The following is a 60948-nucleotide window of genomic DNA, read 5'->3' on the forward strand; positions in this document are numbered from 1 at the left end:
TTGTGTTCATGTCAAAAGCCAAGTTTATATTAGTGTAAACACCAACATTATAGGTGGAAACACTCCAAACAAAAATTTTTTAGGAAGCAGTGCACCCACAAGCAAGTTTTTATAACAATCTAAGCTTGTTAAGTTTGTTTTGTTATTTATGTATCCAATATATTTCACGAATTAACCAAGGACTTAAATACAATATCAAGCTATTAGTATTTAGATAATGAAATTATTTTTGTATCTATCTAGATCCATAATTATTTTCCAAATTTCAAAGTGACACTAATTTTTGTTCGCAAAGAGAGATAATTTAGCAATTGTCAAGTTATGTTGTCTCATGGAACGCCACAAGTTAACGTGAACATACATATAATGTAGTCATTTTCTATCCTTTTAAATTAAGTAGAGCTATTTAACTGATTTGTCTGATTTCATTTAAATCTGGCTGAGGAGCGAAATACTTTGTAATGTGTCAAATCTATTCCAGAACGTAGTTCAATGATGTTTGGCTTGTTTGACAGAATTGCTGAGGATCATTTACTAGTATTTGTCCGTTGACCCTAAACGTGACAACGATTTTACTGTTTGAATGGTCTCAAGTATATCAATATATTTTTAAACATGAAACGGGAAGATGTAGACTTAAATATCAAAAACACCAAAATATTTTAAAACCGGTTTATTGAATGCAAAGATTATTGTGCTGAAAATCTGTATTTTATAGTGATCAGTAAATTTCATTTAATAAACTTTTTTTTTCTGCGAACGTATATTGGAAAGTGATTTTGGACAATTTGCAAACTATGTTTTATTTTGACGAGAACCAGAACGAGCATGAGAACCCATTTTTTATTTGATTTGCCTATACGAAAGTCAGTGCTTAACTTTTACTGTCAAAATTTCAGTAAATTGGTATATTTAATTGAATACATCTATATGCCGTTAATCAATGTTTATAAAGAATGCAATTTTTCAACAGACAGTTTTTAATCATTTTTAATCAAATATTTGTCTTTCAAGATGATATAGATAACATAGGTAATGAATTTAAAACGAAACAAATTACAATTACTTTTGCAAGAATAATATTAGATATTGTATACAAATATTTGATCACATGTATTTCCTTGTTAAGGCAATAAATACTACACTGTATAGTTAAAATTCAATTATTAAAACCTTCCGTCCCACACGATTTTAGATGTAAAAACTTATGCGAAACCTTTAAGGTTATTTTTACATATGTAGATTGATATAATTTAATGAAATGCGAAAATAAAGACTAAAGCATTGACACAAATGCGATGCAGAAAATATAACAGCGGAACTCTGCGCTTTATGAAAACTGTAACATTGAGCAAGGTGTCCAGGGTGAATACAAAGGGAAACCACTCTCAACTAGAGTTTGAACTAAGATTAGCTCTCCGTGAGTTATCAATAAGGACACGGTCATTACTGTAGCCTGCCGACACCTTCCGTTTTTATCCTTCCCAAATTATCGAAAAGCTATGTTGTTTCACACTTCTTCAGCATGGACTCGGATAGAGATATGTTGTAAGCTATCGACTCCACAGTTATGTGGATCGCTGTCGCGATTAAGAACATTTTTTACGTGAAATCCTTGATGCGTTCTTCCTGTTTTCGAAGTGTCAATTTGAATCACTCAGTTTTACAAAATGAAATGTCAATGTTTGAACGTAAAGCAGACTAATTGTTTGGCAAAATATCTATGGAAAAGTATGCCGCCATCTTGGATGAAGATAAAATAAACTTACGACAGGTATGGGGCTATCTTAGATTTACGACAATCTTAAGATATCTTAGGGCTACGATTGTTTAGAAAATATGCTACGATAGCCTACGATTTTCTTACGACAAATTTACGATAATGTTAGGGCTACGATCGTTTCGAAAATCTAGGCCCAGGTGTTCGCGCGAAACGTCAACGCAGGATGCATGTCTCGATTATCTGTCATTGGGCGTCAAAAGCAACAATAATAGTGAAATCAGTGATGACACCAGGTGCTCGCGAGAAGTGAGTGAGTCACCACTTTTGCGGCAAAAAATAATAAGTGTTTGTTTGTTGCATAAGGCCACAGCCATATAGCTTCTCTACTCTACGATTTAGCATATTCTAAGGTGGCAGCATGATTCATGATAGGAAGAATGTGCGACTTTAAGATGTCATTACAATAGTAGTATCTCGCTTAACACCCATACATTTGCACCCGGTTTGTTCTCCCAGTGCGAGAGATCTGAGCACCACCTAATTATGCTGCCATCGTTAAATCTTTCGGTCTCGTTTACAGTCGGTTGTCTTGATCGGGACCGAACACTTGTCACGAGCAACATCTTTGAACCCATCGGTTTGGTGATGTACATGTGACTACTGACGTCAGTGTCTTTGAGCCCATTGGTGTGGTGGATGTACATGTAACTGATGACGTCACTGGGCTTGAAAACATCGGTATGATGGATGTACATGTGACTGATGACGTCACTGTCTTTGAACCCATCGGTGTTGTGATGTACATGTTACTAATGACGTCGCTGTCTTTGAGCCCATCGGTGTGGTGACGTACATGTGACTAATGACATCCCTGTCTCTGAACTCATCGGTGTGGTGATGTACATGTGACTTATGACGTCACTGTCTTTGAACCCATCGGTGTGGTGACGTACATGTGACTAATGACATCCCTGTCTCTGAACTCATCGGTGTTGTGATGTACATGTAACTGATGACGTCACTGTCTTTGAACCCATCGGTGTGGTGACGTACATGTGACTAATGACATCCCTGTCTCTGAACTCATCGGTGTGGTGATGTACATGTGACTTATGACGTCACTGTCTTTGAACCCATCGGTGTCTTGATGTACATGTAACTGATGACGTCACTGTCTTTGAAACCATCGGTGTTGTGATGTACATTTGACTCATGACGTCACTGTCTTTGAACCCATCGGTGTGGTGGATGTACATGTAACTGATGACGTCACTGTCTTTGAACCCATCGGTGTGGTGACGTACATGTGACTAATGACGTCCCTGTCTCTGAACTCATCGGTGTGGTGACGTACATGTGACTAATGACATCCCTGTCCTTGAACCTATCGGTGTGATGGATGTACATGTGACTAATGACGTCCCTGTCCTTGAACCTATCGGTATGATGGATGTACATGTGACTAATGACGTCCCTGTCCTTGAACCTATCGGTGTGGTGGATGTACATGTAACTGATGACGTCCCTGTCTTCGAGCCCATCGGTGTGATGGATGTACATGTAACTGATGACGTCCCTCTCTTTGAAACCATCGGTGTGTTGGATGTACATGTGACTGACCACGTGACTCTCTCAATTCCTTATTTGGCAGCCACTTTAGGATATATAAACACGTGCGCGTTATCGAGGCGATGAAATCAGTCACTGTTCCTGGTATGGACATTCTACGCTGTTTGGGCATACCACCTGTTGTATGGTATGGAGCGAGCGTATGTTTGCTGATTTACCTGTGAGTATATTCCTGTTTGCAGAAAACTATAGCAATGGAAATTTGGTTCGATTTCTTGACCTTCTTCATATATATCCTAATCAATGCTAACAAATATTAAGTTTGTCTCTGTGTTTTACACCATGACTCGAAAGTGCCATTCATCGTGCCAGCTTGGAACAACATGCCTTGACGCGAACAGGAAAATATTTGTTTAGTTTAAGCGACTATTGCGGAATAACAAGAGATGTCCACACAACGGAAAAGACTATTATAGAAATCAGATTTAATCCTTCTTCATTATGATATAACTCGAGAATCCTATAAAGAATTCTCTTCTAGAAACTCATGAAAGAAAGTAAACGTGATGTCAGACAACAGCAAAATGTGGAATCTGTAGATTTGTAAACCCATGCATCCTTGTCTACAGGTACGGCAAATGGCGACTTCGCATGCTTCTCAACGCTGGGATACCGGGGCCATCTCCAACTATATTCCTTGGAAACTTGAAACAAATGTCTACATATGTAAAATATTTAGCATAAAGCTTCAAAAGTGTTGTAAAAGCGAGATTAAAAATAAGTGATAGCAGATCAGCTGCAGGATGTGTATCTACTAAATGTGGCATTTACTAGGTCGGTAAATAGAACAGTGTAACTGTTGATACTATTGTCGGCTCACAGAAGACCTATAGTGATGCACATCTCCTACCTTTACAAGTTCACTACAATACGCATGCACGGGTGCTGACAAACCAATAAGTCAAGGGCGAATCATGAAACAGGAACAACGGTCATAGAATTATGGTGAGCCCAGTTCCTGCAACGCTGCACAGTTCTAACAGAGTCAGTCCAAACTAGAGGCGTACTTAAATGTCTTCACGTCTATGGCTTCGTTCAGCTCTAGGAAACCCAATGTCAAGGAAATGAGTGATAACATATTACATTCTTGATTCTTCTCTAACAGGGCATTGTTGACTCACAACGCAGACACAGGAAAACCTACGGGAAGGTGTACGGGTGAGTCTAACAGCAAAGTAGAACTCCAAACCACACAGTGCCACCCCCCCCCCCCCCCCCCCCCCCCCCGTGCTGATGACTCCCTCTCCCATATTACACACATACACTCACAACATATAAAGGTGCACAAACTGCCATTCGTACAATGCCCCCCCCCCCCCCCAAATCCACCCCCACCCCCACCCCCTACACACATACACTCACTACATATAAAGATGCACAAACTGCCATTTCTACAACATCACACTGCTCCTAAACCCCATCCCTCCCCCTTCCCAACATACAAACATTCACTCGACACATTTAAAGATGCACAGCTTGACATTATACCATGTTGAACACGCTGATGTTTTAGTTTGCCCTGGTGATTTTGGTGCGTGGCAACTGTCGCTATTGTAAACTCAAGCAGCTTGACGGACATGACAATGGGAGATATGTGTAATGTTCGGGAGGATCGTGGTTCTAGACTTGTTTGGTTCGAAAAGTGAAATCAATTAATCTGTATTGGTTATGTACAGTCGTTCAGTCAAGTTATACCTGTGCGTATTACAGCTACTGACGTAGAGCGATGCTCATAATGTCAATCACATGATTTTCATATAACTGGAATACCGCTGATTGCGACGTTGAAGGTAAAAACAAAACAGATCGCAGCCATGTTACATTTATATGACTAATTGATTTCCCCTTTTGCTTTGTAGTCAGTACCTGGGCGCGCTGCCATACATTTTCGTGCATGATTTGGATATTTTGAAGGAAGTGTTAGTGAAGAACTTCGATAATTTCACAAATAGAATGGTAAGCATTGACGACAAGGGAAACAAAACTGCGTTTGAAATATTTACCTGTGAAGAATAATCGCCAAGCTATAGTTAAGGAGTGTCAGTCAATGAGCCGGTGTTCAGTAACGATAATTTCACACAGGGCTACATAGCTGTCACATAGTTACACTCACAGATAGACACACAGCAACACTCACAGATAGACACACAGCAACACTCACAGATAGACACACAGCAACACTCACAGATAGACACAAAGCTACACTCACAGATAGACACACAGCAACACTCACAGATAGACACACGGCTACATTAACAGATAGACACAAAGCTACACTCACAGATAGACAAACAGCAACACTCACAGATAGACACACGGCTACATTAACAGATAGACACACATCAACACTCACAGATAGACACACAGCAACACTCACAGATAGACACACATCAACACTCACAGATATAATATACAGCAACACTCACCTAAGACACACAGCACCACTCACAGATAGACAAGCAGCAACATTAACAGTTGGACACACGGATACAATCACAGATAAATGTGAAATATGTATATTTCAGGCCACGATGCAGTCTCTCAACATGAACCCGTACCCTTTAGACATGGCACTCATCTTTGCCAGGGATGATACATGGTTTCGACTACGCAATATCATGAGCCCTACCTTCACTGGGGCTAAAGTCAAGCATGTAAGTGTATCCCTGTATACCCACAAAGACAGAACATGTGTCGTGTTACGCGGGTAGATCATTCTTCGGAGCAGACCTACCAGTTACTCGATAATTCACGCACCAGTCGACTAACAAGGGGTTGATGAGGAATTGGTCTAACCTGACTGTTTGATAGGCAAGTGCCTTGGCGGCATGGAACGTTGCTCACACTATCAACCACTCGTCTTCTTAGCGGTTTACGTCTGTGAATGCCAAATTATCGCCATCATACTGATACGGGCAACGACACGGGCAACTGGTGGTCAGCTGGTGCACTCACACATTGACTTGTGAGGGGACATCCCTGTCAGTTGGATTAGACTGTTTCTTTTGTTGTTATATTTAAACTCCATGAGTTAAGTTGCTAATACTCACATGTCTTTAACCCCCTTTCAGAATATAGAAAAGACAATAGAACGAGGTAACGTACAGTTAGCATTGTATGATTACAGATGTTTGCTCACATTAACACAGCGGCAGAGTCACTGGCCAGGAACCTAGCCGAGGCTGCAACACACACAGACGCCAGCTACGTGAAAGAGTAGGTGATAAGTTGATGATAACATACGGAATGAACGCAGGGAGAAAGATCCGTAAGAGCGAGTGTATTGATCTTGTTATCTGGTGAAAGACATTTAGAATTAAATCCTTGTTTATCCTGGATGTGGGACGCGTTTTATGAAAATATAGAATTTAAAAATGATATCAGCATTTCATAATAATTTTCAATTTGTATTTTAATATCTATGCAAATATTTTAGATTTTTTGTAGCATTCGCCTTGGACACGATTGCCGGAACAGCTTTTGGAATTCAAATAGACTCTCAGATGGAATTTACCAACCCGTTTGTTGTCAATGCGAAGAAACTTTTTCCAACTACATTCTTCAATACTATTTGTTTGCTATTTTCTGGTAAGGAAAAGCATGGGTGTGTTTGGATTTTAAGGATTGGATATGTAATGGTAAGGTCTGAATTGCTTGGTACTGTAAATGTGCTCCTCAACCAAAACGTATTGTAAATACTTGTGAATCTGAACTGCGCAGTTTCAACTGAAATCCTTCTGACCAACCGTGCCTGTGTGGATGAATTGGCTTTCACGCCGCCGCGGTTACCAATTTGTCATCTGATATGGCGACGAGAAACACTAAGAAGTGGGTTCAGACATGGTTTTCATTGGTCTTCAGAATGGGGTTCATACATTGTCTCCATGTGGCGGACACTGGTTTTCAGAATTAGGTTCATACATTGTCACCATGTAGAGAACATTGGTCTTCAGAATGGGGTCAATGTCTCCATGTGGGGAACATTGGTCTCCAGAATGGGGTCTATGGCTCCATGTGGGGAACATTGGTCTTCAGAATGGGGTCCATGTCTCCATGTAGGGAACATTGGTCTTCAGAATGGGCTCCATGGCTCCATGTAGGGAACATTGGTCTTCAGAATGGGGTCAATGTCTCCATGTGGGGAACATTGGTCTCCAGAATGGGGTCTATGGCTCCATGTGGGGAACATTGGTCTTCAGAATGGGGTCCATGTCTCCATGTGGGGAACATTGGTCTTCAGAATGGGCTCCATGTCTCCATGTGGGGAACATTGGTCTTCAGAATGGGCTCCATGTCTCCATGTGGGGAACATTGGTCTTCAGAATGGGGTCCATGTCTCCATGTGGGGAACATTGGTCTTCAGAATGGGCTCCATGGCTCCATGTAGGGAACATTGGTCTTCAGAATGGGGTCCATGTCTCCATTTTGGGAACATTGGTCTTCAGAATGGGTTCCATGTGTCCATGTGGGGAACATTGGTCTTCAGAATGGGCTCCATGTCTCCATGTGGGGAACATTGGTCTTCAGAATGGGCTCCATGGCTCCATGTAGGGAACATTGGTCTTCAGAATGGGGTCAATGTCTCCATGTAGGGAACATTGGTCTCCAGAATGGGGTCTATGGCTCCATGTGGGGAACATTGGTCTTCAGAATGGGGTCCATGTCTCCATGTGGGGAACATTGGTCTTCAGAATGGGGTCAATGTCTCCATGTGGGGAACATTGGTCTCCAGAATGGGGTCTATGGCTCCATGTGGGGAACATTGGTCTTCAGAATGGGGTCCATGTCTCCATGTGGGGAACATTGGTCTTCAGAATGGGCTCCATGGCTCCATGTAGAGAACATTGGTCTTCAGAATGGGCTCCATGTCTCCATGTGGGGAACATTGGTCTTCAGAATGGGGTCCATGTCTCCATGTGGGGAACATTGGTCTTCAGAATGGGGTCTATGTCTCCATGTGGGGAACATTGGTCTTCAGAATGGGGTCAATGTCTCCATGTGGGGAACATTTGTCTTCAGAATGGGCCCCATGTCTCCATGTGGGTCTTCAGAATGGGGTCCTTGTCTCCATGTGGGGAACATTTGTCTTCAGAATGGGGCCAATGTCTCCATGTTGGGGGACATTGATTCACACATTGTCTCAATATTGGGAACATTGGTTTATAGTATGGGGTTCATGTTCCCCATGGCTTCAATGGGACGAGACATCGCGTTTACGACAAGGCTAATGGATAGACATTTTCAGCAGCAACTGTCACAGAGTCAGGGATTCCGCACTGACATTAACCAAATAACGGTGCTTTGATCTTAGCGATACAGCTGAATATGGCTAACGTTAAGGATAGGACAAGAACATGTACAAATATAGCAATCAAAACTAACACTTTTGCAAGCACTTTGTAATAATTACGAAAAACGTATTGTCAATGCATAGTATTATATTGTAATGCATTGTAGGCGTAGAGTCTGATACACGTAGGCAGACAATGAGTAAGTGAAAGTGTGGCTGCTGTTAGCAATATTCCAACAATATTACGGCAGACACAGTAATGGTTTTCACACATTGTGACCATGTGGAGAATCAAACTCAGGCCTTTGGGGTGACGAGGGAAAGCTTTCTGCACTTGACTACCTATAACCGGCCCTGGCGGACAGTGATGCCAGGAACTCTCTCCTATATGGATGTACGGAAAGCCCTCTTGTCTGAGGTGTACAGCCAGTGTGATGAACTGTGTCCCTTATCCCCAGAATACAAGGGCTGTAATTTCAAATGTCATTCAGTGGTAAAGTAAGATATGTGTAGATCCTTAATTGGACGTTCAGTGAAAACTCTTTCAGTGTATTCCGTGTAACACATTTTTGATTTACTGTTTTCGTAAAGTGTCAGTTTTTCCGTGTTGCAAAACGAACCTATTTCGTAAAAGTTTTTCTATACTTAATTATTAAATACCTACTTTGTATGCACATTGTGTGAAGGGCGGGTTCTACCGGTTGGACAGGACATGTACATGTTTACCCTTGGTTCCAACATCTGCTGTCATCACTGCTTTTCAGTGGTCAATTTCCACAGCCTTTTGCCCTTTACGCCAAACGGAATCTGTTTGGGTAGATAATCAAGACTGGATTTCCTCTTTCATTGACAATGTATATTTACAATATCGCAATGAAGACATACTAGATATATAGGCCATGTTCAATACGTCAGTATTTATGATATACAAGTATGTCAACATGATGCTAAAAGGCAACCGAAACCATTTCTCCATCCCGCCTTCTAATCCTGTTAACCCTCACTCTCCAGTGATGTTCCCTGCCATTAAACCTCTGCTCAAACTGTGTGGGGTCTACACATTCACCAGCAGTGCCGTCAACTTCTACAGAGAGATAGCTGAACGTATCATTGTACAGCGGAGACGGCTGCCTGATGAAGTAGGTGTTGTCATTTACTGTTGAAAGATGGCTTGTCTCTGTTATTTCCGTTGAGGACTGAACATGCATATAGTACTACACAAACTGAAGGCGATCGTTCCTGTTGTAGAAGAAGATGGATTTTCTGCAACTTCTGATTGACGCTGAGGACGACACGGCTGGACAAGGAAAGGCACATGCTAAACGTGAGTATACATGCTAAGGACATAATAATTTCATCATTACATATGTAAACATGTTTATTCATCACATAATATAGGCCACACGCCAGGTAACAAAGTCACCATTTTGAGTGAGGAAATATAGCATTACAACAGAGATTGCCGCAATGACATTGTCAGATATACACATAATGACCATGGCTTGATCACGGTTTCAGCTGAACATAAGTAAACATGCATCAAATATTCTGATGTTTTCATAGATTCCGATTCGTATCATATAGGCTGTTACCCATCTGCAGTTCCATGCTAGCCAAGGTTCCTACACTATATACTGCATACTGTTTCAAATTTACTTCCTTGTTGATATTCATCATTCTACCGTAATCTAATTGATGTCTACATCTTCCCGACGACTAACAGGATTGTGTCGTGTCTGTGTTAAAGGTTTGTCGTCAGATGAAATCTGTGCTCAGGTTTGTCTCTTCTTCGGGGCTGGCTTCGAGGCAGTCTCCACGTCCCTCCAGTTCATGGCCTATGTCCTGGCTACTCATCCAACTGTTCAGAGAAAACTTGTGGAGGCAATCGACTCAGAGATTGGTGATGTATGAGAATTTTCGAGTTTTCGGCAGAATTTTCGTAACCTATTTCATGCGGCTCACCACCCTAGCATTAAACATTATCAGCTTATTTGTCAGACCTGCAGGTAACTTTATTTGATTTGCCTTAGTTTATTAAAGTACAGGTATATATAAGACGGTATCACTGAAAACCATGTTTAATGCTACGCCAGAACCCAAACATTGTGGTCATAACCCTCCACAAGCATACCGAGGAGACTGACCCTTCTCACTGAAGGTGCACCACACTCAGTTGCATGTACCTCTGTTGCAGGAGGAGCCGACCTATGACAACATACAGAAGATAGAGTATCTTGAACACTTCATCCGGGAAACGCTCCGCCTCTACCCTTCAGTACCCCTGTAACTTGTATTGTTCTTGTTGAGTACATTTTACAAACGCTTCATTTAGGTTTTTGCTATTTTAGTTTCTATTTCATAAACTCTGTCATGATATCAAACATTAATAGAACAGGCAAAACACATCCATTCATGATACACAGAAAGATTAAAGATGAGAAATGACTTAACACAAATACAACATTCTTGCTGAGTGAAAATTCTAACCAGTCTGTAAGAAGGCCTGTGAAGAATAGTATTAAGTATGTGGTTTATAACTGAATAGCTTTATCATTTAAACACCCATGAGCCTCGCTCTGTTGTACATAAATACACACATTTCTCCTTAACGTTTCATGTTTTGTTCCAACAACAATGACTTCTGTTCTGTTATTCATCATATACACATGTTTCATTTACTCCCAACATTTGATATTTAGTTCAATCTTGTCACGACTGGTTGAGGAAATAACTATATCTGATGTTTTTGTCTCAGGATAGCCAGGGGAACTGCAAACACGGTGGAAATCAAGGGCTACACTTTCCCTAAAGGTTCCGTGGTTGTAGTCCCTACCCTGGAGATTCACAGAGACCCAGAATATTTTGATCATCCAGATTCGTTTGATCCTGATCGGTAGGTGCACAATAGGCAGTTGTCTCAAGATAAGGATAATTGTACTTAAACTGATAGAATTGGATTTTCAAGACTTTCTGTTCCGGTTAAAGAGGCAAATCATAGCAAAGGAAGCAGAACAGTAGTAGTAGTAGTAGCAGTAGCTGTAGTAGTAGTTGTTGTAGGAGATCTAGTAATAGTAGTAGTATTAGTGGTAGCTGTAGTAACAGAAATAGTTGTAGTAGTAGTAGTAACAGTAGTGTTGGAAGTAGATGCAGTACTAAAAGTATCAGTAGTGGAAGCAGGAGGAGGAGGAGTGGTAGGGGTTGAGTTGGCGCAAGCGGAAGTTCGTGCCAATAAGGTGTATCACCACTAATAAGGTGATTCAGAATCCGGATTTGTTATTACTTCAGATGGAAAGAGACTATTTATCCTCTGTCGTGGCTTCCTTTTGGCTACGGTCCACGCCAGTGTATCGCAATGAGACTGGCCATGATTGAGATGAAGATTGGGCTGATCCATGTCCTTAGAAGGGTGAAGTTTGCCAGACTGCCTGACACTCCTGTAAGTACCTGAACCCCTCGATTGAGTCAGGCCCTGAACCCCTCGATTGAGAGCGTAATAGGCTCCTAATCAATATTGTACTGCACTCGCAGATGAGCAGAATGTTTGACCACTGCATCTCTCCTTACCAAACGCCAAACTGGAGGCAAGACATCCACACACCCTTTAAGCAGAATGCAGATACTCACATCCTCACCTGAGCACACAAACCAAGACGTACACGCAGACACGCCCTAACCTATGATAGCGTGTCCAGTACATACGATAGGACATGTGTGGTGACTAACATGGTAAGTCGTGATAGGTCTACGGTTAAACCATTATCGCAGGGTAACAGATGTGACACATATATACCTGTGTACCCTTTGTTACAGGCAGTGATTGAATTCAACCCACAAGCTTACGGTCGGCTGGCTCCAAAGGAGGACATCAGACTTAAGATTGAACCCCGGAGAGGTCGCATGAATAACGCCAGTGTCTCGTGCAGCTCACTGAACAGTTAAAGATACGTATGCACTTCCTGGTTATGAAGAGTTACTGTCCTGGTGTAATGTGGCCTAATCGGAGCAACCTGGCTTCAGACACCAGAATCAACTTATCCAGTGGAAAGGGAATTTTAATAAATGAAAACATACAAGAACTGTTCTTGATTTGTATCGATGCTTTAGGCTACTCATATCTAATTAGAGAACTGGAGTCATACATTTTCTAGATTAACATTAAACTGAAACTCAACAGTTTGACTTTGGATACTGTTCAACCAACCATGTATTCTCAACACACATATTGTGTAGCTTTGTTTGTGTTAGTTATGGCCGCACTCATCAACCAAGTCAGGGGACCTGACAACCCGATACCGTTACAATCTCCTCTTATGACAAGAATGAAGACGAACACTTACCCGGATCTTCGAGGGATTCTTTCGTAGGTAACAAGGTGACATATATCGACATCATGGCTTCACTTGGGATTGTCCGTCAATGCTCTATCGATAACAAGGACACTTATATTGACATATACAGAATATAATAAATATGTAGCCCAACAGATATGTGGAACAAATAGATTTGCATGGGTCTTGACACATTCAAAATCAGTTTATTTATAACACAATCAAAATCAACAATCAAAAACAACAAAATGTCTGTTATGAAGCCATCAATTTTGGCTTTCCTCCTCGGCCCACAGTAAGTTGACATGGGGGTGATATATACTCAGAGTATTTTTTGAGGAATCAGGCACTTAATAACAGATAAAAGTATTTTAAAAAACGTCGCATTTTCAACTTTCAAGAGTTCAAATCAGTTGCATTAGGAATGAACCATTTTACACCCACATTGACTGTTACCTGGTATGTATTGCAGGTCCATTGGCTGAACTACTGTCTGTGTTACTTAGATGCTCCTTCAATAATGGCGCTTCGTAACAATATTCAAACTGGCTTACCACACCAAGCTGTATGACAAACGGGATGATTTTGATATTCCATTCTCCCTTTCATGTCGAGCAATGACCCATCAGCTTCAGCTCTTGGTGTCTAGATCTCATTACAGTTAAATTTCATGGGAAGACACAACTAAGCTTTTTATTCAAGGTTTCACCATCAAAGGTCTGGTTAAGTTATTGCAGGAATTTGGGTACATGCATTCAGATGAATTTACTAAATGGAACATGTCGCTTGTCACCATGGTGTGCGATGCTATCCCATTTTATGATCTTTATTAGGAGTTTTTATGGACCATTACCAAAGGGTTCTTTCTTTTTTAATGAACGCAGTGTGACTAGGGTCGTTCTGGTAGGCAGGATGTTTACTTTTATCGCCAACAAATGGTGTCATCACTGATTTTCAGTGATCCATTCATGTAATCACTGGTTTGATTTTAAGCCCATATTGGACATCGATTATTTACATTTACCAGATGCGAGCGCATGTTTGATGTAGATAAACAAATGCTTGTCGCGAACAAGGGAGACAATCATATACTGAAACTGTGTCACCCAATACACATAAAGCCGAAATAATGATTCAGAAACTGATGTGTGACACTGGAAATGCCAGAAAAGAAGATCACTGCTAGATAGGTGTTGTCACCAAGGATGAATTCTGTGCGAAACTGACCTGCTTCTTACAACATCCCGTATTGAAGTCTTCACGTCTGTCTTCTCTTGAAGTGTTATGCCCACACATATGACCTACAGGTACATACGTCAGTCGTCTAACCATATTAATTAATGAATCTGTTCGGTTCGTGCAATAGCTACTGTCTTGCTCTAGAATTAGACTTGTAAAAGCTAACATTGCCTTTGTGGGGATTCCGGCCCAGAATGGTACCCAAGGACCTCATGGTTGTCACAGGAGTAGACGACTACAGTGGGTATCGGGTGGTCAGTGACGTGACTGAATCAGTTATGTCCTGGATCGTTGCTCATGTTAGGTTATTCGTAGACTGCATCGACGGCTGAATCCTTGTATAAATACTACTCATAACATTCATGACATAATAATCCTACATGAAACCTAACTTGCTTCTTTTGACTACACCATTGCATGCAGGAGATGTCCACATGGGATCACATGTGTTTCACCCCGACTACGCCCACCCGCTGGTGTTTGACCCTGTGTTTTACGTCAACGCGTACACCTACCTTGGCCAGCTGTCCTTACCCCAGATCGCCAAGGATCACTGGCTGAACCATGGCATGGATGAGGGAAGACAGGGGTCTGGGCAGTTCCACTCCAAGCAGTATCCGAAGAGGTACACCCCTGTCACCTCACTCTGACCGTGCCAGATGACTATTCTCTATGAAGAGTACAAATATATGTTCATATTTCGAAAAAAAAAAACCTCTTAGGCAAAGGTTCAGTTTATCATGAAGTTATGGAAAGAAGAATACCAAAGAAGTCAGACAGATATTTCATCCAACCTTGAATGGTTTAACTGTGTGTCTCGCTTCCAGGTATTGCTGGTCTAAGCGTGTATGGGCGATGGTGTAGCGTATGGATTAAACCTTCGTTCATCACGGGTAACACGCAAGTTCAATTCCAGAGACGGGTACAATATGTGAAGATCATTTCTCGAGTCCCCAAACGATGTATTGTTAGGATGTGACCTAAACGTGGTACAAACATACTCACTGAACCACTCACTCACTCACTCTACGAATGCTGAGATCTCCCGGGCTTTTGGACAGGATTACAAAACAACCATCAAACACTTCCTGGAGTTTGGGCAGTACGAGCACCTGCTGGAATACGTTTTGGGCGCCTACAACGGACACTACACCATGTCAGTGGGCCAACTCTTCATCAGCGCATCTGCACGCATGTCAATCGCTATAGACAGTCTGGTCTGGGGCAAAAAGGAATTCATCAATGCATAGGACCATGGGCGAGAGATTCAGACTACCATCATGCTATACCATACGGTGAATGTTTCAATCCAACCAAGGCTGGAAGGGCTAGCAATTATAAGTCAGCTACCACGAGGTCTGTTCTGAAAAATATACAGTCAACGCCATCAACGGTGACACATCAAACACCATATTGTATGTATAGTCCGATAGCACATAAACCACGATAGTGGCTGGGTTGCCAGGTAGGACATAAACCATCATATTGTCTGGGTTGTCAGGTAGGACATAAACCATCATATTATCTGGGTTGCCAGGTAGGACATAAACCATCATATTATCTGGGTTGCCAGGTAGGACATAAACCATCATATTGTCTGGGTTGTCAGGTAGGACATAAACCATCATATTGTCTGGGTTGTCAGGTAGGACATAAACCATCATATTATCTGGGTTGTCAGGTAGGACATAAACCATCATATTGTCTGGGTTGTCAGGTAGGACATAAACCATCATATTATCTGGGTTGCCAGGTAGGACATAAACCATCATATTATCTGGGTTGCCAGGTAGGACATAAACCATCATATTGTCTGGGTTGTCAGGTAGGACATAAACCATCATATTATCTGGGTTGTCAGGTAGGACATAAACCATCATATTATCTGGGTTGTCAGGTAGGACATAAACCATCATATTATCTGGGTTGTGAGGTAGTACATAAACCATCATATTGTCTGGGTTGTCAGGTAGGACATAAACCATCATATTATCTGGGTTGCCAGGTAGTACATAAACCATCATATTATCTGGGTTGTCAGGTAGGACATAAACCATCATATTATCTGGGTTGTCAGGTAGTACATAAACCATCTTATTACCCACGTGGTGAAGATACAGGTGGTAAGATACTAAATCCGTACGTCACACGTGTGTCGTACAAGGTTGACCTTGTTTTATTCGTTTTGATTGGATAACCGTGACCTCTGTCACACCGGGACTACTTTTTTCATTCATAAAAAATCGCGAGACGTCATTCATTTTGCGATTACAAGGCAGAACTGAAGAAATTCATGAGAACGAGAGATATTTACAAACACTTTATTAAACCAAACAAGATAGTCACACGCATCAAATTCGGTTTGCATTCAATATAAGTTATGCATAGAGCTCCTACAGACGTATAATCGAGCTAGATCTATAAATCGATTTACAATGTACGACTGCCGATCGAGCGCGTCCCTTGAGCGTGACGCACCCGACCATTTTCGCAACTTTCAATTTGATTTAACGTAAAAGGATAAGCGTGGTGAAATGAAGTCTGTTTAAACTATGTGGACAGATATCTAGACTTACTTGGGATGATCCGGTTGTGCAATCAGTGTCCCCTTTGAAGCGTATTTTGTGGCGCTGTTTCGGTAGGTGTTGTTCATGAATGAACGAACACGACTGCACGACCAGATCACTTAAAGTTCACAGTTCCGATAAAAATCATTCGAAAACTCCGTGGAAGTGTGCCTGACTTCTGATTTTGTGGCCCCAAACATCCCAAATGTGAACAGTAACATTCCCTATCTCTAGCGTAAAACGCTGTGAGTGGATCGCGGTTGTCTTTTCTTATTCCGGTGGCTACCTTGCCCTTCGATCGTTCGAAGCTGTCACTGACATGCAAGCAGACTTGAGTTTGTTGATTTTCACGTCTTCAGTGAAGGGTGGTACAGTTAACATGAATGTCTTTGGCGAACAGTCTGATTTGCCTCTTCCAAAATGGTACGAACATGATATAAATTCAGCTGATAGATCAAGGAAACCGAACCATTTTGATTGCACAGACAGGACCCCGGCAGTGTGACCGACTGTTGGTCCGATATTCAAAGCGCGGCGCTAATGTGACATTTCAAATTTTCTTATCGGTGTCCTGCGTACTAACAACATGGCGCTTGAATTACCATAAGTTGAAGACTTTCTTCCTAAAGGATCTTGAGCGTCGGTGCTGGTTTGTTTGCAAACAGAACAGCAGGCGCATGTTGTTAATGCGTATGCATAAACATGTCAACAATGCCCATATTTGGTCATATATCAATATTCATGCGCAACCAGTTTTTGCAACCGGTTTCAGTTTGGTCTGTCAACGAACGAAAGTTGTTATGTATTTACACTTAAATATATATTTAACGTGGGTAATAAATAAAATACCACACTCATTCTCGTTAGATACAATTTTTACGAAACTCGTGAACTTTCTATGGTATCTGACCTCGCTTTCGCTCGGTCAGATACCATAGAAAGTCCACTCGTTTCGTAAAAATGGTATCTAACGAGAATGAGTGTAGTATTCTCTATATATTATCTGGGTTGTACGGTGAGACATTGGTTCTTAAAAGCTTGTTAGACGAATATGTAGTGGTAGAAACATATGCATACAAGGGATGTCAGTTCCGTTGTTGTGTGAAGCCCATTTCTGGTGTCCCCCGCCGTGATATTGCTGGAATATTGCTAAAAGCGGCATAAAACCATTCTCACTCACCGACTCAGTCAGTTCCGCTCTTTACAGAGATAGCTGGTGTTATTCTACACCCAAGGATTGTTTCTGTGTCCATGGACTTCAGTGTTAACACACAAGATCTGTATCTAATGAGGCCTGATTACAAAAAGCGTGTACATTATAGTGACTTGATCATCTACTTCATAGGACAAACATATCCAAACAATAAGTTAACAGTTAAAGAACATGCAATCGCGATTCGGTTGTTTTTCTGGTCATACTGAGGTCAGCAAGTCGACAGCCAGAATATTCCTTCCAGCCCTTGTCTCACATTGTCTTGAGGTGACATAATGCTCTGACCTCCAGGTCAATGCTCTTGATGTTAGTCTATGTGCGGGACAAAGGCTATTGTTACCATTTGACCACAATGTGCATGTGTGATTGTTATCATTTCACTTTACACATGTGTCACTGATGCAGAGGAAAATAAATCAGAGACTCTACAATTAAATGTACAAGTTGGTATCTGTAAATAATGTTAGCGGCTGTAAAATCTGTTGTACACACATCAGGAACAAACAAGGTCGGGGCATCATACAAATGTAAGTTGTATGAGTGTAACAGACTGGTTCACGACATGGGTAGGTTCATTTATGAATTGTTCCAAACAATTAACTGTCTTTACATGTCCAATATTAAGTTGTTTAAACTTTAATCACGATCACATTAAAATATTTTAAGTACAATAGTTATGATATTCGTAAATGTTGGTCACACCACATACTTCCTTTTCAGTGATCCATTGATATACTTGTCACGCCTAGTTTTCCTTTTAGTGAATTAGTGTTATAAGTAAAACGAGAATGATTATTCTCTGGTGTTGACGTATATTAAATAATGACCCAGAACTGCATGTGAGATTATATTCATTAAACATTTCACACAGCTATCAATGATGCAGATGGATATAATACAGAGACTCTTTAATGAAGATAGAAGTTGTTATGTGCTTAAAATGTTAGCTGTTGTGGAAACTGTTGCACAAGTTTGAAATAATGGTGAGTGGCAGCAAATGATTGACTCACTGCCGTGGCCAGATTTTAGTGATTTGCAACAGCAAGAGTAATAGAGAGTTACTCCACTTTCGTGTAAAAATGGCAATAAAGACTTTAACCTGTAAGAGTAACAAGGTCTTTTACGAACTGACTTGCAGTGTATCTACTTGCCAAGTGCAGATTAGATACCAAGATAAAAACACCGAATGCCTGCCAGCTTCCAATTTCATTCGGGAATCAAACACAGAGGACAACCTCTTTCAATACATACGAAAGTGACAAAATCTGGACATCGGTAGGGGCACTGCTATGTAGCAATGGGTTTGTTAATTAGTGCAGATGCCACTTTTTCTTTCTATACATGTATTATATTGCCTTTATTATTGCATTACTGTGTGTTTGAATAAAACAAATTAGTTCCGTGCAATATGATTTATGGTTTAACATCTGCATTTCAATTTAGAAATGGTTTATACAGCAAGCTTCAGGGTGCATTGTGCATTGTTACAGGTCAAACAATGATGCCTAGAAAAAAATCAATAGAGCTATAAGTGTCACCTAGTACATAAAAAAAGTCAGACTGTATTTATGGGCTGAGGAAAGTGTTGTGTCTTTTATTTAACCGGTTAAGGGTGTGTCCTTAACATAGTTCACATTGTGATCACATCTCAAGAATCACCCTGACTCGAAGCTAGGGCCTACAAGGATTCAGACAAGTCATTTCTGTTGTGAAGTCGTTTCCTTTGCACTTTCCCTTTTTCTTCAAGGACGGCCCCCATATATCCATGGGCCTGCAACTTGCCTTCAGTCTGTGGAATATATAATGCAATGATTGACATGATTTAAGATCATGTGGTTGAAGAAAATCATGTTATCATATCTCGTCATATAATCCAGGTGTCAGATTGGCGGTTCACCGTTTTGAAGGACCCAAACTAGTAACTGACAAATGGAAAGCACAAAGGCAGTTTAGGAGAATGTAGTAAAAACGAGGACCAAGTTGACTAGATTTCAAGTCTGTTAACATTTCAATGTAAAACTTCGGGTGAGTTTCTAGTAACTTTAATTTATGCTTCATAAGCGTTGTGTTCACGATATTATTTACCCATACATAACACGCCTTGGTAATTGTCACCAACATCGATGAACGACCCTTTGGCTCTGTAAAATGTGACAACCGACATAACGGGTACAGGGATGACAGACATGGCGCAAAATATCCACCCTGCTATGTGACACGCCCAGGGATAGTCGCCATTAGTCGGTGGTGGGAACTGTCACAGAACCAGGAACAAAGCGATCTGGAATGTCGACAGGATCAGATAATATGTCAAATTGAACACAAAATAATTATTATTGCAAAAGCAAAACTGTTATTCCTGTCACTTATTCAGAGCTGTGGAAGAGTTGATACTCTTTGAATCTCATTTAATTTCTTCAGCAAGAATAAATGGGGAGTCTTCCCTATGGTAAGAAAGCCAGGCGTGACGTAGCCCAGCAAGATGTTGAAGAACCCAGGGACTCTCCTGCCCAGCATCAGCTCCACATCATCACTGAGTCTCCTTGAACCTGAGAAAGGGATAACGTATGTGTTCGTATATTAGTATGTCGGTATAGCTAGATTTCACTTTTTCCACGAAATCGGCCATCGTTGGTATTAGTCAAATAATTCAAGCACATTTACAACTCATTTCTCAGAGTTGGTCAGAATGTTTATTGCCCTATATATAAAGAAACATAAAATAACACACTATTAATATAAGACACCTGCCGTAAATCCAAACGAAAATTATGCACTCCAAAATTCAAAATACAAATCCACACAAAGCACTTGAGTACCCATCAGCGAGTTGAAAATAAAATATCCCTCCCTGTAAAGTTAAATTTAAGTTTGTGAAAGAAAAGGATATTTACTCAACATAAGACTGTTTGAAATGTTACATGCAAAGATTTCTGTTGCATAGTAAAAGGTTCCTCGTCTAACGATTTATTGCACATAATATTTCATTATCTAACGAACAGTGCAAACGGGAACTGAGAGTCTATGCATTCTGTCATCTTCCCGAGGCATGGAAGTTAACTAACTATAAAAGTGGAGTTCCACCCTTGCCGAACTAGACTTGAATTTCGGAGTTATGCTTTGGCTGGACTAAAGAGTCGGCATAGTCCAATCAAAATCGCGTAACAAAATCCATATCCGGTTTGTAAACTGCCATTCAGATTTTGGTCGAGTGCAGGATTTGTAAGGCATGTGTAACGTCAACTCGGCGCCGACAGATATGCTTTTCAATCTGTTCATGCTTTAAATCAAGGTGGTCAAATATTTTGAAGCACCTCAAGTGATAAGGCATCTTGATTATCGATCAGACCGTCTAAACTAACTAGGCGCCGCCATTTTCTTGGAAGGACATAGCCATAACTCGAAATAGCCACGCTACGATCAAGCCACGAAATTCCAGCATAGTTCGGTGAACTCCCTTCCCCTTGGAAGATGGCAGTCTGTGGGACGTATATGGAAGGCCCTCGACTGTTTCAGTATTTATAAGCATTTCTTAATAGATTATGTATTATCTTAATCATTTAGATATAAATGCAAAGAAATGTCTGCAAAAATGGAGGCCTATGAAATCATTTTTAACATGGAATTTGCATGTGTCACAGGAGTGGCCACCTTACATGGAGGACGTAATATCAAAATAACATGACTTAGCTTATACCAGCAGTGCAAATTATATATTTGATAGATACGTAGGACATAAGTAGAAACTCCTTAATGCGAATGACTCATAAAAACACTAACCTCAGTAAGAGGACTGTACAAGGATTGGTTGATTCTTTGATGTTTACCTTCGCACTAAGCAATATTCCAGCCATATGACGGCGGTCTGTAAATCATCTAGGCCTGACCAGACAATTAAAGGTAGGTTTCCCATGTTGTGTTAAAATGTTGTATATATATATATATATATATATATATATATATATATATATATATATATATATATATATATATATATATATATATTTATGTAAACAACATGTTTATGGGCCAGTGGCTTTCATACTAACTAAAGACATGACTTGACCATGATAGTTACCAGGGGTCATGTGAATGCCATCAACATTTAAAACGCCAGAGAATAATCAGTCTCGAATATGTCCCGAAACAGTTTCTGTAAGGCATAAAGTGCAAAATAGTGGTGACAAGTGTAGTAATGGTTCATTGAAAATCAGTGATGATACCAAATTATCGCAAACTGCCTCAGAATATCCTGTTCTATCGATAGCGCTCGCCACTCCCGCAATTTGCGTTAAAGTGCCTGCAAGGAGGTGTAAGTGTACTGTCATCTGTTAATGACTTTGATACAACTTGGCCCTCTGATTGACAAGCTTGGAGCCGATGTTGAACTCTACTGGCTAAGATAGTCTGGGTTGCTAAGTAATAATCAGGTGTCTGTGAGGATTCGTAGAGTTTCGCCTCATTTCGCCTTACCTCGGTTATACGAATTATCAGACATGAGTCGCTGTATCACCAGAAGATGTTTCTGCCTTGAATCAATCTTTGGCAGTGATGTCCCTTCTGACTGACAAGTTGTAAAGGCTTCGTGCTAGTTTCTCTTTTTTGGGTGCTTCTTGAGATACATAACTGTCTCCCCGTGCTGAATATGTCGGTAGTCTTTGGGTTTACCTGGCCCAAGGAGAGAAATAACAGGGTAATAGAACCGGTGCGTGCGAGAATGAATTGTTTAACACTAAATCCTCCAACACTTAAGCTTATTTTGTTGGAAGGTACAGCGTGCCTTTCCTGAAAGGAAGGCCAGTTGGCCTTGGTAAAGTTCCACCTTGATGTTCAACATCAGATGGATTATTTGCAGTTTGCAGAAAAATCATCGCTTTCACACAAGCCACCATGAACCGACCATGTAAATTCGTTTACCAGATTAGAATCTCATAGTGACAAATCTAGAGCAGATTAGTTTCCAGTATGTAAATATGTTTTGGATCCATCATTGAAAAGTTTTATCCGATACAAAATCTTCTAGGACTACCTCAGGATTAACATAAACCCTTTCCCATAATTGATTATGGTTGTTTAAGTCACCCATGATCATGCATGGCTGAGGTAGCTGGTCATATAAAGATTGAAGATCCGATCGCTGAAGCACAGAAGAAGGAGAAATATACAGAGTGAACAGAGTAAAGGTTATGTGTATAGTCAATCCTACTGCAACATCTTGAAGACTGGATTTGCCTCACCAAAACAGAAGCTCCGCCAGTAGCTTTAACACCTGGTGGAGAATATGTTTGTTTGTTTGTTGTTTAACGCCGCACTCAGCAATATTCCAGCTATATATGGTGGCGGTCTGTAAATAATCGAGTCAGACCATCCAGTGATTGGAATACGAATGGTAGGAACTGTACCGATGCAAATAAAAACTGTCAGTCTGTTTGAGATTATGTCTCCTGGAGAGAGATTGCCGACGGAGTATAATCTTGAATTAAAAGATGTAACTCCCTTCTGATACCCTGTTATGCGAAAATATTGTCTTCTTAATTATATCTTATATCGGAAACCTCAAGATTTCAATGACAGATTTTGTAATGATATCCTGAGACCAAGTAGGTCGGTACCTGATATCGTTACTCATGGCACATTGGGTGTATTCTTAGGAGGTCAATCTGAGTGAGTGAGTGAGTTGGTTTTAACACCGCTTTTAACACTATTCCAGTTATATCGCGGCGGGAGAGTCCATGAGTTCTTTAACATCATTCTGGGCTATGTTACGCCTTGCTTTCTTACTGTGAGGAAAACTCCCCATTAATTCCTGATTAAGAAATTTAATGTGATCCTTCAAAGAGTACAAACTCTTTTCACTGCACTGAATAAGTGACAGGAGCAATAGATTTGCATTTGCAATAATAATTATTGTAACTGTGTTCAACTTGACATATTATCTGATCCTGTCGACATTTCATATCACCTTGTCCCTGGTTCTGTGGCAGTTCCCATCCCCGACCTAGGGAGGCTATCAGTTCCCCTGGGTGTGTCAGATGGCAGGGTGGATCTTTGCCGCAAACATATTGATAATGCCGGATATATCTGACAAATTCATTTGTTTGACCCAAACACCATGCAACAACATTTCTTTCTGTTTTCTGTCATTTTCTAAAAATAATTCAAATTCCAAATGAGTAATGGTGCTGATACTATTGCACTTGAATAGGTCTGGGGTAAGAGAAAATTCTGACTAAGATGGCAAAGATGAATCTTGCTTACCACAATTATTACATGACCTATTATACCTGTGTTACATGTCATGAAAATGAAACAATATGGTAAGTTTAAACATAATTCATAGAATGGTTGTTCAACTAAGGACACCCTCTCCTTGCTATTTACATGCATTGCTTCATTATGTACAAAAGATGACTTAGGATGACAAGTACAAAAAGGAATGCTGGAGATAGTAAGCAAAACACATGAAAGAAAACAGATAAATTAGACAAAGCGTTTTATCTGATTCATGTGAGATTGCACTGCCTTGATACACATGTTTTAATGACTTATTGATCGGTCTGCACTTCCCTCCGACATTAATTTTACATTAATTGGTTTACTTGTTATTTCTTAGAATGATGCATCTTACTGTTAATATAAGTTGTTCTCTTTGACCAGTATATAATGGACATTCACACAAATAATGGAAAGAGTTTTCTATGAAGCTGCCGCGGGTGCAATTCTGGTCTTTTTTTATACCCATTTAGATCAATCAAAATTGTGCAACAGCTTAACTAAGTGTGAATGATGTTAAGTTCTATTTGGCCATTCCAGAAATAGGATGGCGCAAACGAATGTTGTTTTACGATACAATATTTGAAAATTACATGAGCATGAATACGAACATTTAAGGATGGGTTATTCCACGATTTTATTGGTGAAGAAAAGAAGGATTCGTTTGAATGTTGAAGCTTCGAACGAAGAATTAATATGTTTTATAATTTCTCAAATTTTAATCTTTTTTTTGTACTATCGATATCGTTTTGCGGAATACGTTCTTTTAAAAATTAACGGTCCATTACGTTTTGAATTGTATATAATAGACACAATTTTCGTTTTCTGATGCGTTCATTTTTCCCAACCCATTTCGTAGTAATGATATTTATTTGATGTAAACTTCGGTAAGCCCGCAACTCCTCGCTGCTTCTAGTTGAATCTGTTCACGCTTATTTATCTGCTCTGTTGTGCCCCCATCCCAGACTCCACATGCGTATTCAAGCTGTGGTCTTATGAATATGAAATGTCCTTTACTTAAGCGTCTCTTTACTTCATAAAATAATTCCAAGATGTTTTTGGCCTTCACCTATCCTTATTTTAACACCATCAACACATATAGTTAACATTTCTGTATTATTTCGAAACGAAAACAGTGCTGCTTCAGTCTTATCTGGATTGTGCTTAACCAGACACTGTTTACCCTATACACTTAATTGACTCCAATTTTCATTTACTTTATTTCAATGTAATTGTTATCAGCTGCAGAAGTGCCCAGTGACGAATCATCAGCAAATAGTCTAGTCAGACACTGTAATTCATCAGCTATCAGATTAATGTATACAATGAAAAGAAAGGACCAATCACTGAGACGCCAGCGCTGGGTGCTCTTGGCTTGAAAGTAGCTCCATTAACAATGAGGGTTGGACTACGACCTCTTACAGCAATTACCCCTCTGTACCATACTTTTTAAGTTGTAACAAAAGACCTCTATGCCAACACGATCAAAAACGTTTGAAACAATAACTTTCTTTCGTATCGAACGCTGTACAAGTATACTGGTATATCTCAGTTCAACTGATGTACAGTCGAATGTCCTGCCTGAAAATAAGTAAACAAGTGCTTGCACACAACTCTTTCAAATACTTTAACAACGCAACTGATGAGTGATATAGCTCTATTATTTGATACCAATGTATGATCACCTTTCGTAAAAAGTGACATGATATCAGTAACTTTCCACTTTGAGGGGTATACGCATGTTTGCAAAGACATCAAATAATACTCATAAGATGTCACTTATTGCATGTGCTAAATTTTCGAAAAGGCGATGATTAATTCTGTCGGGACCAGATGATTTCTTTAAATGTAAACATTTTATGACATGAGATTTCACTTTTATTTACAGTAAAATGTTCGAAGACAGCACTTGTTCGCTTATTAAATTCATTTTCATCATCCAGTGTTGATACATATGTAATTAGATTCAGCAGTGAATATATATGTGTCACTGCTGAATCTAGTTACTCAACATAGTGACACATATATATTCACTGCTGAATCTAGTTACACAACATAGTGACACATATATATATATATATTCACTACTGAATCTAGTTACACAACATAGTGACACATATATATATTCACTACTGAATCTAGTTACACAACATAGTGACACATATATATATTCACTGCTGAATCTAGTTACACAACATAGTGACACATATATATATATATTCACTGCTGAATCTAGTTACACAACATAGTGACACATATATATATTCACTGCTGAATCTAGTTACACAACATAGTGACACATATATATATTCACTGCTGAATCTAGTTACACAACATAGTGACACATATATATATATTCACTGCTGAATCTAGTTACACAACATAGTGACACATATATATATTCACTGCTGAATCTAGTTACACAACATAGTGACACATATATATATTCACTGCTGAATCTAGTTACACAACATAGTGACACATATATATATTCACTGCTGAATCTAGTTACACAACATAGTGACACATATATATATTCACTGCTGAATCTAGGTACACAACATTGTGACACGCCTGTGTCTAGTACTGAAGCTGGTTATTGGCTTCTTCACCGTGTGTTCACCGTCCATTATGTTTTAAGTCTTATCCTTCTGTTGTTATTACTTAACCTCCTTATTTACTCTCGTGTATGCAATTTCTGTTACTCCTCCGCCTACCATATATATTCTGTACCATGTTCATTATTCAGCCTTCATTGACAACGGTATTTGGATCTATAACAAAACGTCGTCGTTACAGTAAAATAAAGAAGTTGGAGAAGTGCCTATCAAACAATTTATTGTTATCACGTCGCTCATGTCATAACGTGAACACTTCCCATGCTGTATGATGCACAAAACAAGGGAGTACTACCATCAAAGGCTGGCCGCTGGTCGGCCTTGTGACACTCTGCACCTCTTAGTCCTGGCCCGATGAAGCGCTCCCACCACAAGGTCACAGCTTATTGATGAATGTCCATGCAAGTAAATGAGAACACCGCAAACGTAATTAACATTAAATGTGGCACAAGCGAATAAACGCTCGTCCATTATTTCTCACAACACCCAATACGAAACCTGGTGCTAGCTGGTTGGAATGAATCCCGTGCCTTATCATCAACATCAACAGTCGATATCGGCGGCCAGATTGAACAAGTTGATACTCGAAATTTAAAAATGCGAGATATCGCTTAATATTTAACTTAACATTTTGTCAATATACTTAAGAGGTTATACAATCTACTGCAGGCGATCAGTAGATGGTATATGGCAAAGTAGGCAGACACAACCACTAAATACTTATCAAACTTCGAACATTATCTTATTGGTGTGAACACGGACCTATACACAAGTCCGTGGTGTGAACAAATCTTTTCATATCATAGATACTCGTGTACTGAAAATACAACGAAAACCCAAATTTGAAATTACCTTTTGTACCGAAATCAGACAATAAAAAAACAGCTAGCTTAATTAATAATCTCATACCTCAGGGTAACTGGGGAAAATATGTTAACTGAATTCTTTTGTAACAGTTTCACGGAAGTTGAATTGGATAAAACCCATGTGTCATTTTTAGATGTGGTTTTGTTGGAAAATATAAGTACTGTTGTGCCTTTTACATAATGTTTTGCGAAGGCGTTAAGAGAATACAGGATCCTGTTAAATGTTATTGCTATTCAAATGTTGTTGTTTTTTGTAATTTGACAGTCTGTAGGACGACTTTCAGTGATCATGTTTATGAGGTTTGGCGGAGCATTGTTCTTATTTGACCTTAATTACTTTATGATGGTTGTGGCTCTTCGTCTCAGCTCCATAGCGGTGACGCTGGGTAACGGCAGCATTTAATTAATGAGAGTAGGTTATATCTTGGAGGATACACTTGAGGAAAGACGGTTCTTCTAATATACCGAACCACAAAAAGAGACCTGTAGACGTGAGTGCTGGTTGTGCGTAAGATGGCCGTTGCATAATGGCCGCCAAGGGAGGTAAACATTGAGCTGAAGCAGTGTTGTTTTCACGGGCTTGTTGAATAAATTCCCAGCGCTGCTGTCAATATATCTTCTGCTTGATCCTAGATACAGTAGAACACGGATATAACGAACATGGAAAGAGCGAACAAACGGATACAACGAACTGTTAAAAAATCCACGATTTATCTCCTTTTTATATTTAAAATGTACGTACATAACGAACTCTCTACATCGAACTAACGTAGTTCATAAGGAACTCTCTACATCGAACTAACGTACATAACGAACTCTCTACAGCGAACTAACGTAGTACATAGCAAACTGATATCTGATCCCCGACAAGCCCAAATACCACTAATTATTGATGTGTATAGCGAACTGAGAAATCTCCCACTGTGCCAAATGTCACTGACAATTGGCTTTACGCAATCAATGGCGGTTCAACCTTGTTAAACTTGCACCATGTTAATCTGACCCGTCCGTGTAATTTGACTAATCTTGTCTGTAAAATCTTGTCTGTAAAACAAACATTGCTAATACGAGTCAATGTAGCAATTACCCTCGCTATTGCGCTCTTCAATATATAACTCGGTTATAGTGCGTGGAAAAGCATTGCTACAAAAATTCACTTGCATTTATAATAAACCTAAGTTTTCCAATGACACGATGTCTTCCCCATCTCAAAATATATTATCAGCTAATCATTCAATAATGTTAACATTAATTTCAAAGAAGTCGTGTGTGAAGTGATCGTGAGATGGCACAACTCATCATAATTTATTTACGAATAAAGTTATAATTTCAGATACAATTTCTTCCGAATATTGAATCCTTTGTTTTGAAGTTGTATGATGAGGTTCTTTTTAACACAGGTAGATGCGGGGGAAATGTGTATGTGTATTGTGTTTTGTTTTATCCAAGAAGGCGGACGTTTCCGAGCCAAAACGTATATCACAAATAACGCATATAACGAACTGACTTCTCCGGTCCCTCGTAGTTTGTTATATCCATGTTCTACTGTATCATTTAAGCATTTACAATATACATTTTGTCAACGTACATTTGAATTGTGGTGACATGTAAATATAAAACGTCTCATGTAAAACATAAAGTCAGTACGACAGTAAATAATACTATTGTAATCGCATTAAAATACAATAATAGCAAGATACATATGTCATCCCCAAACTTGCAATTGCGTTCCACATTCAGGGCCAGGAGGAAAACTGATTAAACAAAGGGAAGAAGCTTGCTCTTACATATATGTAGAGACATATGACTATATATGTAAATGTTACGATATTGTACCTTCACGAATTATTAAAAATGGACAACCCCACCTGCCCCTTGGACGAAATACAGGATTGTGAAGTTGACGTCAAACCTAAATATTGATGATGATGGCAATATATTAGCTTCGTGTGATGATAAATTTAAATACGTTTTGGCACATTAACATATTTCAACACATTTTTAACGGTAAAATTAGATGTCAAAGGTAACATTTTATTATTAGAGGAAATTGGTAGTGAATACCATGTATACAGGATATCTTCAGGATTTTTTAGCCCTTTCTTTCTCTGTGTGTAATTCCACTGGTGACATTTAAGTGAACTTGGCAAGTGTTGATGAATTTTGATATTCATATTATTATAATCTGTCAAACAGTACATAAATGTGTGTGTTAAATCTTAAAATTCAAAAGGGACTGTTCCCTACCCCCATCAGTATATTAATGAATGAACATTAGTTTATTGTATCGATTATATAAAGATCTCACTACGTATATGTATTGCATATTGCATGCACGAAAGATACGGATTAAGGGAGAAAGGAAATATTTTCCTGAACGTTTCCATTAACTTGTGGAGGAAACTGGAAAGAGCTGAACCTGTAGATAGCATCAAATCCGTGATAGATGTGACAGATCTCACAGGGTAACATTCAACAGGCTCATTACCTTGTGATCATGATAACGTTTTTCTTAACACTTCAGAAAAAGAGAAGAAATTTGAAGTGAACATTTGAAAATGATTATTGTTATTTTAGTACTTTCAAGAGGAATCCCAAACCTTATCTTACTCTGTAATGGTATAATATGTCAAAGTGAAAACAAAAAAAAAACATTAACGTGTAACAAAGCATTTTCCATGGACTTGTTTATTTGCATATTGTTGATAAACATGTGTTCAGATTAATTAAAACATATACTATGTCAACTATAAATTTCTTCCGTGTGTGATGCGTGTAATACTTGCATATTGGCTCCCCAGTTCTCATAATGCTTCATAAGAAAGCAAAATTGTGTGTTTAATTAACCTCATCTCTCATGTCAGTGAATGATTTCAAATCTCTTGTCTTGGTGTTACACAGCCAGTGTCCCAACTCTCGTGTATCTACTTCAATGTTTCGCCCTCGCGATCTAACGTTATAACATTTCAGGTTTCTTCCGTGTGTGATGCGTGTAATACTTGCATATTGGCTCCCCAGTTCTCATAATGCTTCATAAGAAAGCAAAATTGTGTGTTTAATTAACCTCATCTCTCATGTCAGTGAATGATTTCAAATCTCTTGTCTTGGTGTTACACAGCCAGTGTCCCAACTCTCGTGTATCTACTTCAATGTTTCGCCCTCGCGATCTAACGTTATAACATTTCAGGTCACTCTTATACACAGCAGATGCGTTCTGGACATATTACCTTTCGGCTCCATAGTCTGTACTGTCTTAAAATTGACTTTATTAGTCTTCGGACGTTACGTCTAGTACACACAAACAGGACCGTTTAGCCTATATAAGGAATGTAGCAGGCAGTGGATCTTTCAGTTAGCTGACTTACTGTTGGTAATATCCGTTTTCTTTTAGCAAATAAGAGGACAGTCAGTAACAAAAATATACAATATTCAACGAATTTGCGCAACTATCACAAAACCATTCGACACTGACACAACATCAAAACCCGCGGTCGACTGGACAGTTATCTGCGCACCGATTAGATAACTCCCACCGACAGGGTTGGGATGGTGGTTCACAGCGAAACGGACAACCCTAGGTCTGTTTGTTGTCTGATAAATGCTGGGCGGCGCCTCTGATCTTGCAATTGCCTGTAATAATTATCGTAGTAGGAGTAACGATGATCAGGATGGCCTGGCAATAAACAAGATTCTTTCTTTCTGCATATCAAGGCACCAATTCATCGGTCACGGGGTTTTATTATGTATGTGTGCCCAGTGTATCCACAATTAACTAGAATGTTTCATATCTAAAAAAATGTATATGCGTCAGTGTGGTTTATCAACACTAGTGTAACGCTTATTCACGCTTGGTGTGGCAGACTGAAATTGAACATTGTGATAGCGTCAGCAGGAATGAGAGAGATCACAAGACATAACTTTATTTGCTTTTCTGGCCACAGACCGTGGCACATGAGGATCATACCTAAGTATGTTTAAGTAACATGGGCAGCAGGTTAGATTATTTACAGCAATACAGTGCAAGTATGTATTGTGTTCAATGAAAAAAAAGTTGATATATTTTTTACACACTTAGTTTTGTACTATTAAACAAACCGTGGACTTTGAAGACAGTTTCACTTATTGTAATAACATCAAGGTAACAAATCATATCTATCTCTGAAATCCACGCGCATAGTTGCTGTCAAACCTAAGAACATAATCAGGGCGGCCTGTTTAGAATGTCATGTGCCTGAAAGTGAGCTTCAACATGTCAAAAGCGATTGACCCTACAATATAGCTGGAAGTTGTCTCGCGGACTGTTATGGTTAATTATGTATTTTATAACATTACTGGGGAATGTTCAAATTAGTTACTGTCATTTACTGTTACATTCTAACTGTCAATCGTCTCCACAGGACCATAACTTTGGTTATATATCGGCTCCCCGTCTCTATGTCTTAAGTTGTTAATCGGTTACTCCGGTCCAAATTTATCAACTTATGCATCTAATGTTGCAAACGTGACTGATTTGTTTACACAATAAAAAATCTAAATGATCATGGACTACTGAGGCAGTCAGACACCTGTATAAGAAATGTAAAAACAGCCATGTTACATAAAGTCCAAAAAGCTGGCAATTATTTCGCCGCAATATAAATAAAAAATGTTGATGTGACGTGACATTTAAAAGTACTCACAGACAATACATTTTTCGCGTGTGTGTTGCACAATTTTAGTAAAAAGTTTGATTTACAATTGATAAACTATAATAATATGAATATTAAAATTCATCATCACTGTTCACGTTTACTAAAATGTCACCAGTTGGAAGATGTCACAGGTAACCAAGGATTCTTAATACGTTTGATCATCTTCGACACAGTGGTTTATCCCCACTTTGTCAGCACAGAAGTAATGCCTCCACCCGTTGAGCACCCGCCACATGCGTGTTACACGAGTTCTCAACGCGTGTAAGGGGAACGAACTTTTAGGCAGTAGTGTAGTTTCAGTATTTGCTTACATCAGTGAATTGATTAGTATTATGACATATTCACTTACTTCTATCAAATGACAAGGTGAGATAAGGCTAGTGCCCTTTCAGTTCAGAAATGAGTCAAACTATTTGACAGTGAAGTGTTTATATGAATGAGAACTCGCCTGTTCATTTCAACGCTTGCTTTTAGGCTCAGATGTGCGGAATATGATTGTCAAGAACTCTCAGAACTGTGTCAAGAACTGTTTTATGACTGCCAAGAACTGTGTCAAGATCTGTGTCAATAAGTGTGTCAAAAAGTGTGTCAAGGATTGTGTCAAGGATTGTGTCAAGAACTGTGTCAAGGATTGTGTCAAGGGTTGTGTCAAGGAATGTGTCATGAACTGTGTCAAGGATTGTGTCAACAAATATGCCAAGAACTGTGTCATGGATTGTGTCAAGAAATGTGCCAAAAACTGTGTCAAGGATTGTGTCAAGGATTGTGTCAAGAACTGTGTCAAGAACTGTGTCAAGGATTGTGTCAAGAACTGTGTCAAGAGCTGTGTCAATGATTGTGTCAAGAACTGTGTCAAGAACCGCGTCAAGCACTCTGTCAAGAGCTATGTCAAAAGCTGTTTCAAGAACTGTGTCAAGGTCTGTTATAGGGATTGTGTCAAGAACTCGTCAAGAACTGTGTCGAGCACTCTGTCGAGACTGTGTCGAGGACTGTATCGGGAACTGTGTTAAGATTGTGTCAGGAACTGTGTCAAGACTGTGTCAAGAAAGACTGTGTCAAGAACTGCCTCTAGAACTGTGTCAAGGATTGTGCCAAGAACTGTGTCAAAGATTGTGTCAAGGATTGTGTCAAGAACTATGTCAAGAACTCTGTCAATGATTGTATCAAGACCTGTGTCAAGAACCGCGTCAAGGATTGTATAAAGAACTGTGTCAAGGATTGTATCAAGAACTATGTCAAGAACCGTGTCAATGATTGTGTCAAGAATTGTATCATGGATTGTGCAAAGAACTGTGTCAAGGATTGTGTCAAGAACTGTGTCAAGGATTGTGTCAAGAACTGTGTCAAGGACTGTGTCAATGATTGTGTCAAGAATTGTATCAAGGATTGTGCCAAGAACTGTGTCAAGGATTTTGTCAAGGATTGTGTCAAGAACTGTGTCAAGAGCTGTGTCAATGATTGTGTCAAGAACTGTGTCAAGAACCGCGTCAAGCACTCTGTCAAGAACTATGTCAAGAGCTGTTTCAAGAACTGTGTCAAGGTCTGTTATAGGGATTGTGTCAAGAACTCGTCAAGAACTGTGTCGAGCACTCTGTCGAGACTGTGTCGAGGACTGTGTCGAGGACTGTGTTGGGGACTGTATCGGGAACTGTGTCAAGAACTGCGTCTAGAACTGTGTCAAGGACTGTGACAAGAACTGTGTTGAGACTGTGTCGAGAAGTGTGTCAAGGACTGTGACAAGAACTGCGTCTAGAACTGTGACAAGGACTGTGTCAAGAACTGTGTCTGAAGATTGTGGTTTATTTTATTGATAGGCTATAGTCCACCAAGGCGGTGGGAAATGGACAGGACTGTATGAGCAAACGCAGCTGATAAAATGGGCACCGAAACGCACCAAACGAATTCTGAAATAACCATGAAAATATTGATTGTCACGTGCAGGATGAACGTTACACGTGATTCGACTGGTTTTGAGTTGGCTGTGGGCTGTAGTTGTCATGTGACAGCATGGGCCACGGTTCTATTACGTGAATGTAGAACAGACACGTTGTTTTAAAGAACTTAGTTGATTACAAATAATATTTCACATATAAAAGCGGACTTATTCCCCAATTGGTAGCTAAAATTGTTCAAATAGAAGAAAACAGTATAGTTTCTTGAGGTACAATAGACGTTTGATCTTGTTTCAAGAGTGTATTGTTTTGATTTAAGGGATTATCTTCACTCCAACGTCTACTTCACGACACCTCAACGTGCAGGTAATTCACTATAATTTCGCTATACCTGAACGTAACGGTAACTTCAGGACACCTTAAAAGCTAGCATACCAGAACTTAACGATATCTGAACATCAGTAATTCATTCAACGCCATACTGGTTACAATAGATGAAAACTCGTGAAGATACGGTGGGAAAATGGGTCCCCAGCCACCTACGCTTGACGTACCAGGTGACTAAATGGATGGAAGAGTTGTCGGGAGTCTCGGCCCCAAACCACCTACGCTTGACGTACCAGGTGACTAAATGGATGGACGAGTGGTCGGGTGACTCGGTCCCCAGCCACCTACGCTTGACGTACCAGGTGACTAAATGGATGGACGAGTGGTCGGGTGACTCGGTCCCCAGCCACCTACGCTTGACGTACCAGGTGACTAAATGGATGGAAGAGTTGTCGGGAGTCTCGGCCCCAAGCCACCTACGCTTGACGTACCAGGTGACTAAATGGATGGACAAGTGGTCGGGTGACTCGGTCCCCAGCCACCTACGCTTGACGTACCAGGTGACTAAATGGATGGACGAGTGGTCGGGTGACTCGGTTGATGTCCTCCTTTCAAATTGCGTGGGTAGATGCTCATAACTTCAATCACTAGATTATCTGGCCATGTCATGATTATTGATAGAATTCTTTAATACAAACGTAATATTGTCCAACACTCGTCCAGAGAATATTTGAAATAAGCGTATGAAGCGAAGCATCTCTAAAATCTCTACATATCTTCCGGATTCTCATCGCTCTGCCCAGACCTTCCTCAGAATGTAACGGATCGTTGATGCTTGTGGGCCTTATCATAATTTGAATGGCTCAGCTCTTGTTACCAAAAGAACATACTACAGCAATTTGTGTACTACAGCAAAACGGCGATCTGTAAATAATCGAGTCTAGACCAGACAATCCAGTGATTCAAATCATGAGCATCCATCTACGCAATTGGGATACGATGACATCCATCAAACAAGTCAGCGAGCCTAACAACAAGATCCCCTTAGTGCCCCTTACGACAAGCATGGTCGCCTCTTACGACAAACATGGGTTGCTGAAGACCTATTCTCTCCCGGATTTCATGGGTCACTACAGCTGGTCAATCGTTGTGCAGCTGAGCAAAGATCTCTTCATTGAGCACCGTCTGACGGCCTCCGTGGTCTAGTGGTAGAGCGTCCACCAGGAGACCGGGAGGTCAGGGGTTCGATACCCGGCCGCGTCATACCAAAATGCATTAAAAGATGGTACTTGTTATTACCCTGCCTGGCGCTCGACAATAAGGGGCTAAAACAAGGGCTATTCGGCTCGGAGTCAGTACACTGTGTTTGAGTGGGGTATTCATGTTAATCTGCGGCGTGGTATCTCAGTGGGCTAGCACATTAAATCGGCATGAGTCCGGACACACACACACACACACACAATGCTTACTACATGGACACAATGCTCACTACATGGACACAATACTCACTACATGGACACAATACTCACTACATGGACACAATACTCACTACATGGACACAATGCTCACTACATGGACACAATGCGCACTGCACAGACACTATGCTCACTACATGGACACAATGCTGACTACATGGACACAATACTCACTACATGGACACAATACTCACTACATGGACACAATACTCACTACATGGACACAATACTCACTACATGGACACAATACTCACTACATGGACACAATACTCACTACATGGACACAATGCTCACTACATGGACACTATGCTCACTACATGGACACAATGCTCACTACATGGACACAATACTCACTACATGGACACAATGCGCACAACACAGACACTATGCTCACTACATGGACACAATGCTGACTACATGGACACAATACTCACTACATGGACACAATGCTCACTACATGGACACAATGCTGACTACATGGACACAATACTCACTACACAGACACCATGCTCACTACATGGAGACAATTCTCACCACACAGACATAATACTCACTGCATGGACACAATGCTGACTACATGGACACAATACTCACTACACAGACACTATGCTCACTACATGGAGACAATTCTCACTACACAGACACAATACTCACTGCATGGACACAATGCTGACTACATGGACACAATGCTGACTACATGGACACAATACTCACTACACAGACACTATGCTCACTACATGGACACAATGCTCACTACATGGAGACAATGCTCACTACACAGACACAATGCTGACTACATGGGCACAATGCTGACGACATGGACACAATACTCACTACATGGACACAATGCTCACTACATGGACACACCACTGGCTACATGGACACAATGCTCACTACCCAGACACTATGCTCACTACATGGACACAATGTTCACTACATGGACACAATGCTCACTACATGGACACAATACACACTACATGCATACAATGCTCACTACCCAGACACTATGCTCACTACATGGACACAATGCTCACTACATGGACACAATGCTCACTACATGGACACAATACTCAATACATGCATACAATGCTCACTACATGGACACAATGCTCACTACATGCATACAATGCTCACTACATGGACACAATGCTCACTACATGGAAACAATGCTCACTGCATGGACACAATGCTCACTTCATGGACACAATGCTCACTACATGGACACAATGCTCACTGCACAGACACAATGCTCACTACACAGACACAATGCTGACTACATGGGCACAATACTGACTACATGGACACAATGCTCACTACATGGAAACAATGCTCACTGCATGGACACAATGCTCACTTCATGGACACAATGCTCACTACATGGACACAATGCTCACTGCACAGACACAATGCTCACTACACAGACACAATGCTCACTACATGGACACAATGCTCACTGCACAGACACAATGCTCACTACACAGACACAATGCTCACTGCACAGACACAATGCTCACTACATGGACACAATGCTCACTGCACAGACACAATGCTCACTACACAGACACAATGCTCACTACACAGACACAATGCTCACTACACAGACACAATGCTAACTACATGGACACAATGCTCACTGCACAGACACAATGCTCACTACACAGACACAATGCTCACTACACAGACACAATGCTCACTGCACAGACACAATGTTCACTGCACAGACACAATGCTCACCACATGGACACAATGCTCACTACATGGACACAATGCTCACTACATGGACACAATGCTCACTACATGGACACAATGCTCACTGCACAGACACAATGCTCACTACACAGACACAATGCTGACTACATGGGCACAATACTCACTACATGGACACAATGCTCACTACATGGACACAATTCTCACTGCATGGACACAATGCTCACTTCATGGACACAATGCTCACTACATGGACACAATGCTCACTGCACAGACACAATGCTCACTACACAGACACAATGCTGACTACACAGACACAATGCTCACTACATGGACACAATACTCACTACATGGACACAATGTTCACTACATGGACACAATGCTCACTACATGGACACAATGCTCACTACATGGACACAATGCTCACTACATGGACACACTACTCGATACATGGACACAATGCTCACTACATGGACACAATGCTCACTACATGGACACAATGCTCACTGCACAGACACAATGCTCACTTCATGGACACAGTGTACTCAAGTAGTGGTGTCTGTACGATGAAAATATGGTCTGCCTTTAGAATATTGGCGGTAATGGGAATATGTCCGGCCTTTAGAATATTGGCGGCAAAGGGAATATGGCCGGCCTTTAGAATATTGGCGGCAATGGGAATATGGCCGGCCTTTAGAATTTTGGCGGCAAAGGGAATATGGCCGGCCTTTAGAAAATTGGCGGTAATGGGAACGTGGTCGGCCTTTAGAAAATTGGCGGTAATGGGAACGTGGTCGGCCTTTAGAATATTGGCGGTAATGGGAATTTGGTCGGCGATGCGAAAGTGATCTCTGAGCGTCAGGAAAATCTACTAACAAGTTTCCAAGATAAGTCTGACATTTACGTGAAGTCTTCCTACACACCCTGTAACGCTAGTTACCTACCGGGGAGACGGTGGAGATACCAACGTACGTACACAACTGCAATCTAAAACCACCTGTTGGGATAGGGATATCGCCTCCATAACGCAGTGGGAAAAACAGACTAGAATCACAGGAGAATTTCTAATTTCACTGTGGTACAATCACACTGCAGAAACAATAGTATTCGCAGGACTTAGTATTTCACAACATAATTATTGCTAAATTCATCAGGTAGTTAAATTGTCGAAAATGAATGAAATAGAATTACATTATTTAGAATACGTGTTGTAAACATTGGGATGCGCGACATACCTGGTGTAAACATAGCGATCCGTGAACAAAACAGTTATGTATGTATTCGTTGAAGAGATCGTTCAGGCGACCACGTGACCCAACGTATGTGACGTCACTATTCATTCGTATCACATAGTTTTTGCCACCATTGTTTGTCCATGCCAGACATGAAAGACGAACAAGTTCCTGGAGCAAACCAGGAGCATATGAATTTACCCAGACAGGCTTCAGGCAGAGAACAAATGCGCCTTAAAATATCTTTTGTTTGTTTCTTTCTTGTTTAACACCGCAATCAGCAATATTCCAACTATATAACGGTGGGCAGTAGATAATGATCTGGACCAGACAATCCAGTGATTGAGATCATGAACATGGATCTACGCAATATGTATACGATGACATACATCAACCAAGTCAGCGAGCTTGACGACCCGATCCCGTTAGTCGCCTCTTACGTAAGCATAGTTGCTTATATTTGAACTAAGGTATATTTGGGAAAAACGCAAAATGCATTTCCAGAAAGATAGAGTTAGAAAACTTCAAATTACGAATGTAAATCAAAAACTCTTGTTCTACAAAGAATCATTTGAAGAAAGACGACGCAAGCAGCTGCACATTTTTCTGTTATAACATTCTATTACCTCAGAGTGTAATGTTCACATGGCAACACCTGAACTATTACATCAGAGTGTAATGTTCACATGGCAACACCTGAACTATTACCTCAGAGTGTAATGTTCACATGGCAACACCTGAACTATTACCTCAGAGTGTAATGTTCACATGGCAACACCTGAACTATTACCTCAGAGTGTAATGTTCACATGGCAACACCTGAACTATTACATCAGAGTGTAATGTTCACATGGCAACACCTGAACTATTACCTCAGAGTGTAATGATCAGATGGCAACACCTGAACTATTACCTCAGAGTGTAATGTTCACATGGCAACACCTGAACTATTACCTCAGAGTGTAATGTTCACATGGCAACACCTGAACTATTACCTCAGAGTGTAATGTTCACGTGGCAACACCTGAACTATTACCCCAGAGTCTAATGTTCTGGATTTTATGTTGTATTATCAAACACTTGAATACCGCTCTAGATTGCGGTATTTAATCTAGCTGTCATATTGTTGCTCTTGCATGTGGTAGCGGTTGCTCCAGCACACATGCTTCCAGCCAGATACGGCGTATCACTTCGCACATTGATGCAGCAGTGACTGATAAGGGATGCTTCGTGATAATTAGATTCTTGTACTTTTGACACAACTGAGATAAATAATCTCATGTAGTGCGCGGAATTCTGTCGCAGGGCAGTGCGCGGAGTCTGCGTCTGGTTTTGTGATTGTTGTCTGAGGGCAGGTGTTTTCCCAGCACTAAAGTAAATCTGTAAGAGACTGAACACCCCTTAACCATAGACAGCTCATGTCAACATAGGCACACCACATTCACACATTCAAACCCGTCACGTTCACCCATTCACACCCGTCACGTTTACACATTCACACAAGTCACGTTCACACATTCACACAAGTCACGTTTACACATTCAAACCCCTCACATTCACATATTCACACACGTTACATTCTCACCCGTCACTTTCACACACGCCACGTTCATACGTTCATACTCACCCGTAGCATTCACGCATTCACACATGCCACGTTCACACATTCACACAAGTCACGTTCACACACGCAACGTTCATACGTTCACACATTCACACAAGTCACGTTCACACATTCAAACCCCTCACATTCACACAAGTCACGTTCACACACGCCACGTTCATACATTCACACAAGTCACGTTCACACATTCACACATGCCACGTTCACACACGCCACGTTCACACACTCACACAAGTCACGTTCACACATTCACACAAGTCACATTCACACATTCACACAAGTCACGTTTACACATTCAAACCCCTCACATTCACATATTCACACATGTCACATTTTCGTGTGTCACTTTCACACACGCCACGTTCATACGTTCATACACACCCGTAGCATTCACGCATTCACACAAGTCACGTTCACACACGTCACATTCTCACCCGTCACCTTCACACAAGTCACGTTCATACGTTCAAACCCCTCACATTCACATATTCACACATCCATACACGTCACGTTCACACATTCACACACGTAACGTTCGCACAGTGTCTACATTAGCAGTACACGTGTGTGTGTGGCGTGTCTACTTTAGCAGTGCACGTGTGTGTGTGGAGTGTCTACATTAGCAGTACACGTGGGTTTGGGGAGTCTAGATTAGCAGTACACGTGTGTGTGGAGCTTCTTCATTAGCAGTACACGTGTGTGTGGAGTGTCTACATTAGCAGTACACGTGTGTTTGTGGAGTGTCTACATTAGCAGTACACGTGGGTTTGGTGTGTCTACATTAGCAGTACACGTGTGTGTGTGGAGTGTCTACATTAGCAGTACACGTGGGTTTGGGGAGTCTATATTAGCAGAACACGTGTGTGTGTGGAGCGTCTACATTAGCAGTACACGTGTGTGTGGAGTGTCTACATTAGCAGTACACGTGTGTGTGTGGAGTGTCTACATTAGCAGTACACGTGGGTTTGGGGAGTCTAGATTAGCAGTACACGTGTGTGTGGAGCGACTACATTAGCAGTGCACGTGGGTTTGGGGAGTCTAGATTAGCAGTACACGTGTGTGTGGAGTGTCTACATTAGCAGTACACGTGGGTTTGGGGAGTCTAGATTACAATACACGTGTGCGTGTGGAGCGTCTACATTAGCAGTACACGTGTGTGTGTGTGGCGTGTCTACTTTAGCAGTACACGTGTGTGTGTGGAGCGTCTACATTAGCAGTACACGTGTGTGTGGAGTGTCTACATTAGCAGTACATGTGTGTGTGGAGTGTCTACATTAGCAGTACATGTGGGTTTGAGGTGTCTACCTTAGCAGTACACGTGTGTGTGTGGAGTGTCTACAGTAGCAGTACACGTGGGTTTGGGGTGTCTATATTAGCAGAACACGTGTGTGTGTGGAGTGTCTACATTAGCAGTACACGTGTGCGGAGAGTCTACATTAGCAGTACAAGTGGGTTTGCGGTGTCTACATTAGCAGAACACGTGTGTGGGGTGTTAACATAAGCAGTACACGTGTGTGTGTGTGTGTGTCTGTGTGGAGTGTCTACATTAGACGTACACGTGTGTGGAGAGTCTACCTTAGCAGGTCACGTGTGTGTGTGGAGTGTCTATATTAGACGTACACGTGTGTGTGTGGAGAGTCTATATTAGACGTACACGTGTGTGGATAGTCTACTTTAGCAGTGCACGTGTGTGGGGTGTTAATATTAGCAGTACATGTGTGTGTGTGTGGTGCGTCTACATTAGCAGTACACGTGTGTCGATGAGAGAGTAAATGGTAGTTCACATTTAAGGAGACGTTAGCAGGCAACATGACAGGTATTTCTACGGTATCGGTACACACATGTTAACCTTGGGTCAATCTCTTTGTTCTTTTAATAACTTTGGTCGGAAAACAAAATCCCACTTCACCGTGATTTAATAACGCCTCTCCAAAGGCCATGCAGTAATCTACGTTAACTCTTAACCTAGCAGGGTGACATTGAGTAGATACGCTGTCTGTAAATAGCTCTGATATATATTAGTAGCTACTCTATCTGTATTGAATGTAAGTGATATGAGTTCAACCGCTTACTGAACCATCTCGTAAGATCCGGGGTAGAATAGGTCTTCAGCACCTCGTGCTTGCCGTAAAAAAACATGCTTGTCATAAGAGGCGACTAACGGGGTCGGGTGGTCAGGCTCGCTGACTTGGTAGGTGCATGACATCGATCCCATTTGTGTTGTCATGATATTAATCACTGGATTTTCTGGTCCAGGCGAGATTATATACAGACCGCCGTCTCTTAACTGGAATATTGCTGAGTTCGGCGGTAAACAACAAACCAACCAAACCAACCACCCTCAGCTGAACCACCGACCAGTCCCCGATACAACAGACTCTGTTACATTCCGCTGACCGACCTACACTCAGCTGTGCCACCGACCAGTCCCCGATACAACAGACTCTGTTACATTCCGCTGACCGACCTACCCTTTGCTGTTCCCGCTGAATGCGTCAATTTGTCCGTTCTATCATGTTGCCGGAACCCAGACTCTCCAGCGACAACTCGGCCTTTTGGGAACCTATACATGTAAATTACAGGGCCTGCCAATCAAAGCTGAGATTGGTGCAATAAGCCACGACTAATCCAGTGTAATCTGACACGTGAGTGACAGCGAAATTGTAATCAACGTAATGTACTTTAGTAATCCGCCATTAGCTCATGACATTTGCCAACATTCGCTCAGGCTTTGGGGTCAGTGATGAAAGACCAGATAGCATCTCAGCGGAATCCTTTGTTATTGATGATGTTGGTGTTGCATAATTCAGCAGACATAACTAGCCTCGTTATCGTTATCGTTATCGTTATATTGGTCTGGGTGAGGACGCGGATACATTGCTATTACATCACATGGGAGCCAAGCCGATCTCGCAGGTTCCGTGTCGTGATGAGGAATAAATGGCAGGTTTACTGGACCGGGTTTACTGGGCAGGTTTACTGGGAAGGGTTTACTTGGCAGGGTTTACTGGGCAGTGTTTACTTGGCAGGTTTACTGGGCAGGGTTTACTGGGCAGAGTTTACTGGGCAGGGTTTACTTGGCAGGGTTTTACTTGGCAGGTTTACTAGATTACAGATGGAGATTTAAAACTAGCATGCAACCATAAAATTTGGACTATTCCTAACAATACAAATAGAGAAACCAAAGTACTTTGAAGCATGTGGTCTTACATACTCTCATGGGTTCGTCTGAGATACGGTGTGTTGGAGACAGGGTTTGTTATAGACAGGTTTTGTCTGAAATAGGGTTTGTCTGAAACAGGTCTTGTCTGACATAAGGTTTGTCTGAGAAAATGTTTGTCTGAGAAAGTGTTGGTCTGAGAAAGTGTTTGTCTGAGACAGAGATGTGTTCTGTTGGCCAGTCCTGTAGTGATGGTCCCACTGACCACTGCATGACAGCCTGCCTCTGTTCCTGTAGTGATGGTACCACTGACCACTGGATGACAGCCTGCCTCTGTTCCTGTAGTGATGGTACCACTGACCACTGCATGACAGCCTGCCTCTGTTCCTGTAGTGATGGTACCACTGACCACTGGATGACAGCCTGCCTCTGTTCCTGTAGTGATGGTACCACTGACCACTGCATGGCAGCCTGTCTCTGTTCCTGTAGTGATGGTACCACTGACCACTGCATGGCAGCCTGTCTCTGTTCCTGTAGTGATGGTACCACTGACCACTGGATGACAGCCTGCCTCTGTTCCTGTAGTGATGGTACCACTGACCACTGGATGACAGCCTGTCTCTGTTCCTGTAGTGATGGTACCACTGACCACTGGATGACAGCCTGCCTCTGTTCCTGTAGTGATGGTACCACTGACCACTGCATGACAGCCTGCCTCTGTTCCTGTCCCGCCTGCTTTGTGGGGACACACAGTCCGCCACGTTTGTCCAACAAGTATTTAGCCTGTAGACACAGAGATATCTCACCCCTGTCTCTACCGACCCAAGCCGAGGCCAGGGACAAGTCAAGGTCGGCGGGGTTTCATCTATTTCTGATCACCTCTTTGCCTTCTGCACACGCACATATATACTTGGTGTCGGGTAACGGACATTCGTGTAGTCACTCGCAAGCAACACCATACTTTATGTCAGGTATTACTTTGAAATTCGTACTTATGACTTTCACCACAACCGACATATATCATGTTTTTAACTTACATTGTTCCCTGTTTCCACAAGTAAAGACTTTAAGTCACGGGCTGCTGACAATGGTTTAGACGAAAGGATAACGTCTGGCATATGTTTCATTTCAAGAAAGACTCTTCTAGAATTGACATAGCTTTCACAGAACTCATGTGACATATATACTAAAAGTAATATCGTATGTGTATGAGTTGATTGGAGTTTCACCATTCGGTTTTCACCAGGTTCTGAACATGCAATACTAATCATAAACATACACGTATGCCATCAGTAGTTTCCGCGAGCAGTCACATTGTCAGATTAACAGTCAATTTCACAGCTTCGTTCACAGTCACATTCACAGCCACATTCACAGTCACATTGGTAGCAACATTCACAGTTAGATTTACAGTCACATTCACAGCCACATTCACATTCACAGTCTGATTCACAGTCACATTCATAGTGACATTCATAGTCAAATTCACAGCCACAGTCACATTCACAGTCAGATTCACGGCATATTCACAGCCACATTCACAGTTACATTCACAAGGAGATAAACAGCTTCATTCATTCAGATTAACAGAGACATTCACAGCCACACTTACAGTCACATTCACAGCCACATTCACAGTCGGATTAACAAAGACATTCACGGCCACATTCACATTCAGATTCCCAGTCTGATTTACAGTCACATTCACAGTCAGAACACAGCCACATTCACAGCCATATTCAGAGTCAGAGTCACAGTCAGATTCAGGTTAGGATTCACAGTCAGATTCACAGCCACATTCACAATCCGATTCACAGTCTGATTTACAGTCACATTCACAGCCGGATTCACACTCATATTCACAGTCAGATTTGCACACAGTTTGTAACGTGTATACTTACGCATCCATAACTGTTACAGCCGACAGACTCCTGGTTACTGTGTAACGTGTGTACTAACGCATCTATAACTGTTACAGCCAGCTGACTCCTGGTTACTGTGTAACGTGTGTACTAACGCATCTATAACTGTTACAGCCAGCTGACTCCTGGTTACTGTGTAACGTGTGTACTAACGCATCTATAAATGTTAGAGCCAGCTGACTCCTGGTTACTGTGTAACGTGTGTACTAACGCATCTATAACTGTTACAGCCAGCTGACTCCTGGTTACTGTGTAACGTGTGTACTAACGCATCTATAACTGTTAGAGCCAGCTGACGCGTGGTTACTGTGTAACGTGTATACTAACGCATCTATAACTTTTACAGCCAGCTGACTCCTGGTTACTGTGTAACGTGTGTACTAACGCATCTATAACTTTTACAGCCAGCTGACTCCTGGTTACTGTGTAACGTGTGTACTAACGCATCTATAACTGTTACAGCCAGCTGACTCCTGGTTACTGTGTAACGTGTGTACTAACGCATCTATAACTGTTAGAGCCAGCTGACGCGTGGTCACTGTGTAACGTGTATACTAACGCATCTATAACTGTAACAGCCAGCTGACTCCCAGGTTCTATAACTGGTGTCAGCCTTGATGAGAGTCCGGGATGTTTACTCGATCATCTCGCGTACGGAACATCATCAGTTGCTAATGAGGTGACGGCACGTGAGCTGATGACGTGATGAAGGCTGCCATGTGATGAAATGACCGCACACTGTGAAACCGACTGAAGTGAACTGGAATTCAGGGTTTGAGTCTAACTACGAAGTATGTAAGGTACACCATCAATAGTTTTGGCTAAACAACCGTCACAGCAGTGGACAAATCTACTGTCTCTTCCTCCAAACAAACCAGAGTCTGTTCTATCAGCTGGCAAGTTCTCTGCTTCTGTTTTTCTAGGATTCCAAAGACATCCTACTAGTAGACTACAAGGGGCGTTCAATAAGTTTTGCAACTTAGGCATTTGTGTTCACACAAACAATGTCAATTTGTGGCAGGTGTGGCACTAGTCATAACATCAAGTTGACACGTGTCATATCAAGTTCCAGACACAACAATAAGTTAGATGTGATGACTTCATTCCCTTGATTGTGGTCAAAATCATAGATTCTCTCAAAAATGAACAACGCGCTGTAATAAAGTTCCTTACCAAGGAGGGATGCAAAGCAAAAGAAATCCATGATGGCATGTGTAAAGTGATGGGTAAGGATGCTCCTGACTATTCCCCATTTTGCCTTTGGTCTCTACAGTTTAAAAGGGGTAGGGAGTCCATAGACGATGACCCAAGGTCAGACAGGCCTTCAGATGCCACCCAACCGGAAACCATTGCTGCTGTAGAAAGGAGATTTTTGTATGTCCGACGAGTGAAAGTATCTAAACTTTCTAGGGAATTCCAAATATCAGTTGGAACTGTTGGAACCATTATTCATGAGCATCTTGGTGTGTCCAAGGTATCTGCAAGATGGGGTACCTAGTAACCTCAGAGCTCAAGATCGCCATCAGAGAACTGAAATCTATATCTCTATACTGCTGATGAAGCCGGATTTCTTTCTCGTCTAGTGACAGGTGATGAGACAGCACTGGATCCTCCACTGGGACCCAGAAACTAAATTGGAATCCATGCAATGGAAGCAACCCAATTCTCCGCCTCCGAGGAAGTTTCGCACTCAACCACCGGCTGGCAAGGCAATGGCCACCATATTTTGGGATGCAAGAGGCATATTACTGAATAATTACATGCCACCAAAAACTACAATCAGTTGACAGTATTATGCTAATTTAATGAAAGAAATGCGAAAATCTATTCGCCAGAAACGCCGTGGGATGTTAACACGTGGTATTCTACTTTTAGATGACAAGTCGAGAATTGCACAGGCCGCCATATGTGAATGTTGATTCGAACAGTTAAATCACCCACCCTACAGCCCAGACTTAGCCCCCAGTGACTATTTCCTGTTCCGGCAAATAAAATCAGCCCTAAAGACGAGGATGACGAGGACATAAAGGCTGCCACAGGGGCGTGGTAAGAGGACCAATCTGCAGGTTTCTGTAAAAGTGGTATTAAAAGTTTGAAGGACAAATGGAATAAGTGTATTGAGGTGAATGGACATTATATTGAAAAATAAAAGTGCAAAAGATATTGGTCTGATATTGAAGTTGCAAAACTTATTGAACGCCTCTCGTACCTCACGAAAGTTCAGACCAATCGTTGCTAATATTCGGGTAATAGTTTAGGCAACTGCGTGAGAATATGTCGTGTTGACAATGCACATGTACACAAGTCTGTGGCCGCCATGGTTTCAATTCAAGACTGTGGCTTTGAACCCACTGTACATCTTCCATTTTCACCAGATTGGGCACCGTCAGATTTCTACCTCCTCCCAAGATGACATAGAACTCTCCGGTAACCATCATGAAAATAACGACGACGTCATTTCCGCTATGGATGACTTCTTATACCACCTGAAGAAACCTACTACACCAGTGGGATCCTGGCTCGCAAGGATCTCTGGCAGAGGGTGTGGACCTCGGAGGGAACACTAATCATATTTAGCAACCATCTCCAGTAACGCTGTCCGACACAGGATCAAACCTATTCAGGGACTTTTGCGTTTCTACACTTCAAGGATGTTTACAACGATAAAACTAATGTACCTCAAGTAGTTGTACAGGTCAGACACAGTGCTTCACTGGCGGTAATGTTAGTGCATTTCTACTATGTATGCCGTTATTCACTGATATCAGAATTTCTGAACTTGTGTATATAGACTACATATTGGAAAGGGCTACCGAACATCAGATAATGTATTTGTTCTTAAAACATTAATAGATTCTTAAAAAAGTAAAAACAATTGATGATGAAAAACACTACAAACTTACAATACGAAAGACACTCAAGAAAGAAATATACTCTTTGAAAATTTATCCACACAAAATGTAAATGTTATCAGTCATGAAAACAAATTATTTCATTTCATTCTCCCAAATTATGAAGCCATCAATGTCAGTTACATTTGTTTCCGTGTCTATCATTTCTAGCAATAAATACCCCTTGATCTTAATCAACCGATGACATTATATGTATAATATCATAAAATATGTAATATCGATTGGCTTTTGTGTCTACAGTATGTGTGCATAGATGTATATATGAATCATAATGTTTTGTCATTTTAAAGGAATGCATCTGTCCTGTAACATAATGTTTCTGCAATAAATAAAATCCCATCTCAACTAATCTTTTCTATCCCGTTTCACAGTGATGTATGATGGCGTGTGTATTTTAAAATGCATATTTTCCGTTGCACAGCGGTGCATTGACGTGCAGTTATAAGCACTGCTGTTCATTTATTGGATGTACACAACCCGACATGGTCTTGTGTGCAACGTGTGTCTCCCATCAGTGGAAGAACGTTCAGTCAATTCAGAAAGAAAACACAATTATCGGTCGCATCAAGAACAAGTGGTTCATGTGAATTGCGTCTGAAGTACCTTGGATATGCCATCAGCTCCTCATCCTAGATGCTATGTGACACAGATGCCTGGCATCTCACTGACAAACACTTATCTTGATATACGCAGTCAGAATGGCCGCGGAACGGGTCAGGTCTTCATCAACTTGTAGCCCGAATATCCGATGTCTGGTATTGTCTGCTGGTCAATCATGTATTGTATTGTCTACAAATCTACAATGTGTGATATGTTCCATAAATTTACGAGGAATGGTATTGTCTTCAAATCTATGATGTATAGTATTGTCTATAAATCTACGATATCTAGTATTTTCTACCATGCTGACTTTGGATCAGCTGTTTTATTCAGAGCATATCTCTGCGATGTATACTAGCCCGGTGGCATAACTCCTGCGGTAATGTTTATCGTATGTGTATTTAATGGTGTTTTGCACATTAACGCGAGGATCAAGATAACCGTGTCAGCTGAAGCGGTTTTCAAAGTGAAATACCCCCTGTATTGCAGGAGTCAGCTGTGCATGTGGTGGCCTGCTTGGGAGAGCCTCTCTTCCGTGCGCACGTTGGGAGAAACATTTACCGATGTTTGGGTATAGATCCTTATAACATTGCATGGTCAGACTGAATAATGAACATGGTATAGCATTGTATATTTGAGGTGACGGATTAACAGTTAAAGCAATTATCATGTTAATCTCTCTCAAGTATGATGATTGTGTCTACTGTTATTCCCTCACCTCCCATCAACCTGTACCCCATCCCAGACCACCCATCTCTCAGTGTTGTCGAGTGTTTCCACTCCCCGCCCCCCTGTATCCCCTCCGAGACCCCCAGTGCACCCTCCAAGACCCCCTGTAGCCCCCTCTCAGACCACCCATCTCTCAGTGTTGTCGAATGTTATAGGTTTCGTCAAGAACGCTTCCTCCCTTGAGGGGTGAAATGTCGTGTGTCTATTTAAGACTTATTTGCCCAATGTCAGCTAAACAAAGGAAGTAACAAGTTAGCAGAGACATGGACTTTGGGCATCCTGTAGTCCGATGTCTACGCCGGCAGCGCCCTCTATCGGCTCCTGCCTGAATCATGCCGTCTTTATGCCAGTTTTGATCTAGAACCTCTCAACATCTGTACCCCCGTTCCCCAGATGGCTGACACTATTTTACCCCATTTTACAGTTATTCTCGTCCCCGCGGAGTTTGTATACCTGAGTGTATCAGGTAAGCTATATTTCTGGAACGCCCTTTTGTTTTACGAGCATTTATTTGAGAACTATTTAGCATTAAACCAACCAAGCAAACTGTATACAAATGTGGTAAGCGAGCATGTTATTTCAGGACGTTTAGTCAGGAGTAACTAACATAGCATGCTGACACTAACTGTCACCTGGGATGCTGACACTGACTGTCACCTGGGATACTGACACTAACTGTCACCAGGGATACTGACACTAACTGTCACCTGGGATACTGACACTAACTGTCACCGGGGATACTGACACTAACTGTCACCTGGGATACTGACACTAACTGTCACCAGGGATACTGACACTAACTGTCACCTGGGATACTGACACTAACTGTCACCAGGGATACTGACACTAACTGTCACCAGGGATACTGACACTAACTGTTACCTGGGATACTGACACTAACTGTCACCTGGGATGCTGACACTAACTGTCACCTGGGATGCTGACACTAACTGTCACCTGGGATGCTGACAGTGGGCTAACTTGGGATGCTGACAGTGGACTAGAAGAAGTGGTGGCATTGTTTAGTACTATTGGTTTTGCCTAACCAGAAGTGTTTCCATTTGGTAGTGTTTGTGTGTTATCCTAAAAAAGATACTGTAAAAAAATATTGTTTTGTTTCAGCAACAAACCCAGTGCAAGACCAATAAGGTTCACCGAGTTCCCTGGAGTTGTAGGGTGAGGAGTGGTGCAGAGCGGGAGGAACCGCGTGTTGATGGAGCTGACTGATGCTGGCCTTGACCAGACGCTGTACCTGGTCAAGTGATGCTAATTAGTGGGAGTAATGGAAGTCTCGAGTGAAACCAGTCCAGCTCGTGGAGTCCGCGATGAAAGACTGATGTCTAATTACCCGATAATGATTGGTTAAAATGAACCCATTACGCGCGAGTTTAACAGGTATACAGGAGTATTTAGCTTGTTACATTCCATTTGCATACACCTCTTCCATTTTCTGCACTGATCCACAGCCTCTCCTCCTCTCTCTTCCCCTCCCCGCCCTTCTGTAAGCCTCTCTACCCTATCCCTTTACCTCTCCCTCCCGTCTTTATCTCCCCTCTCTCTTCCTCTCCCCACCCCCATTAATAGCCTATCTCCCCTCTCTCTTCCCCGCCCATCCCCCCTCGATAGCCTTTCTCCCCTCTCTCTCTTCCCCTCTCCATCCATCTGAATAGCATCTCTCCCCTCTCTCTTTCTCTCTCGCCCTTCTTTCGTCTTTATCTCCCTCTCTCTTTCCCTCTCCTCCTCTCTCCCTCTTTTCTCTAATCCGTCTCTTCCACCCTCCCTCTCGCTGTCTCTCTATCCTTCACTATCTGTGTTTCTTCTCTCTGTATGTGTGTCTCTCTCTCTTTCTCCCTCTCCCTCCCTCTCTCTCAAATTCTCTCACTCCTCTCTTTCTATCACTGCCCATTTCTGGTGTCCCCCGCCGAGATATTGCTGGAATATTGCAAAAGGCTGTTGATGACATAACAAACAACATTCATTTAGGTCTATTAATTGTTCTATCTTCACTGTATAATACATGTACTTTGACCGGACCGCGCCTGTAATACTGGATCCGGGGGCCTGGTCCAACTGGTCCAAGGTAGACTTGTTAAACCAATCACTACACACGACACATTGACCAGGGTAGACTTGTTGAACCAATCATTACACACGGCACATTGACCAAGGTAGACTTGTTGAACCAATCACTACACAGGAGACCTGCACAAGGGTAGACCTGTTGAACCAATCACTACACACGACACATTGACCAAGGTAGACTCGTTGAACCAATCACTACACACGAGACCTGCACAAGGGTAGACCTGTTGAACCAATCACTACACACGACACATTGACCAGGGTAGACTTTTTGAACCAATCATTACTCTCGACACACTGACCAGGGTAGACTTGTTGAACCAATCACTACACAGGAGACCTGCACAAGGGTAGACCTGTTGAACCAATCACTACACACGACACATTGACCAAGGTAGACTCGTTGAACCAATCACTACACACGAGACCTGCACAAGGGTAGACCTGTTGAACCAATCACTACACACGACACATTGACCAGGGTAGACTTGTTGAACCAATCATTACTCTCGACACACTGACCAGGGTAGACTTGTTGAACCATTCACTACACACGACAGATTGACCAGGGTAGACTTGTTGAACCAATCACTACACACGACACATTGACCAGGGTAGACTTGTTGAACCGATCATTGCACTCGACAGATTGTCGAGGGTAGACTTGTTGAACCAATCCCTACACACGACACACTGACCAGGGTAGACTTGTTGAACCAATCATTTCACTCGACAGATTGACCAGGGTAGACTTGTTGAACCAATCACTACAAACGAGACCTGCACAAGGGTAGACCTGTTGAACCAATCACTACACACGACACATTGACCAAGGTAGACTTGTTGAACCAATCACTACACACGACACATCGACCAGGGTAGACTTGTTGAACCAATCACTACACACGTAACATTGACCAGGGTAGATTTGTTGAACCAATCACTACAAACGACACATTGACCAGGGTAGACTTGTTGAACCAATCACTACACACGAGACCTGCACCAGGGTAGACCTGTTGAACCAATCACTACACACGACAACTGGACCAGAGTAGAACTGCTTAACAAATCACTACACATGACACCTGCACCAGGGTAGACTTGTTGAACCAATCACTACACACGACACCTGGACCAGAGTAGAACTGCTTAACCAATCACTACACACGACATCTGCTCCAGGGTAGACCTGTTGAACCAATCACTACACACGACACTTGGTCCAAGGTGAACTCTTGAACCAATCACTACACACGACACCTGGACCAGAGTAGAACTGCTTAACCAATCACTTCAAACGACACCTGGACCAGGGTAGACCTCTTAAGCCAATCACTACACACGACACACAGTCCACGGTAGACCTCTTAAACCAATCACTACACACGACACCTGCACCGGGGTAGACCTGTTGAATCAATCACTACACACGACACCTGGACCACCGTAGAACTGCTTAACCAATCACTACACACGACAACTGGACCAGAGTAGAACTGCTTAACCAATCACTACACACGACACTTGGTCCAAAAAAGACCTTTTCAACCATTCACTACACACGACACCTGGACCAAGGTAGACTTGTTGAACCAATCACTACACACGAGACCCGCACCAGGGTAGACCTGTTGAACCAATCACTACACACGACACCTGCACCAGGGTAGACCTGTTGAACCAATCACTACACACGACATATTGACCAGGGTAGATCTGCTTAACCAATCACTACATACGACACCTGGACCACACACGACACCTGGACCAGGGTAGACCTCTGAAATCATTCACTGCACACGACACTTGGTCTAAAATAGACCAGTTCACCCAATCACAACACACGACAATTAGTCCAAGGTAGATCTGTTCAGCCAACGGATCCGTGAAGATCCAGGATAGAATAACTAATATGTCAAGATCCTTCTCTACTGATGACAAGACCCGTGAAGAATCGGAGTAGTATAGGTCTTCAGCAATCCATGCTTGCCGTAAAAGGTGACTATACTTGTCGTAAGAGGCGACTAACGGGATCGGGTGGTCAGACTCGCGGACTTGGTTGATGCATGTCGTCGTAACTTAATTGCGTCGATCGATGCTCCTGATGTCAATCACTGGAGTGTCTGGTCCAGACTCGATTATCATTCAGACAGTCGTCATATAGCAGGAATATTGCTGGGTGCGGCCTTAAACAACAAACAAACAAACAATCAAACAAACAAACAAAACCTCACGCGACACTTGGTCCGAGGTAGACATGTTGAACAAATCACTAGATCCGACAGCTGGCCTGGCGCAGGGCGTCAGAGTTAACGATATTGCGTAAATCGGTGTATCTTCCCGCCTCTTAAAACAAAATGGAGACGTTCAGATCTTGAGAAAAGACAGCTTAATGGCCTCCTTCCATGTAAGAGTATCGCACGTGTGTTCTACTAAATCTAGGTATCTTGAACCAGTTATACCCTTCATGAGGGAAACAAGCGTTTGTTGCAATTGTCCAATGGGCTTGTCTAGACATGGTTACTGCCAGGCCGCAGAGTGAATCCATGGACGGCATTCAGTGAGTCTGCTACAGGGAGACAGAAGTTTCAGCATGACAGCAGCACCCAGGTATTTGAACACGCTAACTTCAGCAAAGAAAGGATGTTTTCCCCAGTACAAGCAGGTCGTCTGGTAGAGACATGTTCACGCCTTTGTTCGTGTATTTCCCAGGGACGTGGTAAAGTCGGGGATAAGGATCTTGAAATAATATATGATATCATCGTTAATAGAAGCTTTTCAGGCCGTACACCAGGCCGACTGCTGCTTGTATCGGTTGTACGTCGACGGAGTTATTCCTGGCCAGTCTGTGCTATCCCGTGGTGCTTCAGTGGGGACAGAAATAGACAAGACGTAGCTATATTGGGCCGGAGGATGGAGGCTGGAATCGGGATAGCATGGAACTGATATATCCGATGTTTATATGCACATTTATATGCCGAGGTCAGAGGTTATTCTTCTGTGACTCAAAGAGAGAGAGAGAGAGAGAGAGAGATAGAGAGAGAGGGGGAGGGAGAGACACACAGACAGATAGATAGAACGAGAGAGAGTGATAGAGAGAGACAGCGAAAGAGAGAGAGAGAGGGAGGGGGGGAGAAAGACAAAGAGAGAGGTAGAGAAGAAACACAAAGAGAGGTAGAGAGAAAGTGAGAGACACAGAGAGAGGGAGATAGAGAGGGGAAGCATAGAGAAAGCCCGAGGCGATGCAGGTCTCAGACGTTTACCACTTCGGTGAAACCCATGAGCACGGGTATGGTGCTGATAAACCTAGAAACATAATCGGAGCAAACTGGGATTCGAATCCACTATCATAGGTATCTGGCATGCCCAAGGTACGCAACTCTGAGAGAGAGAGAGAGAGAGAGAGAGAGAGAGAGAGAGAGAGAGAGAGAGAGAGAAGGGGAGGGAGACAAAAAGGAATAAAGACAGAGAGATAGAGGAGGGACACAGACAGATACACAGACAGATTGATAGAAAGAGAGAGACACACACAGAGGGGAGAGACACAGACAGCGAGAAAGACAGTCAGAGAGAGAGAGAGACACAGAGAGAGACACAGAGAGAGACACAGAGAGAAACAGAAGACAGACCCTAAACTCATAACGAGTACATGTAACAGACCGCAAAGAAAGGTGTAGATGTGTAGACAGCTGAGTATAGAGGCAACATAATTAATCACGTCTATATTTTGTCAGTTGCCCACGGCAAGAACAGTAATTTGCGTTGAAACCGTCCTGGCTATTTAACACGATGTTAATTACAGAGGAGATATCTTGGTGTCGCCGTACATGTTGGCACTGCAACAGAATATCGTGGTTCTCGTGTTTCGTGTTCTGTTAAAATTCTGTGTGACCAAGCAACGAAAGCAATATATTTTGTCTTACGTAAGGCACGTTTACACAATCTCTTTTTCAAATGCCAACTCTATTTCTTTGACGCCATAGTTAACCCAATACTACTGTCTGGTTGTGACATATCGGGTTATGTTCATGGTAAACTACTTGAAAAGATTCATGTACAGTTTCTCAGAAAAGTATTACCAGTAAAGAAAAGCACGCCGTTAACAATGCTGTATGGAGGAGTTGGTGGAACCCCTCCAGATGTTAAGTTAAGAATGTTAAATTCCTGTCGAAGCCTATGTCAGGACAATGGAGCAAACTATCGCATGTCTTGTATTCAGTCTTGTACAGAGGCTCAATTGTAAATCAACGGACTTATAAATTGTTGTCTTCTATTAAACATATTTTGGATGAATGTCCCATGTTTGGATATTAGAAAATTTTATATCAACTTCACGGTTGAAGTCACATGTCTCCAAACTCTCTATCATACATAATCTTGATATACAATCTTGGAAAACGGATGTTTAAAATCATACTAAATGCTCCACACATCGTATTGTAAAATCGCCAATAAACTTGAAACATATTTAATAAGCATTCCTCCCCACTTATCCTTTAAATTGCTATTCATTGGGACATCTGGTCACCGCCTACAAATAGAAAGCGGAAGATGGAATGAAACTCCGTTGAAAGAACGTTTATGCAAGTTATGTGATAGTTTTGACATTGGAAATGAATTCCAAATGAGTCCTGGGACAGTTCTGGGACAGTTCTGGGAAAGTTCTGGGACAGTTCTTGGACAAGGTCACGGGCCTCGACTGGCCTCGTTGGACCCTGAAAGGTCACTGACCCAAAGCTGCAGTGAAACAAAACAATCACCTGATACTGATACATGCGATTGATTTCTTAGTCTGTCCAATCCCAGCGCGCAAGGCGTGTGTGCAGTGTATGTGCCGGTGAAAGGGAGGGAAGGGGGTTGGGAGGTCTGTACGGGGTGGTCTTGCAGCTGTAGCCGAGGTCCCCCAAAGCAGGGTGGAATCATCCGATATGGTTGTTCACTGCGCAAGTCAAACTGTCCTTTTGGGTTACTCTTTGATGACATAATCTAATGTAATCTGTCGCCGACACGAACCAACGCATTAGAGTATTGTACACAAAACGTCTTTGACAGACAAAGCAGACTGAACAGTGATCTCCTATATTTTATTTAGTGGTGAGGTGCACAGGGTGAGGTGGTGAGATAGTGAGGTGGTGAGATGGTGAGGTGTACGGGGTGAGATGGTGAGGTGCGCGGGGTGAGGTGGTGAGATGGTGAGGTGCACCGGGTGAGGTGGTGAGTGGCATGGGATCAGGTGGTGAGATGGTGAGGTGCATGGGGTGAGATGGTGAGGTGCGCGGGGTGAGGTGGTGAGATGGTGAGGTGCACCGGGTGAGGTGGTGAGTGGCATGGGATCAGGTGGTGAGATGGTGAGGTGCAGAATGTAGGGTGGTGAGGTGGTGAGGTGCACTGGATAAGGTAGTCACAACGGCAGACCTACCGTAGTCAAGGACGTTATTCTGGTGTCATACTCGCTCCACCCAGTAGCAAGTCTCATGCTTGTACTTTGTAAACACATTCAACTCAACAAACAAGAAAAGAAAACCTGAATACATGCTAAGGGCTTGAATGTTTCCTAAAGCCTCATGAAAAGCCCGGAGATGAATGTGAATTGTCCACTATGACGTGTTTCCGGTGTCTCGGATGATGTGTGTGACGTGCGTCCCATCTCCCCTCACAGCTGACCAACACAGTCACACTTGGTGGCTGAGGAGAGTTAGAAATAACAGGTTTTCCCACAGATATAGATGCACCGTATGCTTGTCCTCGACGTGGTGACAGTATTTCCATTCACAGATCTCTTTGTCATCTAATTCCGCATGTACTAAAAGCCATCGATTTAATGAGGAGGCTAACCAAAGACAGTAAAAGTTGTCTGACTGATGACGACAGTTTTAATCCGTTTCCCTATACGCTTTCCCCACACGTGGAAGTGCTCCCTAATTCCTACTCTGCTACAAAGATGAACACATTTCATCAGGCTGCAGCCCATCACGGAAAGGCAATAAAACCACGTGTACATAACCTCCTTCTGCAGCCCATCCAGTACAGACAATACAACCACGGGTACATAACCTCCCCCTGCAGCCCATCCAGGACAGACAATACAACCACGTGTACATACCCACCCCCTGCAGCCCATCCAGGACAGACAATACAACCACGTGTACATAATCTCCCTCTGCAGCCCATTCAGTTCAGACAATAAACCATGTTTACATAACCTCCCTGTGCAGCCAATCCAGGATAGACAATACAACAACGTGTACATAATCACCCTCTGCAGCACATCCAGGACAGACAATACAACCACGTGTACATAATCTCCCGCTGCAGCTCATCCAGGACAGACAATATAACCACGTGTACATAATCTCCCCCTTCAGCTCATCCAGGACAGACAATATAACCATGTATATATAATCTCCCCCTGCAGCTCGTCCAGGACAGACAATACAACCACGTGTGCATACCCTCCCCAACGCAGCCCATCCAGGACAGACAATAAAACCACGTGTACATAACCTCCCTCTGCAGCCCATCCAGGACAGACACTAAAAACCACGTGTACATAACCTACCTCTGCAGCCCAGCCAGGACAGACAATACAACCACGTGTACATACCCTCCCTCTGCAGCCCATCCAGGACAGACAATATAACCACGTGTACATACCCTCCCTCTGCGGCCCATCCAGATCAGACAATACAACCACGTGTACATAACCTCCCTCTGCATCCCATCTGTGACAGACAATACAATCACGTGTACATAACCTCCCTTTGCAGCCCATCTAGAAAATGCAATACAACCACGTGTACATAACCTCCCCCTGCAGCTCATCCAGGACAGACAATACAACCACGTGCACATAACCTCCCTCTGCAGCCCATCCAGGACAGACAATACAGCCACGTGTACATACCCTCCCTCTGCGGCCCATCCAGATCAGACAATACAACCACGTGTACATAACCTCCCTCTGCGGCCCATCCAGATCAGACAATACAACAACGTGTACATACCCTCCCTCTGCGGCCCATCCAGATCAGACAATACAACCACGTGTACATAACCTCCCTCTGCATCCCATCTGTGACAGACAATACAATCACGTGTACATAACCTCCCTTTGCAGCCCATCTAGAAAATGCAATACAACCACGTGTACATAACCTCCCCCTGCAGCTCATCCAGGACAGACAATACAACCACGTGCACATAACCTCCCTCTGCAGCCCATCCAGGACAGACAATACAGCCACGTGTAGAAAACCTCCCTCTGCATCCCATCTGTGACAGACAATACAACCACGTGTACATAACCTCCCTCTGCATCCCATCCAGGACAGACAATATAACCACGTGTACATAATCTCCCCCTGCAGCCCATCCGGGACAGAAAATACAACCACGTGTACATAATTTTCCCCCGCAGCCCATCCAGGACAGACAATACAACCACGTGTAGAAAACCTCCCTCTGCAGCCCATCCAGGACAGACAATATAACCACGTGTACATAATCTCCCCCTGCAGCCCATCCAGTACAGACAATACAACCACGTGTACATAATCTCCCCCTGCAGCCCATCCAGGACAGACAATACAACCACGTGTACATAACCTCCCTCTGCAGCCCATCCAGGACAGACAATATAACCACGTGTACATAATCTCCCCCTGCAGCCCATCCAGGACAGACAATACAACCACGTGTACATAATCTCCCCCTGCAGCCCATCCAGTACAGACAATACAACCACATGTACATAACCTCCCTCTGCAGCCCATATAGGACAGACAATATAACCACGTGTACATAATCTCCCTCTGCAGCCGATCCAGGTCAGACAATAAAACCACGTGTACATAACCTCCCTCTGCGGCCCATCCAGGACAGACAATACAACAACGTGTACATAACCTCCCTCTGCGGCCCATCCAGGACAGACAATACAACAACGTGTACATAATCACCCTCTGCAGCTCATCCAGGACAGACAATACAATCACGTGTACATAATCTCCCTTTGCAGCCCATCCAGGAAAGACAATAAAACCACGTGTACATAACCTCCCTCTGCAGCCCATCCAGTACAGACAATACAACCACAGGTACATAACCTCCCTCTGCAGCCCATCCAGGACAGACAATACAACCACATGTACATAACCTCCCTTTGCAGCCCATCCAGGACAGACAATACAACCACTTGTACATAACCTCCCTCTGCATCCCATCCAGGACAGACAATACAACCACGTGTAGAAAACCTCCCCCTGCAGCCCATCCAGGACAGACAATAGAACCACGTGTACATAACCTCCCTCTGCAGCCCATCCAGGACAGACAATTCAACCACGTGTACATTCAACACAGGAGGTTAGCCATCATGACAACCCTTACTTAAAGGCACAGGTTCAACCATTTATCAACCGTGTGCTGCGTAGAACCATTGTTATAACCATCTAGTGCCACAACCTAACATATTTTCCCTGACATGCACACGCGTGGATTACTCTCCAAATCGTAGTAATTGTAATGGTAATACGTCGCTCTGTTTCGTTACTCGTACATCGACGCTATGTGACGGGGGACAGTGTCAAGTCTAGATTACTGCATCGTCAGTATGAAGAGAGTCTCTGGGCTCCCTTTTGTTATATTTTTATTAAGATAATTTAACAACTGTTTTTTCTTCTGTACGATATGTTGATTTCAGAGACTAGATGTTAGTCTAGAATGTACCACTCATTCACTCACTCACACAACCACCCACCCACCTCTCGACACCCACCCGCCAGCATACCTATCCCCATCCACTCACTCACCCATTTACTAACTCACTCACTCACTCATTCACATGG

General features: G+C 42.1%; 3 protein-coding genes across 3 annotated transcripts; 2 read left to right on the forward strand and 1 right to left on the reverse strand.

The window, feature by feature from the left end:
• Positions 1-3438: 3438 nt before the first annotated feature.
• LOC139453934 (cytochrome P450 3A29-like) lies at positions 3439-12581 on the forward strand. The gene is made up of 14 exons (XM_071235376.1): positions 3439-3512; positions 3922-4018; positions 4458-4510; positions 5212-5308; positions 5878-6006; positions 6480-6568; positions 6789-6940; positions 9654-9781; positions 9891-9966; positions 10390-10547; positions 10837-10925; positions 11398-11535; positions 11928-12078; positions 12453-12581. The coding sequence occupies exons 1-14, from the start codon at positions 3439-3441 to the stop codon at positions 12579-12581; spliced, it is 1560 nt and encodes a 519-aa protein (XP_071091477.1).
• A 20347-nt stretch (positions 12582-32928) lies between these two features.
• LOC139453936 (fap1 adhesin-like) lies at positions 32929-34127 on the forward strand. The gene is made up of 2 exons (XM_071235377.1): positions 32929-33354; positions 33510-34127. Exons 1-2 carry the CDS (start codon positions 32929-32931, stop codon positions 34125-34127), a joined length of 1044 nt encoding a protein of 347 aa, XP_071091478.1.
• A 9062-nt stretch (positions 34128-43189) lies between these two features.
• Positions 43190-48211, reverse strand: LOC139453937 (ataxin-2 homolog). Its single transcript, XM_071235378.1, has 5 exons — positions 48134-48211; positions 45467-45541; positions 45194-45298; positions 44008-44637; positions 43190-43246 (listed from the first exon to the last, which is right to left on the reverse strand). The coding sequence occupies exons 1-5, from the start codon at positions 48209-48211 to the stop codon at positions 43190-43192; spliced, it is 945 nt and encodes a 314-aa protein (XP_071091479.1).
• Between the last annotated feature and the right edge of the window lie 12737 nt (positions 48212-60948).

This window comes from Haliotis cracherodii, unplaced genomic scaffold, assembly GCF_022045235.1.
Source record: "Haliotis cracherodii isolate W230 unplaced genomic scaffold, xgHalCrac1.p SCAF_10, whole genome shotgun sequence".
Classification (NCBI taxonomy): Eukaryota; Metazoa; Mollusca; class Gastropoda; order Lepetellida; family Haliotidae; genus Haliotis; species Haliotis cracherodii.

Excerpts from the sequence above, each read along its gene's own strand:
- LOC139453934 (XM_071235376.1), top strand. The coding sequence starts at position 3,439 with ATGGACATTCTACGCTGTTTGGGCATACCACCTGTTGTATGGTATGGA. Across the intron at positions 6,007-6,479 it reads CTGGGGCTAAAGTCAAGCAT|ATGTTTGCTCACATTAACAC; the intron begins GTAAGTGTATCC and ends GTATGATTACAG. Across the intron at positions 10,548-10,836 it reads TCGACTCAGAGATTGGTGAT|GAGGAGCCGACCTATGACAA; the intron begins GTATGAGAATTT and ends CCTCTGTTGCAG.
- LOC139453936 (XM_071235377.1), top strand. The coding sequence starts at position 32,929 with ATGATTGTCAAGAACTCTCAGAACTGTGTCAAGAACTGTTTTATGACT. Across the intron at positions 33,355-33,509 it reads GTTTCAAGAACTGTGTCAAG|AACTGTGTCAAGGATTGTGC; the intron begins GTCTGTTATAGG and ends AACTGCCTCTAG.
- LOC139453937 (XM_071235378.1), bottom strand. The coding sequence starts at position 48,211 with ATGGTTACCGGAGAGTTCTATGTCATCTTGGGAGGAGGTAGAAATCTG. Across the intron at positions 45,542-48,133 it reads ATCTGGTGAAAATGGAAGAT|ACTGGGAATCTGAATGTGAA; the intron begins GTACAGTGGGTT and ends ACTGTAAATCAG. Across the intron at positions 44,638-45,193 it reads ATGTGACTGTGAACGAAGCT|GCTAAATACTTGTTGGACAA; the intron begins GTGAAATTGACT and ends CTGTGTCTACAG.